At 38.7% G+C, this 72089-nt stretch overlaps 2 protein-coding genes across 2 annotated transcripts; one reads left to right on the forward strand and one right to left on the reverse strand.

Moving 5' to 3' along the window:
• Positions 1 to 22594: 22594 nt before the first annotated feature.
• LOC103416822 (uncharacterized) lies at positions 22595 to 25305 on the forward strand. Its single transcript, XM_070823448.1, has one exon. It carries the CDS (start codon positions 22729 to 22731, stop codon positions 24982 to 24984), a length of 2256 nt encoding a protein of 751 aa, XP_070679549.1. The 5' UTR covers positions 22595 to 22728; the 3' UTR covers positions 24985 to 25305.
• A 306-nt stretch (positions 25306 to 25611) lies between these two features.
• Positions 25612 to 26049, reverse strand: LOC139196786 (uncharacterized). The gene has a single exon (XM_070823128.1). It carries the CDS (start codon positions 26047 to 26049, stop codon positions 25612 to 25614), a length of 438 nt encoding a protein of 145 aa, XP_070679229.1.
• Positions 26050 to 72089: the final 46040 nt, after the last annotated feature.

A 72089-nucleotide genomic window follows, 5' to 3' on the forward strand; every position in this document is an offset into this window, starting at 1 on the left:
CAGAAATTACGTCTCAAAATTATGAAACATGGCTGTGCAAAGATCAATTAGTTATGTCATGGTTGCTAAATTCTATGGAGAGGAAAATTGCTGAAATTTTCAGCTACTCTAATTCTTCATACCATCTATGGAACAAAGTGAAGGAAATGTATGGCAATCAAAACAACTCGGCTCATGTCTTTCAACTCAAGAGAGACGTTGCCCCTCTGCAACAAGAAAACAAGTCCTTCGCAACATCTTGGCAACCTTACCACTATGTGGAATGAGCTAGATGTCTATCGATCTCATACCACAGATGCTACAATGTTGTTAAAAAGAGCCGAGGAGGAAAAAATTTCAACTACTAGCGAGCTTGAGCTTGGAGTATGAAGACTTGAGAAGTCACATTTTGATGAATTTAGAGCTTCTGTCTTTCTCTAGTGTTTGTGCCACCATTCAACGTGAAGAAGTTAGAAGACGGGTCATGGGATTAGACACCAAAGTCATCATGCGAGAATCTCGAGCATATGCCTCTAACTACCAGCCACCTCAGGTGAAGGTTTACAAAGGTAAGCGCCCCGACTTGAAGTGCGATCATTGTCTTGGAATTGGCTATCTTGGAATTGGTCATACCAAGGATCGGTGCTGGATACTTCAATCTGAACTGAAACCAAAGTTCAACAAGGACAACAAGGAACCATAAAAGGCTACCTACTAGTTCACCATACAAAGTCAATCATATGGCAAACCATGTAGAATCTACTTTAAATCATGTCACCACTGATGGGATGTTGGATTTTACTTCAAACCTTATTTCTCTAATAAATGAATTTGCTTCATTTATTCAACGCAAGAAAAGGAATGGAAAGGGTGAAGAGGCAACAATGACTAAATCCGAGAACCATTCTACGATGCTTGGAATGTTTGCGGGGTTCCTAGCAGAGGCTGATGGTGTACCATATGAAGCTGCACTAGGTATCTTCAATGCCTTTTCTAATGATCTAAATTCAAGTCGTGTGCATGATTGTTGGATCATTGATTCGAGTGCCACTGATCACATGACAAACCAAAGAACAAACTTGCATGAATTTTAAAACATGTTATCTCAAGTGTCTGTTGCTAATGGAAAATGAGTTTCTGTTATAGGTAAAAGAAAAATTAGGTTAATTTCTAACCAAGTTGAGTCCACAGCCCTATACATTCCTGCCTTCCCTTTTCAACTTCTTTCCATTGGAAAAATTACCAAAACATTAAACTGTCTTGCAAATTTCTCACCCAATAATGTGATTTTTTAGGACCTAGTCACTAGGAAGATGATTGGTGAAGGTTTCTTTCTCAATGGTCTCCATTATTTGCTAAGAAATTTCTCACTGTCTGAAGGCCTTCAAGTTAGTGCAACCTCAAGTTCAAAACAGCCCCAAGACCCACATTTGTGGCACCAACGTCTAGCACATCCGTCCACACCTATTTTGTCTAAGTTATTTCCTACTATGTGTCAAACTCTCATCAAGTGTGACACTTATAATTTTCCCAAATTCGCTAGACTACCATTTAATCCTTCCTTGTCTAGAGCTAGTAAGCTTTTTGAAATTGTACACTTGGATATTTGGGGTCCAATTAATGAATCATTTGATGGCTATAAATATTTTGTGACATTTGTTGATGATTTTACAAGAATCATTTGGTTATATCTCTTGAAATTCAAAAGTGAAGTGGTTAATATGTTCCAAGACTTTCACAACCTTGTTACAACTCACTTTGACTCCAAACTTCAAACATTAAGATCTGATAATGGCACCAAATACATGTCTAACAACATGACACAATATTTGAGCATGCATGGCATATTTCATCAAACAAGTTGTGTTGGAACGCCCCAACAAAATGGGGGTGGCCGAGAGGAAAAATAGAGATCTCCTAGAGAAGACACGTTCCCTCATGCTTCACATGAACATTCCCAAGAAGTTTTGGTCACAAAGAGTGCTCACTACCATATATTTGATAAACCAGCTTCCAAGTTGAGTTTTGGAGTTTAAATCACCCTATGAAGTTCTTAAAACTAGACCCATAGATGTGTCACATTTAAAAGTGTTTGGATGTACATGTTTTGTGCATGTTCAAGCACCTCATCGTGATAAGTTGGATCCCCGATCTACTAAGTGTGTGTTTTTGGGATATTCTTCAACTCAAAGAGGGTATAAATGCTTTAATCCTGTTACTAACAAAATTGTGGTGTTTAGAGATGTAAAATTTGAGGAGTCCATTCCTTTTTTTCACAAAGGAGCTGCAAGTTCAGGTAAAAGGGAGACTTGGGAGGATCTAATTTCGCTGCCTAATCCTATTGGGGACATTAACTTGGACTATCTTCAATTTGATCTTTCATGCTCCTGCTCGGGAGTCTCGTCCATTTTCTGTTGGGCATTCTCCTGATTCCTCAAGTCTCTGCCACGTGTCATAGTCTCATGACGAGGCCATAACAACACCTCTCAGCCACCAAGAGGTTGACTTACTTCCAGTTTGAACAATTCCTCCAAGAGCACGCCAACTTTCATCCAAATTGCTGGATTATGTTACCTATGTAGCACGGTATCCTGTCACACTTGCATAACATCGCTGTTCACCTTCCCATGTAGCTTTTCTCAGTGCTCTCTCAAACCACCATGAACCCAATACGTTTTAGGAAACCAACCTTCATACCGAATGGAAACAAGCTGTGAATGAGGAGGTGCGAGCCCTTAACGACAACCACACTTGGAGTATTGTTCACCTTCCTTGTGGAAAGAAAGTCATGGGTAGTAGGTGGGTTTACAAGCTCAAATTTCATTCAGATGGCTCTATTGAGTGCTATTAAGCGTGATTGATGGCTCGGGGTTTTACTCAAACGTACGGGGTGGACTACAAGGAGACTTTTGCGCTTGTGGCCAAGATATTCGGGTTCTTCTTTCTGTGGCAGTCAACCAAGGTTGGTTCTTATTCTAAATGGACGTGAAAAATGCCTTCTTGCATGGGGAACTTGAAGAAGAAGTATATATACAATTGCCTCTGGGACATCCCAAGAATTATTTCATATTTTTCCACCCAGTTTCACTTTCCTTTCATTTAATTTTATTTTTTAGCTCGCACGCCGGATTCAGGTTTGAGATTTTTCCTATTGACCCCGGGTCTGGGGCGTGATAGAATGGTATCAGAGCATAGGGATTAGACACCCTTGGGGAAGTTGTGTTACCAATTAAATAATCAGTTGAACTAAAAGAGCTAGAGCATTTCTATTTTGTGGTATTGGTTTTGTCAAGTCTTTTGTTTTGACTTGAATTCATTTGACTGAGAGACTAGTAGGTCTAGTTAGGGGGTAGTAGTATGGGTTGTTAGTGTAAAGATATAGATATAGTCAGTGGCTAGGATTGTGCCATCTGTCACAGGATTATAACTCTTAGTTAGTTAAGTTGTTAGAGAATGTGTTCTCTCTATAAATACATCATTGTAATAGATTTGAGATTAAGTAAAAACAGAAATAATAAAGATTCGATAGTTTTCCTCTCTCTAAATCTTTCCCTCTCTAGTTCTTGAAGCTATGTTCTTCTCTCTTGATCTCTTCATTTTCTGTGTTAACATGGTATCAATCGCCATTGTTGCTCACGCTATTTTCTTCGATTCTTCGGCTGCTTCCGCTTGATCTCTCGATTTCTTATCCTTTCTATTTCTCGATGACGGTACATTGCTACGTCTGGGTTAACTTTTGGTATTCTCTTCTTCTGTGATTTCTAGGGTTTCTGGTTTTCTTGATCTCATTTTTCCTGCGAATTCAAGATTGTGCATACCAGGTGTTTGTGATATTTCCTCTGTTGATTTTTCATCTCAAGTCTGCAACTATGGTTACTGCTTCTCAATTACAACTCCTTCAATCACCTATTACTGGTCTTATCTCTACGATTTCTACATCTGTGAATGTTAAGCTTGATGATTCTAATTTCTTGAATTGGCAATTTCAAATGCAATTGTTGCTTGAGGGGCACGGTATTATGGGTTTTGTTGATGGCTCCACTCCTTGTCCATCTCGCTATCTTACTGGTTCGTCTAATGATTCTGGTGTTGGTGCTGAGACATCCTCCACTCCATCTGAGAATGAAGATTACATTGTTTGGAAGATGCACGATCGTGCTTTTATGCAATTGATTACTGCAACTTTGTCTCCTGTTGTGATCTTCTGTGCTATTGGAAGCACAAGTGCCTATAATATTTGGACCAGGTTAAAGGAACAATTCTCTGTTGTATCTAAAACTAGTATATTTCAGCTCAAGTCGAATCTTCAAACCATTAAGAAAGGGGCTGATTCAGTGTCTAGATATCTCCAAAGAATTAAGGAAGCTTAGGATTACCTCTCTGCTGCTGGAGTGATCTTTGCAGATGAGGATATTATTATTTTAGCACTCAATGGTCTACCTCCTGAGTTTAATACTTTTCGAAGTGTTATTAGGGGTCGTGAGAGTGTTATTTCTCTCCGAGAATTCCGGGTGCAACTTCTTGCTGAAGAATTGATTGTTGACAGTAATGTGCCATCTCAGTTTATGTCTGCCATGGTGGCCAATGACTCTGGTGGTCCTAAATTCTCTACATCTCAACATCAATATGGGGGTCTTCCTCCTGGTGTTTCAGGACATAATTCTGGTTCCTCTGGTGGATATCGTTATTTCTACAATAATAAGAAGGGTAAAGGAAGATCTAATCAGGGATATAGGTATCCTCATCCTAATCTAAGACAGCAGTTTCCGGCTCATGGATCTCATCCCGCACCTGTATTCTCTGGGGTTCTTCGACCTTCTCCGTCACAGTATCTTGGCCATTCCTCTACACAGCAAGTTCCTTACCAATTGTGTAATCAACTTGGTCACACTGCTCCGTTTTGTCATTCAAAATTGTTGGAACGACAGGGTTGTCAAATCTGTGGTAAGATGAATCATACTACCTGGTATTGCTTCTTCAATGATAAAGGTCCCAATTTTGGTGGTCCACACTATCCTCATATGTCAAGCAATGCTTATGCTTCTTCCGCACCTACTTTCTCTCCTCAGTCCAATATTCAGGCTCTGCATACGGTCTCTTCTCAGTCATCTTCAGCTACCATACCTCATCATCAACCACAAATTTGGCTCACTGACTCGGGGGCCACAAATCATATAACTACAGATCTCAGTAATTTGTCATTGGCCTCTCCTTATCCCTCTAATAAGACAGTGCAAACTGCTAATGGTGAAGGTTTGGAAATATCTCATATTGGTAGTTCTATTATTCAAACACATGTGCAACCCCTCAAATTGAACTCAATTCTCTATGTGCCTAAACTATCTCACAATTTGTTATCAGTTCATCGCATTTGTCTTGATAACAATTCTTGGTTAGTGTTTGATGCTTTTTGTTTCTGGATCCAGGACAAAACCACATGGATGATATTATACAAAGGACAATGTAGTAATGGACTCTATCCTATTCCTTCTCTTGTCAATCATCATTCCCTTCCTTCTCACGGCAATTCTAAAGACTTTGCCTTGCTTGGACAGCTTGTTAGCTCTAATCTCTGGCACAATAGGTTAGGACACCCGTCCAATAATGTTGCTTCTCTTATGCTTAGTAGGTCTCACATATCTTGTACCAAAGATTCTGCTCCTATGCTCTGTCATAGTTGTTTAGAGGGCAAGTTCACTAAATTGCCTTTTCAGTTTAGTGAACATAAATCTGTAATTCCATTTGAAATTGTACACAGTGACCTTTGGGGTCATTCTCCGTGTAATTCCATTGATGGATACAAGTACTATGTGACTCTTATTGATGAGTGCACTAGGAATTGTTGGTTGTTCCCTCTTGTTAATAAATCAGACTTCTTTGAGACTTTTGTTGTCTTCTACTCCTTTATACACACTCAATTCTCTGCTTCTATTAAGATTTTACAAACCGATGGTGGTGGGGAATATAGCAGCAATAAACTTACCAACTTTCTTCACAGTAAAGGGATTCACCATAAGTCTTGTCCACATACTCCAGAACAAAATGGCTTGGCTGAGAGAAAACATCGACATATTGTTGAAACTATTGTCACCTTGTTACAATCTGCCAAATTACCTTCTTCTTTCTAGACTTTTGCTTGCGAAATTGCTGTCTATCTTATAAATCGAATGCCTACCCCAGTTTTGAAACATTGTTCACCGTTTGAAAAGCTTTTTGGGACTCCTCCTCTTTTAACACATCTTAAGGTGTTTGGATGTTCTTGCTTTCCTTTATTGAGACCTTATATTCAATCCAAGTTACAAGCTAAAACCACAGAGCGTGTCTTCCTTGGGTATGCATCCAAATACAAAGGTTTTATTTGCTTTGATGTGCTAAATGGTAAGTTCTACATTTCTAGGCATGTAGTGTTTGATGAATCTAGATTTCCCTACACTCATTTGTCTTTATTACCTAAGCACAACCCTGTACCCTCTTCTTTCTCTCAGTCATTGTCATCTCTTCCATTCACAACTATGGATAATATCTTAGTTCCATCTCAGACAGCCTCATTATCACCACCATCAGACTCTTTATCTCCTGAGATAATATCTCCACCAACACACTCATCTCCACCATCAGCCTCTTTATCTGCTGAGATAATATCTTCACCCTCGGTTTCTTCTCAGTCCATTACTGCTACTACAAGTGGTGCTCCTCAACTCCCTGTGGACTCTGATTTTAGTCCTGATTTACTTCAAGTGGTGTTACCAATTGCTCCCCTTAATTTGCATCCTATGCAAACCAGAAGTAAGAATGGCATCATCAAGAAGAAAGTGTTTTTGAGTCATGTTGTTGATTCTAGCAATGTTGATTTAACTTTGGTAGAACCTGCAACCTACAAATCTGCAATGAAAGTACCAGTTTGGCTTCAAGCTATGTAGGCAGAAATTGATGCATTGCATCATCAACACACTTGGAGTCTTGTACATTTGCCTCCTAATAAGAATCTTGTTGGCTGCAAATGGGTTTTCAAACTCAAAAAGAATTCAGATGGAACAGTGGCTCGGCATAAAGCTCGACTTGTTGCAAAGGGGTTTAGTCAAGAGCCTGGCTTGGATTATGATGAAACCTTTAGTCCAATGGTTAAACCAACCACTGTGAGGTTAGTTCTAGCTTTGGCAGCTCATTTTAATTGGAATCTTTGACAATTGGATGTCAAGAATGCGTTTTTACATGGATTTTTAAATGAAGAAGTGTATATGGCCCAACCCCCTGGTTTTGGAGATGTTGCACATCCTGAATTAGTTTGTAAACTTCACAAGTCACTGTATAGGTTGAAACAGGCTCCTCGAGCCTGGAATGATAGATTTACAAGCTTTCTTCCCTCTCTTGGGTTTCAATCCACTTATTCAGATTCTTCTCTATTTGTTAAGACAGTTGGTAGTGATATTGTGGTGCTTTTACTCTATGTTGATGATATCATTCTCACTGGTAGTTCTACTCAACTTATTCAACATGTAAGTCATTCTTTAACCGCTGAATTTAACATCAAGGACTTGGGTGCGCTTCATCATTTTCTGGGCATTCAGGTTACCAAAACTGCTCAGGGGTTATTTCTCTCCCAGTCTAAATATATTCAGGATTTGTTGCAGAAAGTTGAGATGATGGATTATAAAGCTTGTGATACTCCTTGCTTAACTAATAATAGGTTACTTAAGGATGATGGTACTCCTTACAACAATCCCATAGTTTATCACAGTATTGTTGGTGCCTTATAGTACCTCACGTTTACTCGCCCAGATATTGCATTCTCAGTTCATCAAGTTTGTCAATTTATGCAATCTCCAATGGTGTCACATTTTACAGCTGTTAAGCGGATTTTGAGGTATCTCAAGGGGACATTATCTATTGGCATGGCCTATACTCGGGGAGATTTGACACTGAAAGCATTCAGTGATGCAGATTGGGCTGGTGATCCCAATGATCGGAGGTCCACTACAGGTTTGGTTATATTCTTGGGCAACAATCCTATTTCTTGGTCCTCCAAGAAACAAAACACTGTTTCTCGTTCTTCAACCGAAGCAGAATATAGAGCCATGTCTACTACATCTGCCGAGCTGGATTGGATTCAACAGGTGCTGGAATTTATGCATGTCAAGTTTGCTACTACTCCTGTTCTCTTCTGTGACAATCTTTCTGCCATAGCGTTGTCCTTTAATCCCATTCAACACCAACGCATGAAACATATTGAGATTGATGTGCACTTTGTGCATGAAAGGGTTGCTAAGAGGCAACTGGTTGTTCAGTTTGTATCCTCTCGAGAACAATTTGCTGATATTCTGACTGAGGGTCTTAGTGCACCTCTCTTTCGGTCTCATTGTTTCAACCTCATGCTTGGATCATCCAATCATGAGTTTGAGGGGGCATGTAAGGATATAGATATCGACAGTGGCTAGAATTGTGCCATCTGTCACAGGATTATAACTCTTAGTTAGTTGAGTTGTTAGAGAATTGGTTCTCTTTATAAATACATCATTGTAATAGATTTGAGATTAAGCAAAAACAGAAATAATAAAGATTCGATAGTTTTCCTCTCTCTAAATCTTTCCCTCTCTAGTTCTTGAAGCTCTGTTCTTCTCTCTTGATCTCTTCATTTTCTGTGTTAACAGTTAGGTCTTAACGTAGTTGGAACTAAAGTGTCATTGTTTGCTTTATTGCTGTGATATGTTTAAATTTTATTCGGCTTATGTGGTACATATTACTTGTGTTGTGACTACTCAGTAGAAGTGGAAGACCCGTATAAAAAAAAAAAAAAATCTTTAGACTATACTATAGTTTTCCTAACTGCCCAGTGATAGACATGGTTTTGGTTTAGAATTGAATTGAAATGTTGAGATGATTGTAAACGCAAAAGCTGGCAATATGCGTGATATTTTACCCATTTAAGTAGTTGACCCCTACTGCATTCAAATGAGTGAGTAAGCTATCTGTTAGCTTGAGTTCATGCTAATCAAGTTGGAAGCTGGAATGGGTTTACCACAAGGTGGAATAGGTGACACACCACTAAACCCAAAGCCATTTGGCTTTACACGTAGCTCTTTGTAGGAAAGATCTTATTCCGTTCTGGTAAGTCTATCCATTCCACTCTCGCATTTCCCCTAGTATAAATAAATACCAGGGTTTCAACGGCTTACTAAACTCAGAAATAGAGAGAGAGGTTTCATCGAAATCCATGGCGTCTAGCTCACAAAGCTTTGGTAATTATTTCCATATCCCCTGTATTTAGCTAGTGGCTATACTATGACTTTCTTAATATGTTGTTAATGTTATGCAGTATTGTGACTGACAACTTAATTTGTACAAATGCTTCTTTCCACATTTTAATCCATTTGGTTTTATGCACTACATATTTGTGTTGACCGTTTTCATACGAAAGCTGAAAGGGTTGTGTGATATCAATTGATCTACCAACTGATTCATTTTAAAAAGAAAATCTATTTTGACATAATACCCTTGATAAGTTTATGACATATCCCCAGTTTTCCCTTACATTTTCTATAGCTATTTTCATGTCCATCCATCATGTTGCTTTTAATTTTATATAATGGTTTATCTGTCATGGATTTGTGAGCTTCCATACCTTTATGCTATATATGGTTTCAATTATATATGAAGTAAAGCATGCATTTAGTGCTGGAAATGATTATATATGTTGGATATACATACATATGCATGTACGTATATATACATATGTGTTTCATTAGAGGCATTTCTATAGAGATGTCCTTTTTGTTATGAGTACGTTGTTTTAGATTAACCAAAATCAGTTTTGAATTGAGTGATGTACTTCATTTCACTGGTTGATTACCATTGTTTCCGTCATGTTAGTTCGTTGGGATTCATCCAATTAGCTGGAGTACGAGATTACCAATCATCAGTCTTTAGGTAGTGCATGGTGTTCAATGATCTCATGAATCTTATGGTGGTGGTTACCAATTAAACCATTTCTTGAGATAAAGTGTATATTCGTACTAATCTGTTTGCTTGGTTTGCAAACATCACCTCTCTTATGAGAAACCTTTAGTCATGGACTATCTTGAAATTTTTGGTTGAAGATTGTCTTAGAATTGAGAGTTCAAGGTTGTCTGAGATACAAGTGACTCTCTTAAATGTAGGTTCAAAGTTAAAGTTTGAAGTACTGGAAGTAGTCATTTATTCGATAAAGTTTCGAAGAAGAAACAAATTCACGTGTGATCCCTGTTATTCATTGAATTTTCATGGGTTAATTCTATGGTGGTGATTGGAGCACAAGTTTCTGTTAGGGTCCATTAGATGACTGTGGAGTAATTCTATGTTTGCATAGTTTTGCAAACACCACATTTCTTTCAGAAAAGATTAGTCGGGAACCGTCCTAAATTTATAAGATGGGGGATGTCTTAGAACTTTGATATAAGAGACTCTCTTAGACAGGAGTTTAAAATTAAGGTTTTGATTTACTGAAGTATTTATTAGTTCGATTATGTTACGGAGAGGAAACCAACTCACATGTGACTCATTCCTACTCGGAAAGGTAATGGTTAAGTGACATTCTCATTCCTACACGAGTTGGTATTATATACATGGTGATTCATTCCTATACAACTGGGGTTGTATGATGAACTACTTAAATTTCATTCCTACACAATTTTGGATTGTGTGATGGGTATATTATATTCATTCCTACACAACTTCTGGTTGTGTGATGGGTATATTATATTTCATTCCTACACAACTTCTGGTTGTGTGATGAATCTATTGGACTTTATTCCTACACAATTATTGGTTGTGTGATAAGTTTGATAAATTTCATACCTACATAGCTTTGGGCTATGTGATGAATTTGACAAAGAACTTCATTCCTACATGACTTACGGTTGGGTGATGAGACTAATAATCCTCATTCCTATATAGCTTCAGGCTATATGATGAGTAAAACGAAGTCACGAATGTCGTGTGGTGAGAATAAAAGAATTAAATAGTGGAGCTGAGTGATGGGTCACATTTCTGAATGTTGTTATACTAGGAAGCCCTTAGGGATACTACTTGAAGTACTGTTTCGTTTGGAAACTACATTTAGATCAAGGAAATCGATTCACTCAAATCCAATTAGTGGTGTTGAGGTTTGGTTAGACCGCTTGCTAAGTACCAGTGTTTTTCCTGAGATTGATATTAGAGGCAACTAGTGTTGGGATTGTGAGTTGAGCTTTGGGATTGAGCTTTTGGTTTAGTGATAATTGTGTGAGTAATTGGTTTTTGAAAATAATTTTGTTAGTACAGAAGAAAATGATTTCGTTCCAAATGCAAATTTTGTGTTTCATTTCAAAACTTTCATCTGCTCGTTTTGAAACAGAAAAAGATATGGCCCTTATGTTTTTAATTGAAGGGCTATGTTCAATTTTATCGTGCTTGAAAAGAAAACATATGTTTTGGCATATATCCGTTTTACTATTCATTAAATTTTACAATGTTAAAACTATATAAAGGGAATAATTCCTAGAGTTGGAAGGCAAAATACATATAGAATCCACTTAAAATGGAAGGGTAATCTCTATGCAACCACTCCAGTTGGATATTCTCTTAGTTTACTTCAACTATTATTATATATTGGGTAAGGTCTTACAAATTTCGAGGACGGAATTTGTTTAAGGAGGGTAGATTGTAAGAACCCGTAGTTTTAGAAAATATATTTATACGATTATTTGAAGGTAACGTGTGTGTGTATATATATACGTATATGTATATATGTTTTTATCGGTTGAACTACAAGTCTATATATTTATTTTATTACATATAGATATACAACTTATTTTTCTAGTTTTGTTTGCTGAGCACTTAGTTTGGTGTTTGTAGTTAGCCGTATTGGTACAGGTGGAAGTCTACAAACTTGAGCTGGAGGACAATGTTTTCATATAGCTTTATAGATATATGAGTAAGCTTATTACAGCTTTGTAGATACTTGAGAATAAAGCTAGAGGTGGCATTGAAATTGCATACAATGGACAAGTGTGTATGACTCATGAAATTTTAGCATGAGCTGTTGATACAAGGACTTTGGTTATCCAATTAGAGCTGAAGCTATCACGGGCCGCCCATTTGAACCAATTAGAGAACTCTCTTAGCCGCCATTTTACTACTATAAATAGGAGTTGCTTCTTGATAATTGTCTAAAAAACAAAACCAGTGACATGCATGCAGTGTGCATGCAAAGTGAAAGTTGCATGGGAAAGAAGAAATAAAAGGCAGGTATGAGAACAAGGAAGAAGGGAGTTATGGCGTGCAAAGCTTTAGCTAGGTTTAGGGAAGATGTGGTGGTGTGGAGGAAATAGCTGTGGTTGAGATTTCCAATTCAAGAATGGTGAGGGCTTTGATGCTGCTTATATATGATGGTTTGAGGGAAAGCTCTAGATGGTACTCTACCATACGGGAGTTGATCGAGATGGTGGACTCTTGTAATAGAGAGTCAGAGCAATGTTTTGGAATCTAGGTAGGGGAAATAAAGCAGACCTTTACAGAAATTGATTTTATTAAATTTCGTGAATTGCTATAATATTTTTGATCTTTTTGGTTGATTTATATGATTGAGTTTAATTGGCTAATTGCTTCAGTTAAGTGTTTTCTTGTTATTGGTTATGGAATTATTGCTGGAATGTTATTCATTGAGAATATACTATGAAATATGTGAAATATAAAATGACATCATTTGTGCATCATTCATATTGATGTGGTTGAAATTTCAGTGTTTAGATTGGAAGTATGGAAATGAGGGTAGTTGGAAAGGATCTTTTGTGTAGTTGAATCTATTCATTGTGAAACCAGTTCCAGGCGAGCCCGATGTCCACAGTAGAATAGGATATCGACGGGAATTGTCAATGTGGGTGATTTGGGCTGGAGATCAATGAACTTGGGGTATCATATGGGGGTTAGTTTCTATAATAGAGCATTCGAACCACCTCTACAGGGGTAAAATGCATGGTATGGGACGTGTAGGTCCGTGTGTTTTATTATATGAATTAACGGGGGTAGCCGAAGAGGATATATTGCACTCATGCATTGTTATCAATAATGATTTGATATTTGGCTTTATGTTTTCTTGACATTTAATTTAATATTGTCAATTTACTGTGATAAGGTTATGTCCCTACTGAGCTGTTAAAGGTCACCCCTTTATTGTTATGCAGGTTTAAGAACTAAACAGTCAAAAAGGGTAGACAGGATGAGATCAGATTAAGTGTAAGGATAAAATTTTGTATTTATCTATTTTAGTCTTGTAAAGAATTATTTCATATTTTTCCACCTAGTTTCACTTTCCTTTTATTTAATTTTATTTTTTAGCTCGCACGCTGGATTCAGGTTCGAGATTTTTCCTATTGACCCCGAGTCCGGGGCGTGACAATGTCCTTCCTTTTAATCGCAAGACACCTTCCCAAATGATCCCTCATGATCACCCCAACAGCTCCACGCCCACAACTAGCCTGCCAACTAACGTCTACATTTATTTTTAACATGTATGGGGATGGAGGGGTCCAAGAACGGAATCGATCGGGTGGTTGCCGAGTCCTAGGTATTGATGGGGTATGATCCAAGGCTTTGGCCTTCTGAAATAGTTCCACTTCACCCACAATGACCTGAATAGTTCCACAACCGTATGTAGAAAACTCAAGTCAACCGAGTTCCTCAAACACTCCTTTGAAACCATGAATAGCCAGGCATCCAGAGTTGTCACGGCACTCGGATCCACCCTAAGGTTAACAAGGACTCCAAACCACACCCGAAGCGTCCAAGGACATAGTAGGAGAACATGCTCCACATTTTCCTCATGATTGTTGCAAACTGGACAAATTGGGGAGGGGGAACATCTTCTTTTAAAAAGATTTAGCTGAGTCGCCAATGCACCTCGGAGCCCTCTCCATAAAAAGTGTATGATCTTTGGAGGAGCATTGATACCCCAAATACCTTTCCATATCGAGAGGTAAATACTTCTGGATGAGGATGGCCGCCGAGATCTTCGATGTTGAGTCTTGTCATGAAGCCATTTATAACCAGATCTGACCGAATGCATCCCCTCCTATCTGCCGGCCAGATCAATCTATCAGGTATCCTAGAATCTCGAAGCATGGTTAAGGATATAGCCTCCCTCTCCTCCTCATGGACAAAGCCATCTACGACCTCCAAAAGCCACCCCCGCGAATCCGGTTGAATAATGGAGGACACCCTTTGATTTTTATCCATAGAAATACCTTGAATAGGAGTGGGGTGACCCATAGGAATTTTTGGCAGCCATCTATCAACCCAAATGCGAGTTTGGTCCCCACTCATGATTTGCCAGTGGGCCGCCTGCAATAACAGCTTTCTACCCTCCAGCAAACTCGACCAAGCCTAAGACGCCCTACCACCTTTTTTTGCTTCCAAAAACGGAACATTGGGAAAGTAACAATCCTTGAGTACTCGAGCCCAAAGAGAGTTGGGTTCATGGATCAATCTCCAACATTGTTTTTCAAGAAGGGCGATGTTAAACCCCCTTCCTCTTTAGCCGATTCCATTACCTCCCAGCTGACCCAATGGATTCTCCTCTCCTTATCACGTTGTCCCCACCAAAATCTAGCAATAGCCGCATCAATATCCCTGCACAGATTGTCTGGCATTTTAAATACATTCATAGGGTAAGTCGGCACAGCCTATGCTACAGCCTTGATCAACGTCTCTTTCCCTGCTTGTGATAAAAATTGTTGCTTCCACCCTGTTAACTTCGCCATCATTCGATCCTTAACATATGCAAGTGCATTCTTTTTTTATCTGCCCCATATCGTCGAAATACCAAGATACTTCCCAGGATCCTCCACCTTCGGCATATGCAAGATATCACAAAGCTCATAAGAAAGTGGCATTGGTATATTGGAACTGAAGTACACTGTGGACTTTTGGAGGCTCACCTCCTGCCCTGATGCATAACAATATGAATCCAGGAGCTTAACAATATTGTTGCAGTTTGTCTTCGTAGCCTTGAGGAAAATTACTGTGTCATCAGCGAAAATAAGGTGTGATAAACAAGGTCCCTGACCACTCACCAAGATGCCATCAATGTATCCCAATTCCGAAGCATTCTGGATAAGCAGCGATAAGACCTCACTGACAATAAAAAATAGATAGGGCGATAATGGGTCTCCGTGTCTTTGGCCCTTAGTTGGTTTGAACTTTTTCCCAGGCCTCCCATTGATTAACACATCAAAATCGACAGTTGTAACACATTGCATCACTAACTGGATCCAAATATCATTGAAACCCATCTTTCCCATAACAGCTTGTAGGAAATTCCACTATACCCGGTTGTAAGCTTTGTTCATATCGAGTTTTATGCCCAACTCAAATCTCGTCTTAGCTTTCCTCAACCACAAGAAATGGAAGGCTTCGTGAGCAATAATGATATTATTGTCGACCTTCCACGAAAGCGTTTTGGCTTGGAGAAATAATATTTGGCAGGATTTGCTTCAACCAACATTATGTAAGGTATAGTTTGGTTTTTTGGGGGTGATAGTGGGAAAGTTGATAGATAAGTCAACCTTACTATCACTCGTCAAAATCATACATGAGATTTTCACCTCATATGGCTCCTCGTTCAATTCTTTTGAAGTCATTGCAATTAATAGACTTAAATTAGTAAAACAATCTTCAAAAAAATGAACGAGAGTGAAATTGTGTAGAGTGAATTATCTGTTACATTTGGTGTACAATTTTTGTTTTTTTTATTTATTTTTAAAACCGTATGAGGTAAACATTGTCATTGCACATTAGGGTATATAAGTCACTTAATATGAAATATAATGTGGGGCGTAACAACATTATGTTTGTGGGCTAATAAAAAATGTCTTTCTATATATTTATTTATCTTTATTTATATTTTTCTCTTGTAAGGATGCTTTGAGTGCAAACATGATTCTCTCCCACACATCACTTTTCATGAGTGAGCGGTTAAGATTTATCAAAATCTTATTGATTAAACCTTTTTTACCGTCTTGTGATGCTTAGGAGAGCAAAACTCCTTAGAGTGAGATACCTGATAAAACATGGCCGTTTTTTCTTTCATCATATTTGAAAAATGTAACAAACATAGTTTCCAAATAATAAGAAATTAATACAAGATTTTAGCACAAGGCTTGGGCTGTACACTTGATGTTAATACAAGATGCTATAACTGGAAATTGTCATTTGGAAAGTACCTATTTTTAGATGGATTTACTGTCATTGTGATGTTTTGGTTCATTAATACATTGACATGAGTAAGTTTCTCTCTTCATGTTATTATGTTACTAAATTAAAACGAAATGAGACTATGAACCAATTCCATGCGAGTTCTCCTACTTTCGTCAACGGATTCATACAATCCTCTCATTTATCACGCGACTTTTCTTCATCTGAGTGAATTTGATTCATTGAGGAAGGGCCCATTCCATTCCATATAGGACAAACTAATTCTCGTCGTGATTAAAACAATAATTTTATATGTGGTGGTGAGATAAGCAAGCACGGCAGCCATCACTACATTACGACGAAAGTCGTAAGTGATCTGAAACAAGTCAAGTTCATGAATGGAAAAAAGTCAAATTTAACATAATCAAGATATTAAGGCTAAATAATTGGACCCGCAAAACTTTGATAAAAAAACATTCAACAGAAAACAACCATCAAACACAATAGCTCTACCCTTTAGCCCAAGAAAACATCACACAAGATATTCACAAGCTGAGAAAGAAGATGGTCGGGTGCGACGTCGACAGGAATCTGAACCAGGACAAGTTCAGTGCTCCTATGTGTTTGGGGCAAAACGTGAATGTCCCTTGCATAGCTCCCCTAGGGTTGATGGCACTTTGTGTGTGTATGTTTGATAGTTGGGCTCTTGCTGCTCAGTGTGCTGCAAGACGAGTACAAAGTTAGCTTTGAAAGGTGCCTTTGTAAGGGCCTTAGTTGTAGGCCTTGAGGCTCGCAATCAAAACTAACAAAATGCTTAGGCATGCCATTGCTACCTCAGTATAGCAGGTGTAGAACAAGTGTGTTTTAATTTGATTACTTGTGCTCCAAGTTACTCAAACTTCTTGTTGTTAAAGGATTGTCGCAGATGAGTTAAGTCTACATTAAGTTCTTTTTCTTACCTTGTAAACAAGGCTTTTAGTTCATTATCTTGTAAGTTCGAATAGAGGGAGTCCAAAGCCCTTTATGTCATTTGTTTGATTCCAAGTTGCTCTTTATGAAAACAAATCTATTAAGTTAACCAGATCTAGATGCAAATGGGACTTTTAAAATAGAGATCTGATGTGAGAATTACTTGACACACAAATTAAACCCTCTTGTTGACAATTGTAGTATAGATGTAAGTAGGGTATCGTTCTAGGCCGGGGATTAGGAGGGATTGCTAATCTATTCTAAATTAATTTAAAAATATTAAATAAGACTCAAGGACACAAAACTAGGCTAAAAACTCTAATAACTCGAAACACACTTAGAATGACTCAAAATAATGAAAACAATCAAATTAGACACTAGGAACTGAAATGGACGGAAATTGAATTAAAAGACTAACAACAATGAAAACTAACTAAATAATATAATTTAATAATGGGGGGGTTTGGTTTTGACGAGAAGTAAATTAAACTTAAATAAATTACAGAATTGACAAAAGCATGAAATTAAGGTGAAAGGATAGGTGACGGACTAGCTAGAGGGTTCTTCTCCACACATGACACATATGCAACCTAAATTGATTTTCAGTTGTTCTTTCAATAAATTTGAATGACAATGTTCCAAGTTAATTAGGTCCGCTTAAATTAACTCTTAGATTTCCCTAGATTCATTGGATTGAATGGAATACGCATTACAACCAAATTATTCCTCATCAAAGTCCCTAACTATGGAATACGCATGATAGAGACATTCAACAAAGATCATTAAGTTCAACGGAAATCATAACATTGACGAGGCATTCATAACTATGGAATACGCATGTTAATCCAGCCTAGAATTCACTTAACACGATTGTGGATAACAACCTTCACTACTTGTGAATATAAGTTCATAACGATTAGGTGAAATTCACTTATATTCTAGCATCAAATTCATGCATGTAAATTAAGTATGCATTCTTAATCGACATACAAAAATAAGTTATCAATCAAGCAGTTAAGCAAATTAAATCACAACTCAGAAATCACAACTGAAGGTAATCAATTCATATTACAAATATATTCATGGCTTTGAATTAACCTCTAGCCAAAATAAAATTAGTTACACATTATTATCAAATTAAACCAAAAGTAAAATATAAGTTTGGAAAGATTTAACCGAGAGAGAAGGCAGCTTGCTGCTTCTGTTTTTCTCCTCCCCGAGGCTCACGCTGCTCGCCAGTCCGCCCGTGCCTCTGGTCTTCTGCCCGTGTGGACTGTGCTTCTGACAGTCTCTCTTCTCTCTTCCCGTTCTCATGCTGCTCAAAGCAGCCTCCTCCTGCTGTCTCTCACGCTGCCAAAGGCAGCTTCCTGTCAGTTCTCCCTCTCTCTCCCCCCAGCTGCAAAGGCAGCTTTCTGTTATTCCTTTCCCCCGCTGCCAAAGGCAGCCCTTTGGACTCTGTGCTTTTTCTGCTGTCCAGTCCTCCCCGCCCTTGTGTGCACTGATCTCCCCAGTCTGCTCCTCTGGTCCTGTTTTTCAAGGCTGCAAGGGCAGCCTTTTCTTCTCTTTTTCCCCGCAAGGCAGCTAAGCTGCTTCCTTATTTTCTTATTCTGTTTCCTCCCCTTTTCGTCCTCCCTCTCACGCTGCCAAAGGCAGCTTTTATTCTCCTCCCGTCACTCCTCTCTCTCTGCTGTCCTTTTTTTTTTTTTCTGTCCCGCACTGACTTTCCTTTTTCATGCTTGCTGTTCTCCTGACCTCTGACCTTGCCTTGTTTTTCTATTTTATTATTTTCTTTTCAAACCACCCTCCACTCTCTCCACTCACTTCCTTTCTTTTTGCCTTACTTCCATCCCATTATTTTCTGTCTGCCGTGTCTCTCTTCTTCTACAAAACATGAATCATGATGATGTTTCAAACATCATCATGACTTATCATTATTATTTTTCCTTTTTAATTTTATTTAAAAGCTGATCTACACAGACAGTTTTGACGAATTTATTACATAAAATTTCATTTGTTCTATTTTTATTTTCTTTGCATAACAAATCCTATAAACACAAAAATAACGTAAATAGCTCAAAAATATAAGGAACTAACTAAGAAAAGACGAGTGAATTCGAAGTAAAAATATATATAAATATGATCCAATCAAGATCGGGTGGAAATGTCTTGAATGCATGCTGAAGAGTGCATCAAGTAATAGATCTACTAATTTAGAGGACAAACAAAGAGACTCGGGCAAGATTTCACCTTGTCTGGCAAGGTTGAACCTGTTGCAGCTACTTCTCTTTGAGTTTACATGCATTGTATGCCAAAAAGGGATGGATGGTAAACAGGTTTACAGGAGGGAATCGATACTACAACACTAAGGGAGGTAGCAGAGCTTTTATACTAGACAAAAGATAGCTTTTGTAAGGAAACTATTACTAAAAGAACTGAATCTGGGTTGATTTCAGCTTTTTGGATGCAAATCTGGCTTAATAGTAGAGTTTGTATGTTTGTTTGATTGGTTAAGTATCCTTGTCCTTTATGCTTGCCTCCCCTTTTTTAGGCAGTTTGGCCCGACTGCTTTTAGTTCTACTCTTACGTGAAAGCTTTTGGAGGGTAGTGAGTTATCATCTTTCTTAATTGTAGTGCCACTTGAAAGTGCTTTTTGGCTGATAGTAGGTTAATCTCCATTACTTGTCACTTCAGTTATAGACACGTGGCTCATGTCTTGGTTGAGAAGGTTTCAATTTACTTCAAATTTCGTGGCTGGGCTTCGGGCATATTCACCCTATTTTGACATCTTTAGGCCTTCCTTCAGTCTAGCCTAATATTCAAATATTAACCCAAACAGTGCCCCCTTCATTGCAACATTGTAATGAAGATAAAACGAAGCCTTAGAGTACTTTTATGGTCATTCGGACTCTAGATGCAACGAGATCCCTTCCATCCCAAGAAGGATGAGGAAGAAATTTTGGAGCCTAAAATTCTATACCTAAGTGTAATTGGTGTTTTATTGTAATTAGCTCAATGCACTAGACCTGACATCTCTGTCAATGTGAATCTTTTGGAAAGATACAAAAATTCACCAACATGCAGACACTGGAATGGTGTTAAAGACATTTTCTACTACCTCAAGGGTACGATGGATTTGGGCTGGTTCTATGCACATGAATCCTCGAGAAGAGCTACCGTCCCCTTTGCTCCTCAGGTTTATTCTTGCTCTATTGGTTTTGCTGATGTAAGGTATCTGTTTGACCCACATTGGGCACATTCTCAAACAGGTTATGTCTTTACTATTGGAGACACCACAATTTCTCGAAGGTCTACCAAGCAATCGGTAGTTGCGAATTCTTCGAACCATGTTGAGATTCTTGCTTTCACGAAGCCTCGCGTGAATGGTTTGGCTAAAAGTAGTCATGGAACATATTCGAAGCACTTGCGGTCATTCTACCGTCATTGACGTTCTACGACGATCTTTGAAGACAATGATGCATGTATTGATCAAGTGAAGAAAGGATACATCAAGGGAGACAACACCAAGTACATTGCACCGAAGTTCTTTTATTCTCACCAACAACAACTGCATCAGAACATCGAAGTCAAGAAAATCTATTCCCAGGACAACTTGGCCGATCTCTTCACGAAGTCATTGCCTAAGTCTACTTTTTAGAAGCTCGTCCAAGGAATCGGTATGAGTAAACTTTCTGAGTTGAATAGCTTGTAGTTTTCTTATTTGGAAATTTTGTCAAGCTCAGGGGGAGTATCCTAAAGCATACTCACTTGATCTTATTGTACTCTTTTGTATGATTATGATCATTTTCCCCAATGGTTTTTGTTACCTAACGAGGTTTTGATGAGGCACCTATCCTGGGATGATCATTACTCCTTTGATGTTTACTACTTTCGTTCCATATGACATTTGTTTTGACATTATGCATCATTTTCACTTTTCTCCCTAGTCTATGGGTTTTGTACCTATCTTAGGTTTTACCATAGCGAGGTTTTGAGAGTTTTACTACCAGTGCATACTTTCTTTAATTTGAGACGCGCATCGCCTGTTGTGCCGAGGACTTCACCAACTGATCTACTTCATCCACTACAGACCTGTTGCGATGCTTGTTTGAGTATTTACACATTCAAGGATGAGTGTTGTAGCCCTATTAGATTAGAAATGTGATTGTGTAAATCTTATTATATCTAGGATATCCCTAATAGATTCTATCATACCTCTTAGACTAGATATTATCCTATTAGAATTGTAATCCTATTGGGGTAAAGAATTTACCTTCTCTACTACTATAAATAAAGGCAGAATTAGGTGGCATAACACACACCTCACAATTACACCTCTCTCTTCTCTCTCTCTGTGTCGCATCCCCCTATCTCTGTCCTTTATATTGTTCAGTAAATCAGGCCCACAACATTTTGTATTTATTTATTTTTATTTATAATTTTCTCTTGTGAGGATGTTATGAGTGCAAACCTGATTCTCTCCCGGACATCACTTTTTATAAGTGAGCGATTGAGATTTAACTAAATCTTATTTAGTTAAATCTTTTTTATTGTCTTTTGATACTTTAGAGGGGAAAGCACCTAAATGCAATACCTGATAAAGAATGGTCGTTTTTTCTACTTCATCATTCAAAAATGTCACAAACATAATCGCCAAATAATAAGTTAATACAAGATTCTAGCACAAGTCTTGCTTGCCTTGTACACGATGTTAACAGAATATGCTATTACTGGAAATTGTTATTTGGGAAGTATCTGATTTTAGAGGAGTTACATAAAAAGTGTTTACTGTCATTTTCACATTTCGGTCTAATAATACATTGGCATGTGTAAGTTTCTCTCTTCATGACATTACATATTGGATTGAAAGGGCTTAATGTCATTTTGACTTTTCAGTCCCAATAATACATTGGCATATATAAGTTTATCTCTTCATGACATTACATATTGGATTGAAAAACCATGTGACAAGGAAAGTTAGAGCTGAATTCCAAAGAAGGTCGTAGGGTATTAAACTAGAACCAAGACTTTGAAGTTTCGTATCCTGACCTGCATCGTCATTCAATATTTCTTGACCCACTATTGGCCAAACCACCTGGCGCTTAAATATACACTCACGCAAACTCCTGACGGTTCTTTTATCTGACCGTAGACTAGAGCCAATCCATTGAATTGAAAAGTAATTTGGCCAACGGATTCCCACAATCCCCTCCTTTATCACACGACTTTTCTTATCATCTGAGTGAGTGCGTTTCATTGAGGGGCCCCGTCCCTTCCATATAGGACATAAACTAATCCTCAATCTAATCAGGATTAAAGCCTAATAATTCTATATGCTATCATTGTTACCGGACACTCATCGGGTGGTGGTGAGATAATCAAGCACGTCAGCCATCATTAAATTAGTCATTAAGTGGTCTGAAATAGGTCAAGTTCAGCAATGAAAACAAGTCAAATTTAACATAGTCAAGATATTAAGGCTAACAAAGTGGACCGGCAACACACACAATCATAACACAAAAGCTCTACTCTCTAGCCCAAGAAAACATCACACAAGATATTCACAAGCTGGGGAAGAAGATGGGCGGCTGCGACGTCGACGGGAATCTGAACGAGGACAAGTTCAGTGCTCCTATGCCTTGGATTGGCATCTATGTAGCAGCTGCATCCTTAGCCTGCCTAATTGCAATGGCTGCCGATGTTATCCATGGCTTTCGACATTGGAAACTCTGGTTCCCTTGCAAGTTCTTCTCCATCGATGCAACTTCTTTGACCTTGATTGGTGTTGCAATTAAACTGTCGGTGGATCTCAATACTCCAATGCCCGGCCGCCAGGATCAGCTCGCAAAGCTCAGCAGTTCTGTCTTGATCTGCACAGTAATGGGTAACACTATGCCTTCTCTTGGAGTCATGAAAAATAAAGAAATCATGATGAATGCAATTGCTTTTGGAATTGTGGTTATTACCCTTATCGTGAATATTTGCATTCAATTAGCTACTGGTGCAATCTTTGTTTTCTGCATGGAGCATGCTTTCATCATGTTCATCATGCTTGTTCTACTTATCATGATGAATTTCTCTGCTTTAACCGTTCCCGTATGTAAACGATATTTAGAACACAAGTACAATAAAAAGTACCAATTAGCTCTAAAAGATGGCAGAGATGAAACAGGTAGACCAGTGGTTACCACACTTAAAGAATGTCTGATGAAACATTGGATGATGGCTCATACCTCTAGTCCCCAGTTTGTGGTGGGGCGTTCAGCAACATGCACGGCTTCTGGAGCATTTTGTCTTTTGAGTGCCATGATTTTAGCAGAAGCAATACTTCGGAGTTACTTGATGCCCTGGTCATTTACATTTTGTAGCGGCAAGTCTGACTACAAGTGGTCAACCGCTTTGGTTCTTACTGTGCAGACCACTGCAGTAGCAGTTGGTACAATCGGTCCTGCATCAAGATGGTTCACCGCCATAAATTTCAGATGCGCAAAAAGAGGAAACAAAAGCTACAGAGAAGAACTTAAAGTAGAAAAGTACTGGATCCAGGGACTGTTAGAGTTGAAAGAATGTCCTTTATCAATGAGAATCACAAATAGGCACTGCAGGAAACTTGTTCACGGCACAAGAAACAAACTTTTAGACTTGTGTATCTCAATGCAGACGGGCAATGTCATAGTGAGTAAGGCCATTCGGCTTATTTCCATCTTCATTGTTAGCAAGATATTGTTATGCTGCGACTTCTGCAAACAGAGGAAGTCCAAAGTCAACACTATTTTTAATGATTCGGGGACAGAGTCACAGCCAAACCCAAGGCAAGATCTTAGCCGGTACGTTCTGCATCTTGAAGGTGAGGATGCATTGGTGCACCACATGATGAGAAGCAACTGTGATGCTACCGATCATTGGTTTCGAAGGGGAAAGAAGCTAGAGCCTAAATATATCATGAAACTGTTAGAGAAATCAACACTTTCACAAGGATTCAAAGGAGTTGCCAATTTTGACAGTGAACAAGTTCCCTCTCTAGACATGGAAGAACCACCAAATTGTTGGGCTCTACCTGTCGTGACACTTACAAGTATTGCTCTTGCACTTCCAAACATCAGCAGTAGTTCAATTGAAGAGCTGATTAGTGGTGTTCACGAAGGGCTAATGTACATAAATTTTATTGAAAATTACCTGGATGGTAAAGAAGATGTCACCAATGTCAGAAAGGCAGCAATTACAGTGTGGCAAGGAGTTGATCTCTATCACAAGTGGCTAGATGTGGATCTCCGTAAAATGTCACCTGAGGGGAAGAGCTCAAAGGAAATACTTGAAGGACTTGCTGAGACTGCAAAGTATATATTTGAAGAGTCTAGAAAGAAGAATATGACTACGAATGCATGTTCAAGAGATAACCCTTCAAAATGGCCTGTTAGAGAACTGGCTGCTAATTCCATGTATAGGATAAGTCAAACTATTCTGATGAATTATGAAAGCAACATCAACCAGACAGGTGAGAGATTATCCGAAGAGCTCAAAGTCGTGATTTCGGACATAATGGCTGCTTGTCTCACTAATTTACGTCTAGTTATAAAGATGAAGTGTCTGAGCATCGGCATTGAAGAGAGGGAGGAGAGTGTGCGGCATGCAGTTTACATTCTTGGCAAAACTGAAAACATTTTGAATATTCTAGACCATAGAATTCCCCCAAGTATGGACCTGAGCCAAATTTCTTGCATTGATGAGTGGCGTTCGTTGCACAAGGACAGTCCCTTGTACTTCTCTTCTCCATCTCCATCAGAGGGTGACAAAGCCTCTTCTCTTTCAAGTGACTTCTACCTGGTGATTGACTAGAATTAACAACAGTGGTCATGTTAGAACATAACGAGTTGAAGCCACTTTCAAATTTTGTTCACATTTCTTTTAGTGGGTATTCGAAACTAATATATGTAATATACATTACTGATAGCGGCAAACAAAACTGTAGGGCATGATCTTATATTTTTTCTGAATGGAACCCCCTTCCCGTGATGAAATACTTTTGTCACTGAAAAAAAAGAGGTACACTTACTCGTTCGTTTATTTCAGTTTCATGGTTATTGCTGCTATCGGGGTATGAAGCCTAGTATGAAATGTTCATTTATAGCACAAATGACGAAACCTTAGTTTATTGAATCGAAATTCTTGTAATTGTTCTAATCTCAGATCCTATTTTTGTTAAATTCTTGCTTGGACGAACGAAGACTGCTAATTTGTTTTTGGGTTTTTCTTGTATTTGGGAATTGTTACGCTCTCCTTCTTTATTGTAATTTTGAGTTGTTCGTAGTTTGCAGATGTCAAATTCTGTCAGGATTGAAGGTTTACTTAGACATTTTATTGTTATGAACTGTGTAAAACATTCTATGCTTTTTTTTTTTTTTTTTTTTTTTTAAAGTGCTCGATATCATTAATAGTAAGAACGTTTAGGACAAACCAGAACAATTACAAAATGGCTTCTTCAAAAAGAAAACCTAAAATAAGGTCCGGTGGATCCTCAAACCAGTTGCAATTCGAAACTGAAAAGAGAGCAAATCTAGTGAGACGAAGAGCGGCACCATTAGCTTGGCGACAAACATGGGTAGAAATAGCTCCAGTGATTGTGGACAAATGCACCTTAGAATCTTCAATAACATGCCCAACATCCGACAAGTAACTAGAAGAGTCCCGAAGGGCCGTCACAATCTGGAGGGAATCGCTTTCAAGGATAATACTGTGAAAACCCCTTTGTGTCACCAAAAACAAACCGGCACGCGCCGCCATCGCTTCAACCATAAGAGAAGACGAGGCAAAATAAATTTTCATGGCAGCAGCAACCACAAAACTGCCCATGTGGTCCCTGATAATCACCCCGATGCCCCTTGCATAGAGTTCACGTCCCATGCGCCGTCAGCATTAATTTTTAAAAAGGATCGATGTAGGCGAGACCAACGGATGACAGCCAAAGGGCGGGATGCATGCTGAGGTGGAGGGAAAGCAACCTTGCCAAATTCCTCCCCACCAAGAAAGGCAATGGGCAGCGATTACGTGAGGTGGTTCCATCGATTCATTCCATAATCGACAATTCCTAGCACCCCAAATGGCTCATAGGAGCATTATGCAGATAGCGAACCGTGAAGGGTTAAATGTGGGGAACAGCTGGAACTCCACTCGAGAATCGTGAATTCAGTCGCAAGACGGGGTGGGTGGCCAATAGGAGAGGCAAGCCAGACAAATCGAGCGAAAGCACAATCACGCATGAGGTGGAGAGTTGAGTCACCCTGAATACCTAAAATGTTGAGTTTTGGTTTCAATATTTGTTGTATATTTCATTATGAAGATTACAAGAGAGTGAAGGCAACTCTTATAGAGAGCCAAAAAGAAAGCTACAAGAGATTATATGCTAACTACCCCAACACAATCCCTAAAATCTGCCCTAACAAGTGGAAAAGCCAAAACCAAATTACAAGGAAAGAAACTTTTACAAGCAACTAAGAAGGGTTGACAAAAGAAAGGTAAGGTGAATGACAAGTTATGGGAAGTCATGAAAGTAGGGTTAAGACCATCACCTTAGCCTATGACTTAGCTAAAGTGAGGATGACAACCCATACATAGTGGCGAAGCCAGGAATTGACAGGGGGAGGGGCGAAGTTAAAAGATTGCAAGGTTCAAAAAAATAGCAACAACCAAATCCTTTTATATAGTAATGTCTTCCAAAATTTATCAATACAAACAAATTACAATTGTTGCCAGTGAGATTTCATATCATGAAAACGTCGCACAATAGGTTCATTGTTAATAAAAGCAAATACATCTCTCTCAATGTAAACAAGCATGCTATCACTCAACCATTGATCTCCCATTTTGTTACGCAATGATGTTTTCACAATCCTAATACCAGAAAAAGCTCTCTCCACCGAAGTAGTTGCAACCGGTAACACCAAAGCCAATGTAAGAAGATTATACACCAACATATAGCTTGCACACCTCCCGGTCTTTACCAACTCTTTGCAAGATCACCAACAATTCAATTAAGCAATACCAATAATTAATCCAACCAACAATTCAATTAAGCAATACCAATGAGCATACAAATTATTCGATAAATAAATATTCAATTCAACTAATCATATGAATAATTGTATATATTATGTAATAATTCAATTAATTAATCAATAATCAAGAATTCAAATTTTAATTTTCACCTTAAAAAATAATTTTAATTTTAGATCAATAATGTAACATCCCACATCGTCCAGCGGTGGATCCTGTAAGCCTTATATGTATATTCTCATCTCTACCTAGTACAAGGCCTTTTGGGAGTTCACTGGCTTTGGGTTCCATCGGAACTTCGAAGTTAAGCGAGTTTGCATGAGAGCAATCCCATGACGGGTGACCCACTGACCAGAAACAAAACCGTAAGGGCGTGGTTGGGGCCCAAAGAAGACAATATCGTGCTACGGTGGAGTCAAGCCCGGGATGTAGTGGGGGCCCGAGTCGGGATGTGACAATTTAGTATCAGAGTCAATCCCTAGTTGGAACTGTGCCGACGAGGACATCAAGCCCCTAAGGGGGTGGATTGTAAAATCCCACATCGCCCAGGGGTGGATCCTGTAAGCCTTATATATATATTCCCATCTCTACCTAGTACGAGGCCTTTTGGGAGCTCAATGACTTCAGGTTCCATCGGAATTTCGAAGTGAAGCAAGTTCGCGCGAGAGCAATCCCATGATGGGTGACCCATTGGGAAGTTCTCATGTGAGTTCCCAGAAACAAAATCGTAAGGTCGTGGTTGGGGCATGTTTGTACCATACTTGACCAATCCCAAAACTACTGAGCACCGGTCAACGTTATACCGTTAAGAACCCAGAAGAGTTTCCCTCAAATCAAGAAGCCAATCACAGCACGACACGTGTAGACATCAGAAGATAATCATAGCGCGACACGTGTCAATATTAGAAGCCAATCACAACACGACACGTGTCAATGTCAGAATGAAACTAGAAACTCTCTTCTATAAATAAAGATCATTCTTTCACAATATTTCTTAATGTCATTTGTACTAAATCATTCACTAGTACTCATTAAAGGAGAGCTTGAACCTATGTACTTATGTAAACCCTTCACAATTAATGAGAACTCCTCTACTCCGTGGACGTAGCTAATCTGGGTGAACCACGTACATCTTGTGTTTGCTTCCCTGTCTTTATCCATTTACATACTTATCCACACTAGTGACCGGAGCAATCTAGTGAAGGTCACAAACTTGACACTCTCTGTTGTACCAAAGTCCTCACTGATTTTGTGCATCAACATTTGGAGTCGTCTATGGGATCGACACTTATTCCCACTCTCTTCAGCTTTGTCAAGTTGGTTTCCACCATTCGTACACTCTCTTTTGACCAGGCATCCCTCTCCAACATAGGGAGCGAAGGAAGCCACAACACACAGAATGACACCCCTCTTGCACCTAGTGCGAAGCAACGAAAGAAGGAAGGAAAAATGGTTGCTCTTCAAGCTAAAGTTGATGAGCTAGAAGCTCAAAACAACAAGATAGCAATGAAGAAAAAGGTCTTCCAGGAGCAGTATGAGAAGCTTTTTGAGACGCTCCACGAAACTCGGCATGCTCAAACACGCGAGCTCGTTGCCCCTGTGGACATCAACCATCATCTGGGTGCCCCCCAACATGGAGGGTCACCTTCATTCGACATGGGTATCCTTGATGAAGAGTGAGCTAATCATTCCAACACTGATCAACATGAGACTTCTCTCAACCCAGTTGCTTCGACCCAAAGCATGAGAAGTGGAGGAAGACACCTCTTTGCAGAAAGGTTGGAAGGATCGAAAGCCGTTTATCATGACTGCCAAGACTTTCTAAAGCAACGTCGAGAGAATCCCCTCCACATATGCTCGAAGATGAATGACCCAAGGGTTTCTGAAAGACTTAGTCCCCTCCCACGACCCAGGCCAGCTGCCAATCTAGGGAAGGAACGACAGGTGCCAGTTGAATATGAAGGTACATGGGACTTTGAGGTATTCATACAGACTCGCCTTAAAACTCAATACGGCGAGTCAAAGGAAAGCTCACACGCCCTTGCTCAAACTTTCCTACTTCCAAGAAGCGATGGAGACTTACGAAAGAAAATTCTAGTGGTACATGACTCCACTTAGGACCCCCTTGTCCTACATCTTTTTGAAGAAGTAAACAAGTTGAAGGCCGAACGTCAGGCCGAGATACCTGACTAGAACCAACCAGGTCTAACCCTCTCACAAGGAGGATCTTCGACACCCCCTTCAAGCGAAGACAAAACAAAAGCTTGGTTTACAACTCTATACTGGAAGGGATGACCTAATTGAGCACCTTAACCTTTTTGAGTCCACTATGGCATATCGAATGCACACCGATGAAGAGCGATGTCTTCTCTTCCTCTCCACCCTCTCTGGTGGAGCTCTAAACTGGTATTGCCGTCTTCCACTTGAGACAGTAGACTTATTTGAGGAACTAAGGAAACTGTTTGTCTCTCAACACATCTTCCAGACCGATCACTTGCATTCTGCAGATGACTTGTACATTATTCGCCAGAAGCCGGATGAGTCACTACGAGAGTATGCCGGTCGTTTCAGCTATGAGTATTCTCGCTACGCTGAAGTAGATGACAAGACCGCCCTCAAGGCCTACACGATAGGCCTACGTGATTGTTTCTTCAAGTACATGATCAATGCCAACACTTGGAAGACTTACTCTGAAGCGATGGCACATGCTTACAACCATGCGTCCGCTGAGGCAAGGACATATCAAGGGAAACCCCCCATAGCCACCCCTTATCAGCAAGTAGGGAGTGGAAGCCAAATCCAACCAAATGAGAAGACCTCGATCTTCCAAACGGTAGCAGTGCTTGCCCCTGTCTTACTTAATACTTTGCCAAGTCAACAGACATATCAATCTCCAGGAAAAAGGAAAGATTTCCATCATCACTAGTCTCATTTTAGTAAAAGGAGTAAGGGACATTATCGCGATAACCAAGGGTATTGCCACGATAATGCCCGCCCCTAGGTAGTCAACATAGTGGGCCAAGCACGTGTTAGGACAGGCCCTACCCTGAGGTATGAGACATACACACCTTTGAATGCCTCATTCGTGGCCATTTACCTCAGCATAGCACACTTGATATCGAAGCCAAAGCCGAGGCAGTTGGGTTACAAGCCCACGAAGAACACGGGCACGTTTTACTGCTACCACGAGCATAATGGCCATGATGGTGAGAAGTGTATCACTCTTCGTGATCATATTAAAGCTTTGGCACGTGAAGGAAAAATTGATCAATTCCTTCTTCACCCTCCAAGGGGTAACCGTAACCAACGCCAGGTGAATGTGATATATTCCATAAGTGGTGGCACACCCATATCTAAATCTTCCAACAAGGCCATGAAAAATAGTGAACGAGCTTTAAGGTCTGGCCACCAAGTGTTTCACGTGGAAGACATCAGGGGAGGTAAGTATCAAAAGCCTAACTGGGATCCAATATGTTTCTACCTTGAGGAAGAAAGGGGTATCATCTACCCTCACAACGACCCACTGATCGTGGAAGCTCACATAGCCAACTTTGAAGTACGATGAATCCTGGTAGACATGGGGGCTTCGGTCAATATCATGTTTGCTGAAGATTTCAGGGCACTTAATGTAGTTGAACACTTGCTCGATCGCTCGATTTCCCCTCTAATAAGCTTCTCCGGTGATATCGTGCAACCTTTGGGGAGCATACATTTACCTTTCGCCATTGGTACAGGCCCTTACACAGCTACCATTACCACTAACTTCCTGGTGGTTGATTGCCCAACGACATACAATGTCATCTTCGGACACACAAGCATCAATGATCTCAAGGCCATGGTATCCACACATATGTTGTTGATGAAATTTCCAAACCCCTATGGCAATGGTTACATCAGAGGAGATCAACTTAGTACACGATCATGTTATAACACTTCGGTCAAGCAACAACACCTGCCTGTGCCCAAGGAAACCCTTTCTATACATGACCAAGTCATAAAGACTGAAGGAAATTTTATGAAAAACATGTTCATTTGAGCAACATCTATAGCATGCAATTAGCAAATTAAAGGCGGAATCATGCTTGCATGCACTCAAAACAAAACATTACCCATGAAATTCAAAGCCTAGTAGTTAGGTGAACCAAGACTCAACTCAAAACAAAGTGAGTTGAGAAATTTATACCTTTGTTGATTCCTCTTTGCATAAGCAAAGGATAATCACCCAAGAGATAGGGCCTTCATTCCTTGCTTCTTAGCTCCATGGATTTGGATGGAAGAATTGGTTTCTCCAAGTTCTCAAAGTTGAGAACCTCTAAGTCTTCACACCAAGGAAGGATTGATGAAGAAATGAGTGACCTAGAGGAAGTAAGATTGCTAGCTATGTTCCTCTAGGGTGGCCGGCCTCTTAGAGAGCAAAGAGAGCTTTTGTTCTCATCTTTTCTCCCAAAAGAAACCCTAATGAAGAAAAAAGCTATAAAGTCATATTTATACCTACATTCATTGGAGTGGCAAACTTGGAATAAGTCCAAAACCCACTCCTTTATCAATATGGCTGGCCATAGGGTGTTATCGGGCTATTTGGGCCTTTGTGAATATTGGTGCGAAATATATAAGCACACAAATTAAACCCTCTTTTTATCAATTGTAGTAAAGTATGTAAGTAGGGATCGTTCTAGGCCGGGGATTAGGAGGGATTGTTAAATCACTTGGAAACTGACTTGAAAACGTAAAAACAAAGTTTAAAACCCTAACTAGACTCAAAGAATGCAAAACTATACTTTAAAACACTAAAACAAACCAAAAGACTCAAAACAGCCCCTAAACACTCAAAACTACCTTAAACACACAATCTGGGCAGTTTTGGCACTCTAACACAAACTTGGACGAATTTTGGTTTTCTAATGAACTAAAACACTTAAAAACATAATCTAAGACAAGTTCTAATTAATATGACTCAAAGAAATAAGATGGGGTTGATTTTGGACGAAAATAATTAAATTAAGACAAGAACAAAGTAAACAAATTCTTAGACAAATTTAAGTGAATCAAAACAGATTGTAAAATGAATTTGAATGAAACTTATGGATGGAAGGCTAGCTAGGAGGTTCTTCTCCACACATGTCACACTTGCATACAAAACGGTTTCCAGTTGCTTTTCGATAAGCTATGAATACTCAACGCCCCAAATTAACCGTGAATTGCACTAATTAACCCTCAGTTTTTCCACAAGTTATTGGATTGGATGATTGCATACGACAACCCAAAACATTCCCTACAAGTTCCCTACATGAATTGCATTATAGAGATACAAGCAAGAATCATTAAGTTCTATGAAAAACATAAGCATTGACAAGGCACTCGTTACTATGATTTGCATGAAACTTATGCCAAGAATTTACTTAACGTGATTGTGACTAGCAACCTTCACTACTTGTGAATATAAGTTCATAACGATTAGGTGAAACTCCCTTATATTCTAGCGTTAAATTCATGCATGAAAATTAAGCGTGCACTCTCAACCAACATACACAAATCATTTTTTATACGATCGGATAAGTAAATTGAATTCACAACTTATGAATCACAACTGGATGTAATCAAATCATATTGCAAGTATGAACATGGTTTCGAATCACCCCCTAACTAAGAGGGGTTTAGTTCCTCATACTCACAAAGCAAAGATACATAAAATTAGACATTAAAATCAAAGGAAAGAAAACACCTAAAATGCTCCAACTTGGGTAGCAAGTGCATCCAAGAATTCTCCTTTGCTTGCTTGCGGCAGATTGCTTTGTGGACGGATTTTTGGGTAGTTTTATGATGTAGAATGGATGGGGAATGGTATGGAAAGGTTTAGGGTAAGTGTGGAGGAGTGTTTGAGGGTTGGAGGGTGGTGGAGAACTAGGCAAAGAGGGTGGAAGAAGGTGGAGTGGCTGTTATGTTTTCTAGGCACTAGAATGGTGTTTTTGGGGTGTTTTGCTACCTAGGGTGAGTATGGACGAATTTCTGTGATGAATGGTGAATATGAGAGTGTGTACCCTTTGCCAAGGGGTGTAAACATGTATATATAGGCCCCAAAAACCTTAGAGAATCAGGTTAGGCTAGGGAGAATGCACGGCAAAGAGTGTATGTGGTGTGCAATGGTCCAAGGGTGAAAATGAAGTGATGATGCAAAGTGTGAAGGGTAAAATGGAGTGGTCTTGTAGCTAGGGGGCATGAATGATTGTGTACATTGCATAGAGATGGAAAGGGAGGTGAAAATGTGTCAATAAATGGGTCAAAGGTGCAGCAACATGTGGTACACAAGGCATGGGATTCCAAATGTGAATGATGGAGCATCAATTGGTGCATGTTATGGTTGTGAAAGTTGTATAAAATTTTGTGGGTGAAGGGAACAAGAGGTATCAAGCAATTAAGTGTAATAATTAAATGAATTGAAGCATGAAATCAGAAATTATGTAGGGGACAAGAGTGATCAAGCATGGCATGGGAATCCAAAGGGAATTCTATGTTGTTTTGCATGGCAATGAAGGCAAGTTGGGGTGACAAATTTTTGGGCTGAGTTCTTCATCTTTTGGACCATAATTCTTCACATTCTTGGCCTCTTTAGTTCTCAAATTCGTCCATCCACTTTGGCCCAAATATGTGACATGCATTCCAAGCTCCATTTTGCTCCAAAATGCTCCAAAATGCATCTTCTTGCCTACTTTGTCCATAAAATCTGAAAACACACGAAAATGACTTTAAACATTAAAATAACTAAGGAAACACGACATAAATGCACAAGAACAAGCCAACTAAGTCGCATAAATATGCTCCTATCAAATATTTAGTCATTAAGTTGTCATACAACTTATGTCAATGGGCTTGACGTTCGAAGCCCATTGGGCCTTGAGGCCCAAAACTAACCCGAGGTCTTTAACGAACTTTATTCGTTTAATTAATTAACATATTAATTAATCCTTGCCATAAATAATTAAACTATTTAATTATCCTTACTCATCTCCGTTGTTTCTTCAATCTTTACCTTACACGGTGTACGATCCATTAGGTTCCTTTTAGCGAGGCAGTGGGCGATTAGAACTCTTTCAAATCGATTGTGAATTGAAACTTACTTTCAATTCTCCCTTTAGTGATTATACATGTTTAAGGCTTCCACAAACCATGAGTGACACCTAGCAGTATGTCATGGTTACCCAAGCTAATCAGAAGAGGTGGAGAACCTATTCAGTTTAGGATTACAATGCAATACGGTCTTTCTCTAATACAATACTCTTGACCACATTGTTTGGATTGATAGTTTCTTCATGTCTACTATCCAATGTGATTCATTTACTTATATGATTACCTTGAATGTGATTTGGAATGACTTCCTAAATCTCATTCATACTCTGGCCAGAGATTCTTAATCATATCATAGAGTATTCTCCCTTAAACGGTTTGAAGGTTAGAGATCCATTATTGCGCACTCACTTACCTCAATGGCTAAGTGGCTTAACCCCAACTATGCCGTGGACACCCTCTGATGGAGTGACTTTGACATTGTCAAAGATCAAGGACTTAACCACAAGACAACTATGATGCCTCAGGTCAAATGACTACTTTGCATTATCCCAACCATGAGTTCTCATGTGACATGAGTATGAGAACTCCTCGTTGATCGTGTTCAGTGGACTCATTCGCTATTGAGCACCTACATGCTTGTCTTGATGTCAATCACACCAATGACTCGAGACCAGATACTCTCCATGAGAGAAGACACATCACGTACTGATCTTAACGGACTGTCAATGCCCAATTGGCAATCCTATGATCAGGAACGTTTAGGATATGTATACGAAAGAGAATGGTCTCATAAATCTAACTTGTTTAAATTACATTCTCCTAATTACATATTCCTTGGACTTATCGTTTAAGCATATAACATTTATATGAGATGGCTTAAAACAATAATGACCAAACATCTAATCACCATTTAGTTGTAGCTAGCAATCTTCGAATTAATTGAAAACAAGACTACGTCAAAGATGGTTTCTTCAAAGTCAACCATTCTCTTTTATTGTAGTCACCTTAAGCTACCAATTAGCTTTAAAGGTTTCATTATTTCGGGTCAAATGGTACTTTACCATTTCCTTGAGTATATGTCGTATATACACTCAGTGTAGTCATAAGGATTTTCATTCTTATTTCTTTCGAATTAAGAGGTGTAACTCTATGACATAGTCATAAAGTTCAAACCATTCAACTGAGACAGCTTATAAATCCTTCTCGACTACCTTGGAGCTTGTGGCGTAGGAGCTAGGTTGTTATATTTCTTGATTATCATCTTGTCTCTCAAAGAACCCATTCTTTGAGTTCTATCTCTCGTTCATTTGTGTTAGGCAAATCATATTGTAGGATTACAATGAACTACCCAACAAACAACATTTGTTAGTTGGTTTATAGAAGTGATATCCAAATGTTAATTTAAGGATACCCACAAGATAATTCTTTAAACAAATATTGCTTATTAGCACACAACCCCAAATCTTAACATGATTAAGATTTGTCTTTCTTTCCAACTATATCCTATGGAGTCATGAAAATTTTGGAAGATCTTCTAATTGACAATCATATTGTCTTAGAAGTATATATCCTATATATGGGCAATTGATAACATCCAACGAACTAAATCTTATTTCAAGTTCGTTCTTCTCTTAATGGAGAAATCCATTATCATATGATGCTTCTTTCCTTGATATCTTTCAAGGAAACTGTTCTAAAGTGTTACCTTTCCTTGGATCAAATCTAATGAGGTAAATACTTTAGACATCTTACTCATCAACTTACATTTCTTGAATTCTTTGAAACCTTTTGCAAAGTATTCGGACTTGTGTTTATTCAAAATAAATGATAGTCCAACCGAGAGCGATCTTCGGTGAATGTCAAACAACATGAGTAGTATTATGTTGTGGATATGTGCCACTAACATCTAAGTGAATTAACCTCAACAACTTTGTGATTCTTTCTTCCTTTCCAAAAGAATAAAGATTCGAACATTTCGCCTCTATACAATTTTAATAAGAAGGTATTGGATCCGGATCTAACGATCCAAAGCATCCATCTATGACCAACTCGTAATTTATGTTTTAGAGGTATCACAACTCAGTTGGGATTAGTCACTACCTTGCAACCTTTTGGGTTTTAAGCATCGTTATTTTCTAAACAATTAACACTACCATATCATCTATACTATAGAGACAATCAATTAGATTACAATAATCTAATCATTCATTAATAAAGAACAATGTTTTGTCAAACAGAACATTCATCCATCCCTTATAGTGATGGAATTAAGTTCCTTAAAATTTGGAATGTAAAGACAATCTATGTTTTTTCCAATTTCTTTGGTAGTTCATATGAGGAAGTAAGTACCATCTGCTTTCGCAGAGATCTACATTTGATTCACGTTCCGAATGTGAAGTACTTTCTCTTCTCTCATTAATCTTCTACTTTTTATCAGCCACACTTTTACAACGATTGTAAAACATAGTTACTAATACGGAATCAAGCATTCAAGTAGAAGAACCAACTGTTTTGAACTTTTCAAGAACAATTTACAACACCTTCGAAAGGTGTGTTCTTGACACTTGCAAGACATTTCTTGCAAATACCCCTTCCAATGTCCATCCTTTCATAAAGAAAGTTTGTTCCCTTGGAGTTTATTTCGCTTTCTTCATTTGACTTCTCCTTTGACTACAATAGTCATGGTCTCTAAACTCCCACTATCTCTCTTGAAACTTATTTCAATTGTGTTATACACATCAAACGATTTGGAGAGTGTGTGGTTATTGTTCACTATATAGTTTACAATAAACTTAGTGAACCATTTGGATAGGGACACAAAGGTGAAGTCCATGCCTAGTTTCCGTCTCTAGAAGTGGTTTAACACTTCAACACTCAATGATTCAAAATCATCATAAGTCCATGTTGATGGACTATTTTTGTCAACCAACCATTATGTTCTAAACATAATTACAAACTTTCAAGAGTTGTTCAAGGCAACTCTCATTTCTTCATACAACAATTTGTAAGTGAAGAATCATGGCACATAAAGTGTCCATGCCATTGTGCTCTCTTCTCAAGTTCTTTGTTCATTTAACAAAGAAACAAGCACTAGTGTTTGCATTAACTAAGGGTTGTTCAAAGCAACTCTTATTTCTTCATACAACGATTTGTAAGTGAAGAACTATGACACTAAAAGTGTCCTTGTCTTTATGCTAATCTTCGTAAGTTCCTTTGTTCATATAACGAAGGAATAAGCGTTGGTTGTTTGTGTTGTCCTCTTTATGATAGACTTATCTAACATGTTCTTCCAATGATACATTACCAATAGGAAGATTTTGAGGATGAGACTACTTAGGTACATATACAATCCATTTAAGACAATCTTTGGGATTGTGGTACCAAGTCCGGAAACTAAAACATTTGTCTTTTCTTTGTCAAGTTTTGGATAGCGTTTGCAAATATATCGGTAATTAAATACATAACAAATATAAATTGATTGATTTTAAGCCATTTGATCCGGGTCTTTAAATCAAATAGCACCACCCACTATTTTTGGCAAATTCCATATCCCTCATTGGAATTCGAGAGTTTTGGGGGAAACTCTTAGTAGGGTATGGGAGGCTCACTATTACCAAGCCCACCTCACAATGATATGATGTTGGCTAGCATCAATAATAATGAGAGAGTACGCTTACTCATTTGCATCTCTTGCAAGTACCCATCTTATTTGGCCTCTAGAGAATGAAGCCTCACAATGATATGATGTTGGCTCCATTGCACTTAGTTAAGTCATTCCCACCATGCAAGTTCGAGTAGGGGTTCAAGAACAACCTCACAATGATATGATGTTGGCTATTCTCGTTGCCTACCTTCACAACATCATGTATGCATATAGAACTCCTCCTGAGTGTAAGCACGCAATTTGTACTCCCCCATGATAGGGTGAAGTCGTTGCACGAGTCACAAACGATTGGAGCCTACCACGGTGGAAGGCCACGCAAGAGTGTTCAAAGCACTCTCACGCTTATCAACTTAATAATGGTTTGGTTGAGGGTTTTAGGTCTCATCACTTATAAACATACATTTTAATCTTATTAAAACAATTTGGTCCTATTACAACTATTGGTCCATGTGATTGATTTAGTAGTATATAATACTCCCACTGAGCTTGTAAAACGGTTTTTTTAAAGCAAGAGTGTATGGTACTACTAACATAAGGTTTTCATTCTTTGATGGACTATATAGTTGCCTTAGGGCCTTAGGATGTCTATGAACCTTTGATTAGATCCAACACGAGCCTAGTGTTGAATCTCGGTCTAGGGATGGTGATTGATTTTAGTTATGCGTTTAATCATATTAAGGCGTGTTTCTCCTATTAGGCGTTGGACCCAACTACTCAAAATTCATGCATATCAAATAAAACAAGAAAGGAGTACTTCAAAGTAAAGAAGAGCTTATGCTCTTTTACAACATTTGATCAAACAAATTACTTTAAAGTAAAGAAGAGCTTATGCTCTTTTACAACATTTGATCATATCAAATTACAACCAAAATCTAATCTACACATTCCCATGGTTCAAACAAATTTGAGACGGCCTTTCACATAGCTCAATTATCTTAGGCTTAGGTTCATAATCACCCTTTAATTAATTAACGCTTTAACTAATTAAACTTGAATGCAACATTGTCATTTGGTTTTTGTATCCATAGAATTGATTTAAATGGAGCTAGATGAAATGAAAATCCAATTCTCATTTAAAGAGACAAAACCATTTTGTTCTCAACCTAATTTGGGCCAAAATGCAATAACCTCAACTTTTGGGCTATGTTGCAAAACATAAACTTTTGAGGTCACTTTGTAAAAACACAAAAGTCCACTACTTCATGTAATTACAACTAGAACCCAAAAATTTCAACAAATTCAAAAACTTCATTAAAGGAACAAAACAATTTGTCCTTTAGTGATTTTGGGCCTTTACGTAAGAAACGTAAATTTTTGGGTCAAACTACAAATACACAAAAGTATCAAAACTTTATGTAATTGCATAAAAGCCCCAAAACTACCCCACTTGTAGGGTGTCCGGTTTTGGAGTAGTGTGAAGCCATAAAATTTTGAAAATTTTGAAAATTTTTCAACAAAGTCATAAAGCCATGCAAGTGGAAATAGGTTGGTGGGAAACATGTGTGTAAGAAAGAAATCAATTAGGTACATTTCAATCACCTTTTAATTAATTAAATGTCATGTTGATAGAAAATTCACACCAACCAATACAAAACAAAGACTTTATGTAATTAACTAAAACTTTGAATCAAAACATCAAACCTTTTTGTTCTTGGTAAGAACATCAAGAAAAATGAAGAACATCCATGAAAACCCATAAGAGTTCCATGAACATTTTCACTCAATAAAACTCAAATTTTCACTACTCAAAATGGGGTTAACATCCTAGGGTACTTAGGGGTTCCAAAAGTCACCTTAAAACACTTTTAACAAGACAAATAAGAACCCAAAAATCCACCCTTTGGATTTGGCCGAATTTCCCCAAAAACATGGCACCAAATTTTAGCTCCAAAATTCATGCTCATATGAACTACATCTACAACATTTGAGATGGCAAATTTTCTAACAAAATTTACATTCAAAGAAGCAAGAATAAAGCTTGTAACAATTACAACATTCAAATCAAAGACTATGAACTACAAAACCCAAAAGGATTCACCAACTACTAGACCTAGGCCCTGATACCACTTGAAGGAAATTTTGTGAAAAACATGTTCATTTGAGCAACATCTATAGCATGCAATTAACAAATTAAAGGCGGAATCATGCTTGCATGCACTCAAAACAAAACATTACCCATGAAATTCAAAGCCTAGTAGTTAGGTGAACCAAGACTCAACTCAAAACAAAGTGAGTTGAGAAATTTATACCTTTGTTGATTCCTCTTTGCATAAGCAAAGGATAATTACCCAAGAGATAGGGCCTTCATTCCTTGCTTCTTAGCTCCATGGATTTGGATGGAAGAATTGGTTTCTCCAAGTTCTCAAAGTTGAGAACCTCTAAGTCTCCACACCAAGGAAGGATTGATGAAGAAATGAGTGACCTAGAGGAAGTAAGATTGCTAGCTATGTTCCTCTAGGGTGGCCGGCCTCTTAGAGAGCAAAGAGAGCTTTTGTTCTCATCTTTTCTCCCAAAAGAAACCCTAATGAAGAAAAAAGCTATAAAGTCATATTTATACCTACCTTCATTGGAGTGGCAAACTTGTAATAAGTCCAAAACCCACTCCTTTATCAATATGGCTGGCCATAGGGTGTTATCGGGCTATTTGGGCCTTTGTGAATATTTAGTCATTAAGTTGTCATACAACTTAAGTCAATGGGCTTGACGTTTAAAGCCCATTGGGCCTTGAGGCCCAAAACTAACCCGAGGTCTTTAACCAACTTTATTCGTTTAATTAATTAACATATTAATTAATCCTTGCCATAAATAATTAAACCATTTAATTATCCTTACTCATCTCCGTTGTTTCTTCAATCTTTACCTTACACGGTGTACGATCCATTAGGTTCCTTTTAGCGAGGCAGTGGGCGATTAGAACTCTTTCAAATCGATTGTGAATTGAAACTTACTTTCAATTCTCCCTTTAGTGATTATACACGTTTAGGGCTTCCACAAACCATGAGTGACACCTAGCAGTATGTCATGGTTACCCAAGCTAATCAGAAGAGGTGGAGAACCTATTCAGTTTAGGATTACAATGCAATACGGTCTTTCTCTAATACAATACTATTGACCACATTGTTTGGATTGATAGTTTCTTCATGTCTACTATCCAATGTGATTCATTTACTTATATGATTACCTTGAATGTGATTTGGAATGACTTCCTAAATCTCATTCATACTTTGGCCAGAGATTCTTAATCATATCATAGAGTATTCTCCCTCAAATGGTTTGAAGGTTAGAGATCCCTTGTTGCGCACTCACTTGCCTCCATGGCTAAGTGGCTTAACCCCAACTATGCCGTGGACACCCTCTGATGGAGTGACTTTGACATGGTCAAAGATCAAGGACTTAACAACAAGGCAACTATGATGCCTCAGGTCAAAGGACTACTTTGCATTATCCCAACCATGAGTTCTCATGTGACATGAGTATGAGAACTCGTTGATCGTGTTTGGTGGACTCATTCGTTATTGAGCACCTACATGCTTGTCTTGATGTCAATCACACCAATGACTCGAGACCAGTCACTCTCCATGAGAGAAGACACAACACGTACTGATCTTAACGGACTGTCAATGCCCAATTGGCAATCCTATGATCAGGAACGTTTAGGATATGTATACGAAAGAGAATGGTCTCATAAATCTAACTTGTTTAAATTACATTCTCCTAATTACATATTCCTTGGACTTATCGTTTAAGCATATAACATTTATATGAGACGGCTTAAAACAATAATCTTTGCCCTTGATATTATACTAGATTAGTTTAACATGTGAAATGTCCGTAAAGTATCATCACATGATTGGTTTTAGGGCACATTTCCAACAAAGAGCAGCCCAGACGAAGCGAACTTGGATCTTCACGGTGGCAACAATCAACTCGACGACCTTGAGATGACTCTTTCACCCAGCAAGCACAACCCGTTGAAGAGTCGGAGAATGTCTCTATCTCAAAAGATTATCCGGATAGCATGGTGAAGATTGGCACCACCTTGTTACCACCCATTCGGTTGGCCGTAATATCTTTTTTGCAATAGAACACTAAGGTCTTCGCTTGGTCATACGAGGACATGTCAGGCATCTCTCCCGATATCATCTGTCATCGCTTAAGTATTGACCCCAAGACCAAGCCAGTGTGACAAAAGCAAAGATTATACGACACTGAACGGTACGAGGCAATAAAGGCAGAAGTTGAAAAACTCAAAGGCATCGGCTTCGTCCGTGAAGTCGATTATCCAACGTGGGTAGCAAATGTTGTCCTTGTTAAAAAGAATCTGACCAAGGAAAGTCTCCTGCTCCAAAAGGTCTTATGGAGAATGTGTGTTGATTACACCGACCTAGACAAATGATGCCCGAAGGATAACTTTCCTCTTCCTCTCATAGACATACTTATAGACTCTACGGCAAGGTGTGAACTCTTGAGCTTCATGGATGCTTACTCAGGATACAACCAAATCCTCATGAACCCTCCGAACCAAGAACATACAACCTTCACTACCGACAGGGGACTATATTGCTATAAAGTCATGCCTTACGGCCTCAAGAATGTAGGAGTGACTTATCGTCAATTCAATGTTCACCGAACAGATTGGGAAAAGCATGGAAGTTTACGTTGATGATATGCTAGTCAAGAGCAAACATGCTGACTAACACATCACCAACCTATCTGAAACTTTCACCATTCTGAAGAGGTATCGAATGAGGTTGAACCCCAACAAATGTGTCTTCGGCATAGGCTCCGGCAAATTCTTAGGCTTCATAATAAGCCAACGAGGCATTGAGGCTAATCCTGAGAAAATCAAAGCAATCCTCGACATGAAGGAATCAGTAACTTCAAAAGACATCCAAAGCCTTATTGGCAAGGTGGCAGCCTTAACTAGGTTCATCTCTAAGGCCACAGACAGATGTGCTATTTTCTTTAAAGCACTTAAGGGAAGTAAGAAGTACATTACATTGACTGATGAATGTGCTGATGCATTCAAGAACCTCAAAGACTTCATGAGTAAAACCCCTCTACTCTCCAAACCTGAGGTTGGTCTCATTATCTATCTGTCGGTAATGTCGAATAGCCTGTCTACTACGCTAGCAAAGCCTTACAAGATGCGGAGACACGATACTCCAACATTGAGAAATTACCTCTAGCATTGGTTATGTCTGCTTGAAAACTTTGCCCTTACTTCCAAGCACACTCCATCATCATGCTTACCAATCATCTTTTTCGACAGATACTTCAATGTCTTGACACTTCCGGGTGAATGATCAATAGGCGATAGCATTGGGTGAGTTTGACATCTCCTACCAACCAAAGCTCACTGAGAAGAGCCAAGAAGTGGCAGACTTCATCGCCGACTTCACATATCCTGTTGACATTGTTTCTACGCCTAAATAAGTAGTTACCCTCGGAAGCTCAGAAAATAGAACCAATAGCCCCAACATGGAGTTTATATGTTGATGGCTTGTCCAACCAACAGGGTTATGGAGCAGGACTAGTCTTTACGACCCTTGACAAAGTGGCGATGGAGTATGCTCTTCGTTTTAAATTCAAGGCATCGAACAATGAGGCCGAATATGAAGCCTTCCTAGCAGGCTTACGTTTGGCTAAACACCTTGGGGTTAAACGAATTGATATCTTCAGTGACGCTCAATTAGTGGTTAACCAGATCACTAACAACTTTGACGCTAAGGATAGCTCCATGGCAGCATATCTGGCACAAACACAATTGTTGCTCAAGCACTTCCACTACCAGATCACCCAAATTCCTCGAGCGGCAAACAGTCATGCAGATGTTTTGGCTCGCCTCACCTCAGCGGTGGAAGACAAGATTGGGAGAAAAATTCAGGTCGAATTGTTGGCAGTACCAAGCACCATGGTTGCCGAAGTGTGCAAGTTACAACAGGGGGATAGTTGGATTACCCCAATTTATAGATTCCTTACTCATGGCACCCTTCTAAATGATAAAGTCCAAGCAAGCAGATTCGATACAAGGCTACCCGTTACTTGATCATTAATGACCAACTCTACAAGTGGGGTTTTAACCTACCATACCTAAGATGCCTTACGCCCGCAGAAGCGGAAACTATCATTCGGGAAATACATGAAGGAGTCTGCGGAGATCATGCTGGATCTCGATCCCTAGCATACAAGGCTTTTCGCCAAGGATATTACAACACTCTACCAAGATGCCATCAGAATATCCCGCTCATGTGATAAGTGTCAACGTTGCGCAACTATTGCTCACTCCCCTCCCGAGCCGCTCACTCCTATGATCAGCCCTTGGCCCTTCGCCTAATGGGGACTTGATTTGATCGGCCCAATGCCTGCAGGGAAGACCAAGGTTCGCTATGCAATCGTTGCAGTTGACCACTTCACAAAGTGGGCCGAAGTAGAACCTTTGGCAACCATTACTGAGGCAAAAGTAGAATCTTTTGCAGATTCAGCATTCCCAATGCGGTAGTCACTAACAATGGGCGACAGTTCGACAATAATAAGTTCAGGATGTTCTACTCTAAGTTTAACATCAACTTATGTTTTGCCTTCCCAGCTCATCCCCAGTCTAATGGACAAGTTGAAGCCATCAACAAAATAATCAAGCGAACTTTGAAAACCAGCTTGGAAAAGGCTAAAGGTTGTTGGCCAGAATTTGTACCCCAAGTTCTTTGGTCATACCGCACTTCGTATCGGACATCAATAGGAGAAACCCCATTCTCACTTGCCTTTGGTACAAAGGCAGTTGTCTTAGTTGAGCTTGAGCAAGCAAACGTTTTGAGTCCAGAACTACGTGCAAAGAGAAAATGACAAACAACTTACCCTCAACTTAGATCTAGTCGAGAAACACAAAAACCAGGCTCACTTAATGAATGCAGCCTACAAGCAGTGTATCTCTAACTATTATGACTCAAGGGTCAAACCTCGTTCTTTCAAAGTGGGGGATCGGGTATTGAAGAAAAAATTACTCTACGACAAAGTCCCGAGTAAAGGAACACTTAGTACAAACTGGGATGGACCGTTTGAACTTGTTGGCATTAGTCGCCTTGGCTCCTACAAGCTTAGAAGCTCTGATGGCAAGACCATTGGCCATCACAGAACGCTGATCACTTGAAGTACTATTACAAGTAAACTCACATTGTAAAAGTGTTAAGCTTCAGCCGTTCGGCATCCTATGTAATGAAGACTATTTGGCATGAATTCAATTAAAAGGTGATTTAGACAACTCGGTCCTAATCCTCTTACATTCTTAGCAATGAAACACTCAGGTTCAAAGCTTCAACATGAATGCTTCCAACATGAAACAAAGTCTAAGTATATGTCAACAAGACTATAAAAATAAACGAACAGCTTCACAGTATATTAGTTCAATAATACATTCCAACACATTCATACATAAGCCAACTGTGCTTTAAAAGGGTTCAACATACTTTGTGTCATTCGACACTTGCTACAATGTGCCTAGACACGTTGCCCTTATTCTCACCAACCATGTGATGAAATGTGAAGAAGGAACTCATCTTCATGCCACCAACCAGGTGATGAAATATACAACCCGTACTCTCCTTCATGCCACCAACCATGTGATGAAATGTACAACCTGTACTTTAATATCATTTGGCAACTTGCCACTCATGTCACCAACCAGGTGAAAAAGGAACTCATCTTCATGCCACCAACCAGGTGATGAAATGTACAACCCGTACTCTCTTTCATGCCACTAACCAGGTGACGAAATGTACAACCCGTACTTTAATATTATTTGGCAACTTGCCATTCATGCCACCAACCAGGTGATGAAATGTACAACCTGTACTCTAATACCATTTGGCAACTTGCCACTCATGCCACCAACCAGGTAAAGAAGGAACTCATCTTCATGCCACTAACCAGGTGATGAAATGTACAGCCCGTACTCTCCTTCAGGCCACCAACCAGGTGATGAAATGTACAACCCTTACTCTAATATCATTTGGCAACTTACCATTCATGCCAGCAACCAAGTGAAGAAGGAACTCATCCTTGTGCTACCAACTGGGTGATGAAATGTGATGAAAGGTGATGAAGGAACTCACATTCGTACCACCAACCAAGTGATGAAAGCAACTCACCATTCATTCCACTTACTAGAAGACGAGTGGTACAACTTGTACATGTGAACTCCTAGCATTCACAAATAATAAAAAACCCTCAAGCTTGACAACTCAACTAAGGGAGCACTTATGCCTAACAAGAGTTATAGTCACCAACAAAGTCTTATTGCAAGCCAACAACAACTTCAATGCATGGCATATGAAGATCAAGCTATTCAGCTCTCTTGCATATGCTTCAGACATTTCCCCTCTGTAACAATGCAAACATTACAACTCGTAGAAAGCTTCACACACTCTTGATCAAGACAGTGTGAAGCAAAACCAATTTATGGTGCCAACAAAAGCTTCATCAAAGGAGTTCAACCACAATTCTTAAAAGCTTCACACACTCTTGATCAAGACAGTGTTAAGCAAAACCAATTTATGGAGCCAGCAAGAGCTTCATCAAAGGAGTTTAACCACAATTCTCTAAAGCTTCACACACTCTTGATCAAGACAGTGTGAAGCAAAACCAATTTATGGTGCCAACAAGAGCTTCATTAATGGAGGGTAACCACAATTCTCAAAAGCTTCACACATTCTTGATCAAGACAGTGTGAAGCAAAACCAATTTATGGTGCCAACAAAAGCTTCATGAGTGGAGGGCAACTATAATTCTCAAACCTTCGAAGCAAATTCAAAATTGTTCGAAGCAAATTCAATTTATATGGTTCATCCAAACCTTCGACTACTACAATGTGTGGCTTGCATCACAATCTCTTGCTAAACAGTGTGGAAGCAAAATTTGTATATGTTGTCTCTCCCACGTTTTCAAATTTCTAGTTTCCCAAAAAAAAAAAAAAAAAGGGAAATTCAACAAAGCTTCATCAATGGAGGACAACTACAAATTCTCAAAAGCTTCACACTATCTTGATCAAGATAGTGTGAAGCAAAATCAATTCGTGGTACCTAACAAAGCTTCACCACAAAAGCTTCACCAACAAAAGCTTCATCAATGGAGGACAACTACAAATTCTCAAAAGCTTCACACTATCTTGATCAAGATAATGTGAAGCAAAATCAATTCATGGTACCCAACAAAAGCTTCACCTACAAAGCTTCAACACAAAAGCTTCATCAATGGAGGACAACTACAAATTCTCAAAAGCTTCACACTATCTTGATCAAGATAGTGTGAAGCAAAATCAATTCATGGTACCTAACAAAAGCTTCAACTCCAAAGCTTCACCTACAAAGCTTCAACTTTAAAGCTTCACCTACAAAGCTTCAACTTTAAAGCTTCACCTACAAGAGCTTCAACACAAAAGCTTCAACACAAATGCTTCACCCACAAAAGCTTCACCAACAAAAGCTTCACCAACAAAAGCTTCATCAATGGAGGGCAACTACAAATTCTCAAAAGCTTCACACTATATTGATCAAGATAGTGTGAAGCAAAATCAATTCATGGTACCTAACAAAAGCTTCAACTCCCAAGCTTCACTTACAAAGGTTCAACTCCAAAGCTTCACCTACAAAAGCTTCAACACAAAAGCTTCACCCACAAAAACTTGACCCACAAAAGCTTGACCCACAAAAGCTTGACCCACAAAAGCTTCACCTACAAAAGCTTGACCCACAAAAGCTTGACCCACAAAAGCTTTACCTACAAAAGCTTGACCCACAAAAGCTTCACTTACAAAAGCTTTACCTACAAAAGCTTGACCCACAAAAGCTTGACCCATGAAGCTTCAACACAAAAGCTTCACCTACAAAAGCTACACACTATCTTGATCAAGATAGTGTGAAGCAAAATCAATTCATGGTGCCCAACAAAGCTTCAACCTCAAAGCTTCACCTACAAAGCTTCAACACCAAAGCTTCACCTACAAAGCTTAATATATATATATATATATATTTTTTTTTTTTTCGGAAATTTGAAAATTCAAAAATTTGAAAATTCGAAAAAAAAAGAAAAAAAAATTTCGAAAAAAAAAATTTAAAAAAAATAAATTGCCTAGGCCTCATCTTCTTTGGGCCTAACAACTTTCATAACAAATATATATGAAGGAGGAGTTTTGGGCTACCACTTAGAAAGGAAATGCCTCATTCGTCAACTCCCTTAACTTGAGACTTGGGGGACTCCTACCATATGCTACTGCACCTTGATACTCAGAAGTCTCACAACCACTCAGTGACTTGGATTTTTCAAGTCTCCAACCGAGAAGTTTTCCTCACTCGGGAAATTAAGGGAGCACTACCTTAACATACATGCTTCACTCTCAAAGCTTCAACATACAAGCTTCAACAAAAGAAAAAATTCAAAGAACTTAGTGAAGAAGGCCTTGGTGTATTTAACACAATACGTTGAAATGAAGCAAAGCTTGTTTATTGATATCTCCGATAACTTAAAAATATGTACATATACATGAATCAAAATAAACAAACAAGAGGGAGCCTTCATAAAGGTTGCTCATGAGAAGTCTCAGCAGTTGGCAGAGCCCCAGAAAGAGTAGGCACCGAAGGGTGATCATTCGGAGCCTCAGTACTGGGCAGAACCCTAGAAGGAGGAGGCACCGAACGTTGATCATTTGGAGCTTCATTACGCGGTACAGCCCCAGAAGATGAAGGCAATAAATGCCTTTGGAACAAACCTACAAACCTCTGATGATGTAGTAAAATCTGACCATTAGATTCCTGCAACTGGTTAAGCTTCCTCTTCATGTTTGTAGCATAGTCATGTGCGAGCCTGTGCAACTGTTTATTCTCATGCTTGAGCCCTTTGATCTCCTGTTTGAGACTTATCACTTCAGCCGCCAATGATTCAACTTGGCAGGTTCGAGCAAATAGGCGTTGGGCCATATTAGACACAGAACCTGCACACTGAACACTGAGAGCCAGAGAATCCTTAACAGCCAACTCATCAGACCATTTGGAAAGTAGTCTGTTATCTTTAGGAGTGAGAAGGTTCCTGGCCACCACCGTGGTGGTCATATCATTCTTCATCACAGAGTCCTCAACGGTAAGAGGACCAGTAAGGGATAAGAAGGATAAGCGCCATATGTTGTCTTGAGAAGGCATGGCTGCCTCTTCACCAAAGTTCAAGTTAAAATGACGATCGGATAGGCCAGACATTCTCAGAAATGATGAAGGAGAAATGAGGTGCAATAAATCTCTTAAGTACAAAAATAAGGGGAAAATTCCTACAAGCAATAACTCTCTGAATGTACTTCTTTCACACAATTGGTGCCTTTATAAAAGAAAGGGTAACAAGGCCGTTGGTTCAAAAATCGAAGAAGCACCATTCTTCAGATTTCGAAGAGGCACCACTCTCCACACGCAACATCAGCTCCTCGGGTACCACAGATAACTTTCCCAAAGATCTTTGAAAAAGTTTAGACACATAAATTTTGAAGGTCCAACTACCCTACTATTACCCATAAGGGTAAAGGAACAGCATCACTACTTGATAACTGAAAAGTCCCTATGTGTGTCAACCTTCGTGCTCCGTGGCAAGGTAGACTGGCAAAAATGCCCAACCTTTACTCACATTCAAGAAAACACTCCTAACAAGATTGCTTGCTAAAAAATCAAAGAGGCACCACTCTCCGAATCTCGAAAGCCAGACTCCCAACATGATTACTTGCTCAAAAATCGAAGAGGCACTGCCCTCCAAATCTCGAGAGCCAGACTCCCAACAAGACTAATTTCTCAAAAATTGAAAAGGCACCGCTATCCAAATCTCAAAAGCCAGACTCCCAACAAGATTGCTTTTCAAAAATCGAAGAGGCACCGTTCTCCGAATCTCGAGAGCCAGATCCCCGACTAGATTGCTTGTTCAAAAACCAAAGAGGCATCGCTCTTCGAGCTTCGAGAGCTAGATTTCCTTGGATAAAGCTTGTCTACAATCTTCACACGCAACATCAGCTTTCCAGATACCACATACCATTTTTTCAAAGTCCTCTAACAAAGTTAAAACATGTGAATATTGCAGTTCCCACTACATTGCTATGACTGAGAAGGGTAAAGGAATAGCGTTACCACTCACTGTTGGGACAATTCCTATATATGTCAACCTTTATCCTCCACAGCCAGGCAGACCTGCAAATAAAAAAAAATGCTCAACTTTTCTTCACAATCAAGAGGGCACTCTCAACAGAGTCTCTCGAAATACTCAGCTTCTTTTCCCCCCGATAATACCTCTGCAAACAAGCCACACCAGAGCAAGAGTATCTCATATCATCACGGTTAAAAGCAAGAGTATCCCATATCATTCTTTTTCCCTGTCTTTTCCTTTGGCCTTCTTCTTACCTGCAAGACAAGGAGAAAGAGAGCAATCAGTCAGCACTTGGAATTAAGCTTCCAGTCAGGAACTGACTGCCCAGAACCCCTTACCTGATTACTTACCTGGCATTGCACTCGAGTACTCATCTTTAACATCTTATGCTTCCAGAGAAGATACCACATTTGCCTGAGGAACAAATAGGGCAAGTGAGAATGATACAAGGAAGCATGTGGAGACAAGCGTGACAGAACACGTGCCAATACATCCATTACTTTGTCAACAACAAAAGTATCCCATATCATTAGGATCGAACGTACTCTAGATTTGATGGATTTGTTTTGACCTTCAAATTCTTGAGTCGGCCTTATACTCTAGAGGAAACCAGAAAACCCTCCAGCCCATTTCAAGAATAAGCATGTGGAAAGTTACTTCTTCAAAAGCAAAAGTATCTCATATCATCTCTTCTCCATTTGCTTCTCCTTATCCTTGTTGCTGTTTATGACACAAAGAGAAGGACAACAATCAATCGGAAGCCGAAGTTGAACCTCTGATCCAGGTTGCTTGCTTAGAAGTCTAATTGCTTACCTTGTCTGTTACCTCCTTCAGCAAATCTCCTAGCTCGGTGACTTGAGGCACTTCTACTATAGCAATTGAATCGCACATGACCAAGCCCGAAAGTACAAGTAAGCTTTAAGTGAAATTGATAAATTACCTTGCACATCTTCATCGGTTAAAGATACCACCCCTGGATGGAGGAAAAATACTTCTAGAGAAGATGCCACATCTACATATGAGACAGATAAGGCAAGTGAAAATGATACCACACATTGGTACTTAGAAGTTTCGTGATTACTCAATGGCTTGGATCTTGCAAGTCCCCAACCGATGAGCTTCCCTCACTCGGGAACTTAGGGGAGCACTGTTTGTACCATACTTGACCAATCCTAAAACTACTCAACACCGATCAACGTTATACTGTCAAGGACCCAGAAGAGTTTCCTTCCAACTAGGAGGCCAATCATAGCGTGACACGTGTCGCCATTAGAAGCTAATCATAGCGTGACATGTGTCAACATCAGAAGCCAATCACAATATGCCACGTGTCAATGTCAGAATGAAACTAGAAACTCTCTTCTATAAATAGAGATCATTCCCTCGCAATATTTCCTAATGTCATTAAAGAAAAATTTGTCCTAGCTAAGAACATGTGAGAACATTTGAACACATATGCAAACTAATAACACATTAAAGTAGGCATGCATTCAAAAACAATTCTGAAACCCATGACTTTCAAAACCTAGTGAATGGAGAACCATAAGACTCTTTAACAATATAAAAGAGAAGGAAGGATTTAGAGATTCATTACCGTTGAAGCTCATCCTTGTTTACACAAGGGATTCACCTAAGTGGAGGGCCTTCAAGTCACCTTCTAGCTCCTTGGATCTTCCTTGTGTTTTTCTTCTTTTTGATGCTCATTTGCTCCTTGAGGATGTGAGGAAAAGATCTCCAAGAACACCAAAGATTTGGTGTCTCTAAGTCTCCACACCAAGGATGAGGTGTGAAGATGAAATGGATGACTTAGAGAAGAAAATATTGCTAGCTAATTCTTCCCTAAGTGGCCGGCCTCCTTTTAGAGAAAAGGAGAGAAAGTGTTTCTCTTCTTTGCCTCAAGAAAACCCTAATGAGAAAAAGCTATAAAGTTAACTTTATACTACATCACATGTGAGTGGCAAACTTGTAATTAATTCAAGTTTGCATCCACACACCCTTATGCCCGGCCTTGTCTTTGTTATTAGGCTAATTGCCCATTTTGTTTTAGTTGTCAAACAACTTAAACATAATGGGCCTTGTGGACTAAAACACTTCTGGGCCCTGAAACCTAAAACCAACTTAAAAGCCCAATACGAACCTTTCGTAAAATTAATTAACTAATTAATTAATCTTGACCATTCTCAACTAAACCATTTAATCACTTATCCATCTCATTTATATTTCTTCACTTACATCCTTACTCGGTGTACGATCCATTAGGTTCCAATTAGAGAGGCAGTGGGCGATTGTTACTCTTAACAATCGATTGTGAATTGAAACAACATTTCAATTCTCCCTTTGATGAAGATTAGTGTTTGCTAATCTTCAGGGCTTCCATAAACCATTAGTGACACCTAGCAGTATGTCATGGCTACCCAAACTAAGTAGAAGTGGTTGGATAACCTATCCAGTTACAATTACAATGCAATACGGTCATTCTCTAATAGAATACTCTTAATCACATTGTTTGAGTGATAGTTTGTTTCATGTCTACTATCCAATGTGATACTTCTTTATATGATTTGGAACAAACTTCCTAAGTCATATTCATATGCTTTGGCCAAAGACTCCCGAATCATATCTTAGAGTATTCTCCTTCCATCATGGAAGGTTAGAGATCCCTTGTTGTGCATTCATATCCCTACATGACTAGATATCTTGACCCCAACAATGCCGTGGACACTCTTGATGGAATTCCCTTGACATGATCAAAGATCAAGGACCTAACCATTAGACATCTATGATGCCTCAGGTCAAAGGACTACTTTGCATATTGCAACTAACGAGTTCTTGCATGACATGTATGTTCGAACTCTTTTTTGATCGTTGTTCAATGTACTCGATTACCCTTTCGAGCACCTATGTGTTTGTCTTAGTGTCCAACGCTAAATGACTTGAGACTAGTCATACTCACGCTTGAGTTGACATAACACATACTAACCTTAGCGGATTGTCAATGCCCAATTGGCAATCCTATGGCTAGGAATGTTTTAGGAATGAACATAAGAGAAAGGTCTCGTTAATCTAACTTACTTAGATCACTTCTCTCTCAGATTAAAAACTTTCCTTGGATTCCCTTATTGCTTAAACACATGATACAATAAATAGTGATTAACAATAAGCTTTGCCCTTCATTAAACATATAATAGTTTAATACAATAAGTATTCCAAAGGTTATTACATCAAATGAGTGGCTTTGTGGGCATACTTCCAACAATCTCCCACTTGCACTCAAAGCCACCTTCCCATGTATCTAATACCCATCTTTTCCATATGGCGGTTAAGTTGGATTTGAGACATTGGCTTTGTCAGTGGATCTTCTATGTTATCGGCTGAGGCAACCTTAAGGATGTTGACTTTCCCTTCGGCAGCATATCTTTTAATGATATTAAAGCGCCTGTCAAAATGCTTGTTCTTTTGATGAGCCCTGGGTTTCTTGGCTTGAGCTATCGCCCCACTATTATCACAGTACAAAGTTACTGGTGATGTAATGGTTGGAACCACTCTAAATTCAGTAATAAACTTCTTCATCCAGAACGCCTCTTTGCCGGCTTCAGCTATAGCGACATATTCTGCCTCCATTGTGGAATCAACAATTACATTTTGTTTTTCTAGCTAACAGCTCCACCATTTAGAATGAATACATATCCGGAATTGGAACTTCTATCATTGACGTCAGATTAGAAATCTGCGTCTGTATAGGCTTCCACTTGCAACTCTGTTGCTCCTCCATAAACGAGGAACATGTCCTTAGTTCTTCTTAAGTACTTAAGGACCGTCTTGACAGCTGCCCAGTGTTTTGATCTTGGGTTAGATTGTTATCGACTGGTAATGCTCACAGCATATGCGATATCAGGCCTTGTGCATATCATGGCATACATGAGACTTCTTATGGCAGAAGCATAAGGAATAGCACTCACCTGCCGTATCTCTTCAGGAGTCTCATGGACTTAGAAAGGTGAATTCCATGTCTCATAGGAAAAAGACCTTTCTTAGATTGTTCCATCTGGAACCTACTTAACACCTTATCTATGTATATAGATTGGGATAATCCAATTAATTTTTTGTATCTATCATGATAGAGCTTTATCCCAAGTACATAAGATGCATCTCCCAAATCTTTCATGTGGAAGGTTTTGGACAACTACACTTTTACAGAAGAAAGTACTGCAGTGTCATTTCTGAATAGTAATATGGCATCTACATATAACACTAGGAATACAACTGCATCCCCAACGACTTTTTGATAAACACAATTGTCGTCTTCGTTTTGAGTAAAACCAAATGATTTGATTTCAGTATCAAAACGAATGTTCCAGCTCTTGGAGGCTTGCTTAAGTCCATAAATAGACCTCTGAAGCTTGCATACCTTAGTCCTTTCAGACTTGGACACGAAACCTTTGGGTTGAGTCATATAGAGCTCTTCCTCTAGGTAGCCATTCAGAAAGGCCGTCTTCATGTCCATTTGCCATATCTCACAATCATGGTACTGATGCGAGAATTACTTAACACACAAATTAAACCCTCTTTTTGACAATTGTAGTATAGATGTAAGTAGGGTATCGTTCTAGGCCGGGGATTAGGAGGGATTGCTAATCTATTCTAAATTAATTTAAAAATATTAAATAAGACTCAAGGACACAAAACTAGGCTAAAAACTCTAATAACTCGAAACACACTTAAAATGACTCAAAATAATGAAAACAATCAAATTAAACACTAGGAACTGAAATTGACGGAAATTAAATTAAAAATATTTTTTTTTTCTTCGTATACAATCTTTCTTTTTCTTTTTCTTTTTCTTTTTTTTTTTTTTTTTTTTTTTTTTTTTTAATACAAACATGAAATACCCCCACACTTATTTTTTTGCCAAACACCTTCAAAGTACTTTACAAACATTTCTCATAAGACAATCTCACATTGCTCACTAGCTTGCTTGGAAAGGGTAAGGAAAAAAAATGTTTCAGGTATAAGGGTAGACATATTTGGTGATAAGAAATAAAAGGTTCAACAAACACGGCTCAAATAGGCAATCTAATGATATCATTTTTCTGTTGGGAAACATGGTTATTTGGGCCATGGTGGTAAACCTAATGCCTCTATCATTTCCAAGTTCATGTAATCAATGACAAACATTTCGAAAGATCGTTACGCAAGTTCTAGAGATGTATCTCACATAAGTTCATCACACATGAAAGAATAGGAGTGTATGAAAAATGCACACACTTTCAATAGGCTCAAAAGCTCACATAGGATGTATATGGTCACTAAATTCACATATGAAGCTTTACGTTATGCTTTAGTTTCACATCAACAAGGCTATGTGCATTTGGTTTTTCAAAGATGATCAAACATGTACAAAACTAACAAAAGAATTAGGAATTTCACAAAACACATGTTAACTAAGTTCTTGATGATCATGGTTCAAATTTTATTCAATTATATCATTGGGTCGGGAAACTAACAAAAATCTAATTCAAAACAATAAGGAAAACAAGACAATATTTTTGGATTTTTAAATTTTCCGAATTTTTTTTAAAGAAAACAAAAAGCAACAACACAGAAACAAATGAAATTTTGGAGATTTCTACCCCCACACTTAAACTTGACATTGTCCCCAATGTCAGAAAACACTATAACGCAAAATAAAAATAAAATAAAATAAATAAATAATAAGAAACAAAATAAAGCAATTAGACTGAAAACTTCCCTAAGTTGCAGTAAAATCAAGTGATTACCCCCCACGCTAAAATTCTGCAATCAACTTCAAGGGTGGAAATAACCAAAAGTTCCTGCAAAGAAAAGAAATAATTCAGTTAAGTAACGCAAGAAAATGTAAAAAAAATTGCAAACGAAAAATTGAAAATCACAATAAAAGACAATGAATAGAAACTAATAAGTGATCATTGGTCATGCTTGTTGATTTTCCACAGCGTTCCTCTTGAACAGGGTGACACTTAGCTTTTTACTTGCAAGTGATGATTTTATGCTATTGTACGGCGAAGCTTTGCTCTTTGGTTATGTTGCAGTTCCTTATTTGTTCTCCAAGCAGATGTGGCAGCTTCTCTAGTTCTTCAGTTCGGACTCCTTGTGCTGGGTTGATTGTACGAGCTGCATTCTTCTCTGCTTCTTTCTTCAGCACGGCGGGCAGGCACGAGGTAGAGGTATTGGTCTGTTTCTTTCTTCAATCTTTCCAAGTGCCCACCTCTTGCTTTCTTTCTCCTTGTCCCTAGCTGAATTGTCTCCACATGCTTCGAGGTATCATTTTCACTTCCCTTACTGTCCCCCAGGCAGATGTGGTAGACGAAGAGAAAGCATAAAATGATGAAGATGAGTACTCGAAAGCAAGGCTAGGTAAGCAATCAGGAAGGGGTTCCAGGCAGTTGGCTCCAGATCGGAAGATTGATACCAAATGCTGGCTGATTGCTCTCTTTCTCCTTGTCGTAAAACAAAGACAAGGAAAAGGACAGGGAGAAAGCATGATATGAGATACTCTTGCTTTCAACCTTCATGATATGAAATACTTTTGCTTTGGATGGGTTGTTCGCAAGAGTATCCCAAGGAATGAGGAACACTGAGTAACTTAGGAGGATTCTTTGGGAATGCATTTTCGGAGATGAAGAAGTGTTGAGAGGGTGTGCTTTTGCTGTGGAAGGCGAAGGTAGAAACTTATAGGACTTGTCGTCACAACCGGAACTGTTCTCTCACTCATTGTCGGCAGCCGGTGGATGGATGAATAGTACAAATTACGCGCTTTCTGACAAAGCTGCCCGTAATTTCCGCAAAGCTGCCAGTTGCATGTGACAAATGCTGACTAGGCTGAGAGAGACAGATGGTTGGAATCGGCACTTCGACAGACTGCCCGTGATTTTCGCAGAGCTGAGTTTGCGTGTGACGGGTGACAACACGTCTGGACGAATTGATCTTGCGAAATCCGGGGTTCGGCTCGTGGTTTCTGAGCAAGCCCAACTTTTAAGAAATTAAATGCCTCTTTTGAGAAAAGAATCCGGCTTTTGAGAACGGAGCCCCGACTCTTCGATTTGCGAGAGGACGCTTCTTCAATTTCTGAGGAGCGCCTCTTTGATTTCTTCTTTTTATAGAGGCGCTAATTTTGTTCCACAACACACTTGAGCTCCCTCTTGTAAACACTCCCTTCTTGCACTTGTTTAATCTTGATCAGTTCGACTCTCTTCTTTCTTCACCACCTCTGAAAAATGTCTGGCCCTTCCGATCGTCGTTTTGACTTGAACCGTGGTGAAGAGGCAGCTCCGCCTTCACCAGACAACATATGGCGCCCATCTTTCATATCCCCTACCGGTCCTCTTACCGTTGGGGATTCAGTGATGAAAAATGACATGACTGCAGCGGTGGTGGCCCGGAACCTTGTCACCCCCAGAGATAACAGACTGCTCGCTAGACGGTCTGATGAATTGGCGGTTAAGGAGTCTCTGGCTCTTAGCGTGCAGTGTGCCGGTTCCGTGTCCAACATGGCCCAACGCCTATTTGCCAGAACCCATCACGTTGAATCGTTGGTGGCTGAAATACAGAGTCTCAAAGAAGAGATTAAAGGACTCAAGCATGAAAATAAACAATTGCACAAGCTCGCACACAGCTATGCCACCAGCATGAAGAGGAAGATTGACCAGATGCAGGACACCGATGGTCAAATTTTACTTGATCATCGGAGGTTTGTGGGTTTGTTCCAACAACATCTGCCTTCGTCTTCTGGAGCGGCACCGCGTAGTGAAGCTCCAACTGATCAACCTCTGCCGCCTCCTCCTTCTGTGGCCCCGCCGACTGCTGAAGCACCATCCGATCAATGAATACTATTAGTTTACATCATTGTAAAATATTTGTACTTTTTTTTTTTTTAAGTGTTTATTTTTTTTTTATCATTAATTTTAAATTGTATCTTTTTTTTTTTTTTTTTTTATTATATATATTTTTTTTATATGTAAATTAAAGTAGAAAGACTTTGGTTAACCTTCCCCCACACTTAAACTAAATAACACAAACTCACAGAAATCAAACAAATAACACAACTAACTAAACAAAACAAAATGAAAGCATTAAAGATAAGGGTGTAAAAATGCAAATCTGATTGGGTTAGCGATTCCAAAGTCTCCCTTGGTTGAATGCTTGGGTTGCCTCCCAAGAAGCGCTTGATTTAACGTCTTTAGCCGGACGCATCTTTCCTTTAAATTTCCCTCAACTCCATTTGTACCTAAAATCAAAGAAAGAAAAATAAATCAAATATCAAAAGTAAAATACACAAACACCAATATAAACATAAACAAAAACAAAAATAAAAGGATTAGCAAAGTTGCTAATCCCAGGCAACGGCGCCAAAATTTGATGCGAGAATTACTTGACACACAAATTAAACCCTCTTTTTGACAATTGTAGTATAGATGTAAGTAGGGTATCGTTCTAGGCCGGGGATTAGGAGGGATTGCTAATCTATTCTAAATTAATTTAAAAATATTAAATAAGACTCAAGGACACAAAACTAGGCTAAAAACTCTAATAACTCGAAACACACTTAAAATGACTCAAAATAATGAAAACAATCAAATTAAACACTAGGAACTGAAATGGACGGAAATTAAATTAAAAGACTAACAATAAAGAAAACTAACTAAATAATATAATTTAATAATGGATGGGTGTTTGGTTTTGATGAAAAGTAAATTAAACTTAATTAAATTACAGAATTGACAAAAACATGAAATTGAGGTGAAAGGATAAATGACAGACTAGCTAGAGGGTTTTTCTCTACACATGACACATATGCAACCTAAATTGATTTTCAGTTGTTCTTTCAATAAATTGTGAATTTCAATACTCCAGATTAACCGTGAACAACACTTTTTTTAACCCTCAGTTTTTCCACAAGTTATTGGGTTGGATGATTGCATACGACAACCCAAAACATTCCCTACAAGTTCCCTACATGAATTGCATAATAGAGATACAAGCAAGAATCATTAAGTTCTATGAAAAACATAAGCATTGACGAGACACTCGTTACTATGATTTGCATGAAACTTATGCCAAGAATTTACTTAACGTGATTGTGACTAGCAACCTTCACTACTTGTGAATATAAGTTCATAACGATTAGGTGAAATTCACTTATATTCTAGCATCAAATTCATGCATGTAAATTAAGTATGCATCCTTAATCGACATACAAAAATAAGTTATCTATCAAGCAGTTAAGCAAATTAAATCACAACTCAGAAATCACAACTGAAGGTAATCAATTCATATTACAAATATATTCATGGCTTTGAATTAACCTCTAGCCAAAATAAGTTTATTTACACATTATTAATACAGAAATAAAATAGAAGTTTGGAAAGATTAAACCGAAAGTAAAACATAAGTTGGAAAGATTTAACCGAGAGAGAAAATTGAAGCCTTCTGCTCTCTGTTCCCGCCTTCTGCTGCTCCACTGGACTCTCTGCACGTGTTGGTTCAAAGCTGCAAGGACAGCTTAGCTCTCCTCTCTCCCCGCCAGTCTCTGCGTCTCTCCCTTCTCTCCTCGCTGACCTTTCTGCGAGCTGCCCAAAGGCAGCTCTCTCTCCCGCTCCCCCTGCGTTCCGTGGACTTGGCTTCTTCTCTCTGACCTCGCTGCCAAAGGGCAACGTTCTTCCCCCCAATCTCTCACTTGTGCTGCGCAGGCAGCGTTTTATTTATTTTTCTTTTCCGCTGCACTAAGCAGCTTTTTTCCTCCGGATTGAATCGTGGCCACTTTCTTATTTTAGTTTCCTCCACCTACCACGTTGCACAAGCAGCTATTATTCCTCATTCGTTTTCTTTGTCACGCTGCACACACACCTTTCCTTTATTCTTTTCTTTTTCTTTGTGCTCCCACTAGCTGCAAAGGCAGCTTCTATTATATATTTCTTTCTTCCATGCTGCCAAGCACAGCTTATTATTAATCTTCTCCCTACTAGTTTTCACCAAACTCGGCATCCCTACATCCCACCTGAAACATGAAAGAAATAATTAATTATCATGAATTGGCCTATAATCCGTGACATAATTCTACCAATAACCCATGATAGAATGAGAACGACTAAAGCAATTTTCGACGAATTTATTATTTAAAACTCATTTGTGCCATTTTTATTTTCTTTGCATAACAAATCCTATAAACACAAAAATAACGTAAATAGCTCAAAAATATAAGGAACTAACTAAGAAAAGACGAGTGAATTTGAAGTAAAAATATATATAAATATGATCCGATCAGGTACGCAGTTATAGCCAGCAAAATCCGAATGGACTTAATCATGGCTACAGGAGAGAAGGTTTCTTCATAGTCAATCCCTTATCGTTGCCTGTAACCCTTGGCTACTAGTTTAGCCTTATAAGTCTCCACGTTCCCATCAGCGCTTAGCTTCCTCTTGAAGACCCAATTGTTTCCAACAGGTATTATACCTTTTGGAGGGTCTACAAGAGTCCAAACTTGATTTTGATACATGGAATCCATCTCAGATTTCATGGCCCCTTGCCATCTCTTTGAGTCAATGTCGGACATTGCTTCAGTGTAGTCCCTAGGGTCCTCCTTTGTGTCATTGTCACCTAGAAGGTGCAATTCCCTAAAGTCATTATCTAAGCCATATCTCTTAGGTGGCTTGCTAACCCTTTCAGATCTACGTGGAGCTAAGGGTTCAGGAACAGGGTTGTCAACTTGTCGAGTGCTTGTTTGTGGTTCATCATTAATCTTATTAATTTCCATCATTTTACTTATAGTTCATTTGAAAACAAATTCATCTTTTAGAAACTTAGCAGTTCTTGGGACAAAGACTTTTTGGTCGTCAGGATGGTAGAACTCATATCCCATAGTTTCTCTAGGATATCCCACAAAATAGCACCTAATTGATCTCGCTTCAAGCTTAGTAGGTTCAAGCTTCTTGACATATGCTTCACAACCCCAAATCTTAATGTGATTAAGACTTGGCTTTCTTCCATGCCATATCTCATAGGGCGTCTTTGAAACTGACTTGGAAGGTACTCTATTAAGCAAGTATGCTGCTGTATATACAGCGTATCCCCAGAATGTTACTAGTAGATCGGCGGAACTCATCATAGAATGAACCATATTCATCAAGGTTCGATTTCTCCTTTCAGAAACTCCATTAAGTTGTGGAGTTCCCAGTGGAGTCCACTGTGATATTATTCCACACTATTTGAGAAAATCTAGGAACTCGTTACTTATATACTCTCCCCCTCGATCCGATCTTAGGATCTTTATCTGTTTCCCAATTTGCTTCTCAACTTCATTCTTGAATTCTTTGAACCTTTCAAGGGATTATGACTTGTACTTCATAAGATACACATAGCCAAACCGAGAGTGATCGTTGGTGAATATGATGTAGTAGGAGAAGCCTCCACTCGATGTAGTAGACATAGGTCCACATACGTCAGTGTGGATTAAACCTAGAATTTCAATGGCACGCTCTCCTTTCACAGTGAATGGAGATTTGGTCATCTTCCTTTTTAAGCAACATTCACAAGTACCCATTTGGTCATTACCTAATGGGCGAAAATATCCATCTTTCGACATCTTGTGAATCTTATCAAGGTTCACATGTCTAAGTTTAAAATGCCACATCTTTTCTCGATTAACTTCTTTTCTAGCCTTTTTGGGTTTTGAGGTATTCCCGCTTTCAATACAATGCATCCCCTACTTGTCTCTAGGTGAAAAAGTCCCTCTATCATATTACCATGAGAGATAATACGACCGTTCAACTATAAAGTGCAACTCATTTTGTCAAACAATACTAAGTGCCCATCTCGTAAAAGCATAGAGATAGAAATCAAATTCTTTATACATGAAGGAAAATATAAACAATTTTTAAGTTCCAGGACTTCCCCAGAGGGTAGTTTAAGCATGTGGTGTTGGAAATATGCCCTGAAAGTCAATCTTTGGAAGAAACCTTTCAGGACAATAAATGGATGTATAGATGACTCTTATACATCAAATGGCAAAGATATTATTTAGGACTATCTCTACAAACGATATATGTCCTAAATGGTGAATCCATGGACAATGGATCGATTGAAGAAGTAATCTAATGAAGTTAGACTACAGAGACCTTCTTCACATAACCATCATGTCCAAAAGGTTCCTGGTCATAGGATTGTCGGAGGGATACTGACAATGCATAGACCGGTACATACTATGTCCCCTTCAATTGGAAGGATGGAAAGTCTCATCCCATTTGTGTAGTGACACTAAGACAGGTATGTAGGTGCTCATTAAGGGAATGAGTTCACTGAACACAATCGAACGAGAGTACTTGCATGGAGGTCTACTCACATGTCAAGCAAGTAACTCTAATGGTTGAAATAATGTAAGTAGTCTTTTAACCTGAGGCATCGTAGTTGTCTTGTGGTTAGGTCCTTGATCTTTGATTATGTCCAAGTCACTCCATTCACGGGTGTCCACGGCATAGTTGGGGTTAAGCCACTTAGCCATGGAGGCAAGTAAATGCGCAACAAGGGATCTCTAATCCTCGTTATGAGAGGAAGAATACTCTAAGATATGATTAGGGAATCTTCGGCCGAAGTATCGAGCGTAACAAAGGAAAGCGTTCCTATACGACTCAAATGAATCATATAAGAAGGAATAATCATTTTGGGCCGAAAAACAATGACCACAACTATTGGGCCGAAAAACAAAGGAAAGCGTTCCTATACGACTCAAATAAATCCAATTCTCATTAAAGAGACAAAACCATTTTGTTCTCATCATATTTTGGGCCGAAAAACAATGACCACAACTATTGGGCCACAATGTTAAAACATAAACTTTTGGGGTCACTTTGTAAAAACACAAGAGTCCACAACTTCATGTAATTACAACTAGAACCCAAAAATTTCAACAATAACAAAAACTTCATTAAAGGAGCAAAACAATTTGCCCTTTAGTGATTTTGGGCTTTTACGTAAAAACGTAAACTTTTGGGCCAAAGTATAAATACACAAAAGTATCAAAACTTTGTAGGGTGGCCGGTTTTGGTAGTGAAAAAGGGGGAATGGTTTTGGTGAAAATTCAAAATTTTAAAGAGTGTTGAAAAAGTGAAAGGTATGGGTTGAAAAGGTGATTGGTATGGTTGAAAAGGTTTGATTCGTATGGGTTGTAAGAAAAGGTTAGTCAAACAATAAAGACACAAAACATCCATCACCAATCAATAACAAACCAAAACTTTATGCAAAGCAATAAACATATTGAATCAAAACACCAAAACTTTTTGTTCTTGGTAAGAACATCAAGAACATTGAAGAACACACATGAAAACTCATAAGAGCTCCATAAATGTTTTCACTCAATAAAACTCAAATTGTCACTACACAAAAGAGGGGTAAAATCCTAGGGTACTCAGGGGTTCCAAAAGTCACTTTAAAACCTCTTTTAACAAGACAAACATGAACCCAAAAATCCACCCTTTGGATTTGGCCGAATTTCCCCACATACATGGCACCAAATTTTAGTTCCAATATTCATGCTTAAATGAACTACATCTACAACATTTGAGATGCTAAATTTTCAAGCAAAATTTATATTCAAAAGCAAGAACAAAGCTTGTAACATTTACAACATTTAAATCACAAACCATGAAAAAACACAAAACCCAAAAGGATTCACCACAAACTAGACCTAGGCTCTGATACCAATTGAAGGAAAATTTTTGTCCTAGCTAAGAACATATGAGAACATTTGAACACATATGCAAACTAATAACACATTAAAGTAGGCATGCATTTAAAAACAAACTTTCAAAGCCTAGTGAATGGTGAACCGCAAGACTCTTTAACAATATTAAAGAGAAGGAAGGATTTAGAGATTCATTACCCTTGAAGCTCATCCTTGTTTACACAAGGGATTCACCCAAGTGGAGGCCTTCAAGTCACCTTCTAGCTCCTTGGATCTTCCTTGTGTTTTTCTTCCTTTTGGTGCTCCTTTGCTCCTTCAGGATGTGAGGAAAGGAACTCTAAGAACACCAAAGATTTGGTGTCGCTAAGTCTCCACACCAAGGATGAGGTGTGAAGATGAAATGGATGACTTAGAGAAGAAAAGATTGCTAGATAATTCTTCCCTAAGTGGCCGGCCTCCTTTTAGAGAAAAAGAGAGAAAGTGTTTCTCTTCTTTGCCTCAAGAAAACCCTAATGAGAAAAAGCTATAAAGTTGACTTTATACTACATCACATGCGAGTGGCAAACTTGTAATTAATTCAAGTTTGCATCCACTCACCCTTATGGCCGGCCTTGTCTTTGTTATTGGGCTAATTGCCCATTTTGTTTAGTTGTCATACAACTTAAACATAATGGGCCTTGTGGACCTAAACACTTTTGGGCCCCGAAACCCAAAACCAACTTAAAAGCCCAATACGAACCTTTCGTTAAATTAATTAACTAATTAATTAATCTTGATCATTCTCAATTAAACCATTTAATTGCTTATCCATCCCATTTATATATCTTCACTTTCATCCTTACTCGGTGTACGATCCATTAACTTCCAATTAGCGAGGCAGTGGGCAATTGTTACTCTTAACGATCGATTGTGAATTGAAACAACATTTCAATTCTCCCTTTGATGAAGATTAGTGTTTGCTAATCTTCAGGGCTTCCACAAACCATGAGTGACACCTAGCAGTATGTCATGGCTACCCAAGCTAAGTAAAAGTGGTTGGAGAAGCTATCCAGTTACAATTACAATGCAATACGGTCCTTCTCTTATACAATACTCTTAATCACATTGTTTGAGTGATAGTTTGTTTCATGTCTACTATCCAATGTGATACTTCTTTATATGATTCAATTGAATATGATTTGGACAAACTTCCTAAGTCATATTCATATGCTTTGGCCAAAGACTCCCGAATCATATCTTAGCGTATTCTACCTCCATCATGGAAGGTTAGAGATCCCTTGTTGTGCTTTCATATGCCTACATGACTAGATATCTTGACCCCAATAATGACATGGACACTCTCGATGGAATGCCTTTGACATGATCAATGATTAAGGACCTAACCATTAGACATCTACGATGCCTTAGGTCAAAGGACTACTTTGCATATTGCAACTAACGAGTTCTTACATGACATGTATGTTCGAACTCTTTTTTTATTGTTGTTCAGTGTACTCGATTACCCTTTCGAGCACCTACATGTTTGTCTTAGTGTCCAACACTAAATGACTTGAGACTAGTCGTACTCACGCTTGAGTTGACATAACACATACTAACCTTAGCGGATTGTCGATGCCCAGTTGGCAATCCTATGGCTAGGAACGTTTTAGGAATGAACATAAGAGAAAGGTCTCGTTAATCTAACTTACTTAGATCACTTCTCTCTCAGATTAACTACTTTCCTTGGATTCCCTTATTGCTTAAACACATGATACAATAAATAGTGATTAAGAATAAGCTTTGCCCTTCATTAAACATATAATAGTTTAATACAATAAGTATTCCAATGGCTATTACATCAAATGAGTGGCTTTGTGGGCATACTTCCAACAGTCATTTGTACTAAATCATTCACTAGTACTCACTAAAGGAGAGCTTGAACCTATGTACTTGTGTAAACCCTTCACAATTAATGAGAACTCCTCTACTCCGTGGACGTAGCCAATCTGGGTGAACCACGTACATCTTGTGTTTGCTTCCTTGTCTTTATCCATTTACATACTTATCCACACTAGTAACCGGAGCAATCTAGCGAAAGTCACAAACTTGACACTTTCTGTTGTACCAAAGTCCTCACTGATTTTGTGCATCAACAGGGCCCAAAACAGACAATATCGTGCTACGGTGGAGTCGAGTTCGGGATGTAGTGGGGGCCCGGGCCGGGATGTGACAAATAATCATAGAATCAGATCAATAATCAATAACCAATAATCATATTAGTGCATTACCATAAAATTCTATACCAATCAAACAAAATTTGTATTAAATAATTAATTAGGGTTAGGGATTGTAAATGTAGGAATTAAAGAATTTACGTTTCAAGGCTGAAGTCGGCGGCTCAACGGCTGGAGAAGTGGAAAGTGGTTGGAAGGTTGACAATTCAATTCGAATTAAAAAAATATTTCTTCTGTTACTGCTAGGACTTTGGGGGGCAGCTTTGTTATGCTATCTGGCTGAAAGGTTGAAAAACAAAAAGGGAGGGTCACGGCACTGAGAGTCTAAAAGGGATTGAGAGTGAAAGAGGGACACGCGGTCCCCCAATATATATATATATATATATATATATATTATTTCGAAACATATGAAACGGTGCTGTTTCAATATTTTTTTTTTAATTTTGTTTTACCAAGACCAAAACAACATCGTTTTGGCCTAGATGTTTTAAAAAAAGAAAAAGAAAAAGCAATCTGCTGTTGCGCACAGCAGAACCCAAACATCACCGGACCCTAGGGAGCGATTGCTGAACATTCCGACAAGGGGAAGGGCTGACCCAGAGATCCAGTCCTATTTTCGGTGAGGGGAGTGGTGGCCACCACTTCTCGCCCTCCCATGGCTTCGCCACTGCTCATACATACAACCCATCCCTTGAGATCTTATACAAACCAGTTTCAATACACCCCCTCAAGCTGAATCAAGGGGATTGATTGATCTAAGCTTCCACAACAAACATTGAAACTGAGTAGAGTCTAATGCTTTTGTGAATCAATTAGCAAGTTGATCGTGGCTACTTGTGAACATGGTGTCTATCACTTTGGATTGAACTTGACCACGAATATAATGGCAGTCAACTTCAATATTTTTGGTTCTTTAATGGAATATTTGATTGGAGGTAATGTGCATGACAACTTGGTTATCACAATACAAGGACATAGGTGTCATGGTTGTGAATCTGAGCTCGGAAAGAAGACCTTTCAACCATATGAGTTCACAGGTTGTTGCTGCCATGGCCCTATACTCAGCTTCCGCACTAGATCAAGTAATAACAGTTTCTTTCTTGCTCTTCCAAGTGCAAGATTCCCTCCAACAAATGTGCAAAAACCTGTTGTGGATTTTCGATGAAGGGCATTTCCAGCCTAATCAGCATCTATGTAGGCCAAAATGTGATTTGATCCATTGTTCTTCATAATTATCCCCATTCCTACAGAGCCATTGAGATATCGAAGTATTCTCTTAATGATTCCCCAGTTGACTGAAGTAGGAGACCGCATGAACTAACTAGGTAGGCTAACTGAATAAGAGATATCAGGCTTAGTAATGATGAGATAAATAAGCTTCCCCACCATTCGCTGATAAACACCAGGGTCCGAGAGAGGTTTTCCTTTTTCATGCCATTATTGACTACCACAGACAACAATACCCTCACCGTGTTCATTTTGGCAACAGGAGCAAAGGTCTTATTTTAGTTAATGCCATAGGTTTGAGTAAAGCCTTGAGATACTAACCGCGCCTTTTGTTTCTTGATGCTTCCATTGGAGTTAAATTTGGTCTTATATATCCACCTACTTCCCACGCCCTTCTTGCCATTTGGAAAGTCCACCACACTCCATGCCTGGTTGTCATTAAGAGCTTGAAGATATTTAGTCATAGCATCTTGCCACCCATGCATGCATGTGGCTTCATGAAAATTCCTTGGTTCGAAAGTGTAGGACAATTTGTTAAGGAAAGAAGTATGAGAAGATGAGAATCTATGATAAGAAATGGCTGCAGAGATAGGATACCTTGTAGTGTAAGTAACATACTCTTGTAACCTCACTGGTGGATGTCTATCTCATGTAGGATTTCTTATTGGTGCACTTATAACTTGCTGATTTGGTTGAGCTTCTGATGGTTTAGAAAAGCTTGGCACTGAATCAATTACACTCTTAGTGAGTTGAGAATTATCAGTGATGATATGAGCAAGAATGACTTCATGAATTTCTGCTGGAATAGGTAGTGGAAATATGTACATAAGATCTTCCATATTAGCATTAGTCTCCAACCCTTTGTGGAAATAAGGTGAATATTCATCAAATCGTACATCTCTAAAGACTACCAGCTTCCCTGTGTTAGGGTTGTACACTTTGTAACCCTTTTGAGAACTGGTGTATCCCATAAACACGCATTTGACAGCTCGAGGATCGAGTTTGTCACAATGGAGAGCTTGAATGTGCACATAACAAGTACAACCAAAGGTCCTGATGTAAGACAAGTCTATAGGTCTGCCCTTCATTACTTCAAAAGGAGATTTAGTATTCAACACCCGAGTTGGCAATCTATTAACGATGTAAGTGGCAGTGAGTAGGGCTTGAGACCAAAAATTCTTAAGAACATTCATTTGGATCATAAGTGATCAAGTTTTCTCCAATAAGTCTCGATTCTTTCTCTCTGCCACACCATTTTGTTGTGGTGTACCAGCATAGCTAGTTTGATGTAAAATACCATGATTGCTCAAGTAATTACTCATGTTATTGGAAGTTTACTCGATGCCATTATCTGATCTTAACATATATAACTTAGATGAAAATTGATTGGTGATTAGGTTGTGAAAGTCCTTAAAAGAATCAAACAAATCACTTTTAAGTTTTAAAAGATACAACCAGGTCACTCTTGAATAGTCATCAACAAACGTAAAATAATATCTACACCCATCAAAGGATTCTACATGAGAAGGACCCCATATATCTAAGTGAACAAGCTCAAAAAGTTTACTAGTTCTAGAATTAGAGGAAACAAAAGGAAGTCTAGTGGCTTTTGACATTTGACAAGTTTCACACTCAAGTGTGTTTCTACAAAAAAGGGGAAACAACTTGGTCGTCACAGGTTCTGAGGGATGGGCAAGGCGTTTATGCTAGAGTTGGTGTTCCTAAACTTGACTTAAGTTGACACGGAGCTTCTTGACAAAATTGGACTCCTTTAAGAGATAGTAGAGTCCGTTCAAGAAGAACCCTTCACCAATCTTCTTCTGAGTAACTCGGTCCTAAAACACAACATTGTGAAGGGAAAATATGGCAAGACAATCTAAGGTTTTTGTGGTTTTTCCTATTGACAAGAGCTGAAAAGGAAAAGAAGGTACATAAAGAGGAGTGGAATCAGTATGCTCACTTACCAATCTAACCTTTCCTTTCCCTAGAATAGGTTCCCTTTTCCCATTTGCAATAGATACATGAATTGGGTCAATAGTTGTTTGAAATTTGTGGAGACTAAAGGGTTTATTATTTATATGATCAGTGGCACCAGAGTCAATAATACAAAAGTCATGTGTAACATTTGCATTAAGAGTAGTGGCAATGGCACTAATAATACTTGGAATATTGCCTTTCGATATGTTCTCTAAGTCAACCAAGAATCCAGCAAATTTCCCTAACATTGTAGTAGGCATTTTAGGCATCATTTCATCAGGCTCAGTGCTTCCTTGCTTCTTTTGAAGAAAAGCAGTAAACTCGTCGATCAAGGACACAAGATTTATTGAGGAATTGGCCATCCCATCAGTTGAGGAACAAGCTGAGTGAAATACTTTTGGAGTGACTCCTCCCTTCCTATCTTTGATCATCCTGCCTTCCCTATCAAACTTAGGCTTTAACTTGATCGGATCATATTTATATATATTTTTACTTCGAATTCACTCGTCTTTTCTTAGTTAGTTCCTTATATTTTTGAGCTATTTACGTTATTTTTGTGTTTATAGGATTTGTTATGCAAAGAAAATAAAAATAGAACAAATGAAATTTTATGTAATAAATTCGTCAAAACTGTCTGTGTAGATCAGCTTTTAAATTAAATTAAAAAAATATATATATAATAATGATAAATCATGATGATGTTTGAAACATCATCATGATGGTTTTGTTTTGTAGAAGAAAAGAAAGGAACGAATGGGGAGAGAAGTGGACTGACGGGTGGGATTGGAAGAAAGGAAAGAAAAGAATAGAATAAGTGAAAGGGATCCAAGAGGGAGAGCTGCTTTGGCAGCTGGTGAGAGACAGGTCAGAAACAAAAAGAATAATAAAAAGAAGTAGAGAGATGCTGCCTTTGGGCAGCTGGCAAAGGAGATTGACGCGGGAGGAGAGAGAGGCAGCAAAGCTGCCAGCGAAAAGGAAAATAAGAAAAGAAGACAGCTGCCTTGCGTTGGGGGGCCTCGGTGAGAAAGGGGCTGCCCTTTGGGGCAGCTCGCAGAGACCAAGAAAAGAAATAAGCAGCACTTGCTGCTGTGAAGGAGAAACCGACAGTGAGGGCAGCTGGCAGTTGACGTGCAGAGGTGAGTGAAAGGGCTGCCTTTGGGCAGCGTGGAATAGCAGAAGGCGGGAGAGTTCGTGGAATAGCAGAAGGCGGGAGCAAATTTGGTGCAGAAGAAAAGCTGCCTTGGGCAGCTCAAACAAAAATAAGAATAAAAAAACTGCCTTTGCAGCTGAGGAAAGAGGACTGCGAGAGAGAATCAGCAAAGCTGCCTGGCAGCGTGAGTCTCGGGAGGGGTTCAAAGGCACGGACAGACAGAGCACTGAAGCACTCTCCTTTCTCGGTTAAATCTTTCCAAACTTCTATTTTATTTATGTTTTAATAATGTGTAATTAAATTTATTTTGGCTAGAGGTTAATTCAAAGCCATGAATATATTTGTAATATGAATTGATTACCTTCGGTTGTGATTTCATAAGTTGTGATTTCAATTTACTTATCCGTTCGTATAAAAACTGATTTGTGTATGTTGGTTGAGAGTGCACGCTTAATTTACATGCATGAATTTGATGCTAGAATATAAGTGAATTTCACCTAATCGTTATGAACTTATTTTCACAAGTAGTAAAGGTTGCTAGTCACAATCACGTTAAGTAAATTCTTGGCAAGAGTATCATGCTTTTCATAGTTACGAATGCCTCGTCAATGCTTATAGTTTTCACAAAGTTTAATGATCTTTGATTGTATCTCTATTGTGCTTTTCACGTAGGGGACTTTTGAAGAATGTTTTGAATTGTTGTATGCGTTTTTCCGTCCAATTCAATAACTTAAGGAAAACTTGAAGATTAAAAAAGTGCTGTTCACGGTTAATCTGGAGTATTGAGATTCACAATTTATTGAAAGAACAACTGAAAATCAATTTAAGTTGCATATGTGTCATGTGTGGAGAAGAACCCTCTAGCTAGTCCGTCATTTATCATTTTACCTTAATTTCATGTTTTTGTCAATTCTGTAATTTAATTAAGTTTAATTTACTTTTCATCAAAACCAAACACCCATCCATTATTAAATTATATTATTTAGTTAGTTTTCTTTATTGTTAGTCTTTTAATTTAATTTCCGTCCATTTCAGTTCCTAGTGTTTAATTTAATTGTTTTCATTATTTTGAGTCATTTTAAGTATGTTTCGAGTTATTAGAGTTTTTAGCCTAATTTTATGTCCTTGAGTCTTATTTAATATTTTTAAATTAATTTAGAATAGATTAGCAATCCCTCCTAATCCCCGGCCTAGAACGATACCCTACTTACATCTATACTACAATTATCAAAAAGAGGGTTTAATTTGTGTGTCAAGTAATTCTCGCATCAAATTTTGGCGCCGTTGCCGGGGATTAGTAACTTTGCTAATCCTTTTATTTTTGTTTTTGTTTATGTTTATATTGGTGTTTGTGTATTTTACTTTTGATATTTGATTTATTTTTCTTTCTTTGATTTTAGGCACAAATGGAGCTGAGGGAAATTTAAAGGAAAGATGCGTCCGGCTAAAGACGTTAAATCAAGCGCTTCTTGGGAGGCAACCCAAGCATTCAACGAAGGGAGACTTTGGAATCACTAACCCAATCAGCTTTGCATTCTTCCACCCTTATCTTTACTGCTTTCATTTTGTTTTGTTTAGTTAGTTGTGTTATTTGGTTGATTTCTGTGAGTTTGTGTTTGTGTTATTTAGTTTAAGTGTGGGGGAAGGTTAACCAAAGTCTCTTTACATTAATTTACATTTAAAAAGAAAAAAAAAAAAGATAAAATTTAAAATTAATGAAAA

Source organism: Malus domestica, chromosome 06, assembly GCF_042453785.1.
Source record: "Malus domestica chromosome 06, GDT2T_hap1".
NCBI lineage: Eukaryota > Viridiplantae > Streptophyta > Magnoliopsida > Rosales > Rosaceae > Malus > Malus domestica.

Coding starts and splice junctions, on each gene's coding strand:
- LOC139196786 (XM_070823128.1), bottom strand. CDS start 26,049: ATGGGACGTGAACTCTATGCAAGGGGCATCGGGGTGATTATCAGGGAC.
- LOC103416822 (XM_070823448.1), top strand. CDS start 22,729: ATGGGCGGCTGCGACGTCGACGGGAATCTGAACGAGGACAAGTTCAGT.